Raw genomic sequence first — 72,089 nt, 5'->3', positions numbered from 1 at the left:
TACTGGTGTTCATGTTGTTAACAAAAAGGTCAGGTTGTGTGCTCTTAGTAAATATATGATTTCAGAAAACGTAAAGGTGAATCAGAGTTTACACACAATTTTGTTTCTCTGTTATGACTGAAGAACAAGTCATCCAGTTCAGTCATTGTGTTATTTGGCATTATAGACCATTTCAAGAATATAAACAAAAACAAAGGAATTAGAACGCTCAAAACGTATTTCCGGATCCTTTCAACAAAACCTCTTTTTCAAGTTAAGTCAGTCCACTCGGCAGCCGTATTTGGAACGTTCTTGGACATTTTGGGCAGCTATTTTTCTATGTAAACAAGCGTCATGAAAGTGAAGCTCCTATCTACTTGAATGGGGAAAGACTGCAATCTCCAAAAAGATTGGTCAAGATTATGATAAAAGAAGATATTTAAAAAAATCAGTAAAATCTGACAACACTGTTAGGTGGGGTGAGCAAGAGACAGACACAGTGGGTGTGGCATCAGGCCTCGGAGAGGCGTTTATTTAAAATTAGCGGCCCAGCTTCCCTGGGCCTTGGCATTTGCATCTAACTCGCGGGGAAACCGGGAAAAATCACCGTGGGCAATGATGATCCACGGGAGGGACGTGTCATTCTGTCACAACTGTTATAATAAATTGTGCATCTTTAAAGCAGACTACTCTTAGATCCATTGACTGTTGGCTGCCGTTAGGCGTTCCAATTTCTCCCATTCATTTTAATAGAACTGGCCCGTCTGCTGAATAGTTTCTGTTTTGACAAGCAGGAAATGTTCATGGAACAATGACATCACCAACAAACAGTCCTTGAAATGGTCTGTTAGTTGTCACTTAGAGAGAAATTATGAAGTGAGGTAGGAGTAGAGAAGGAGGGGAAGGAGACAGTTGCTATGGTAACACAACATTTAGAGCTGCCAAACTTTTCATACTCCTTTTTTTTTTTTTGTCTTTGATATGCAGACACCGCTTTTTCTGCTAGTACAACTTGCAACCTTTGGTGAACTTTGCTAAAGTTTTTGATACAAATAATTTATTTAATATTATTTTAATCACATAGGAATTCATATATATATATATATATATATATATATATATATATATATATATATATATATATCTATACACACACACTACCGTTCAAATACTTTTGAAACACTTGACTGAAATGTTTCTCATGATCTTAAAAATCTTTTGATCTGAAGGTGTATGCTTAAATGTTTGAAATTAGTTTTGTAGATAAAAATATAATTGTGCCACCATATTAATTTATTTAATTATAAAACTAAAATGTAATAAAAAAAAATAAAAAAAACAAAAGTTTTTGAAATTGATGACTTGGACCAAATAATAAAGGAAAGCAGCCAATAAGTGCCCAACATAGATGGGAACTCCTTCAATATTGTTTAAAATGCATCCCAGGGTGATACTTAGATAGATCGTTGAGAAAATGTCAAAAGTACATGTCTGCAAATTCTAGGCAAAGGGTGACTGCTTTGAAGATGCTAAAATATAACACAGTTTTTATTTATTTTGGATTTTGTTTAGTCACAACATAATTCCCATAGTTGCATTTAAGTTATTTCATAGTTTTGATGACTTTACTATTATTCTAAAATGTGAAAAAAAACAACAAAAAAAACAATTATAATAAAGAATGAGTAAGTGTTTCAAAACTTTTGACCGGTAGTGTATATAGCCTATATATTTATAAAATATTTAATGGCTTTGTCATATATTGTAAATTTAAAAGTTGGGGTTATGAGCAGTATACAGTGCATCCGGAAAGTATTCACAGCGCTTCACTTTTTCCACATTTTGCTATGTTACAGCCTTATTCCAAAATGGATTAAATTAATTATTTTCCTCAAAATTCTACAAACAATACCCCATAATGACAACGTGAAAGAAGTTTGTTTGAAATCTTTGCAAATTTATTAAAAATAAAAAACAAAAATAAATCACATGTACATAAGTATTCACAGCCTTTGCCTTGACACTCAAAATTGAGCTCAGGTGCATCCTCTTTCCACTGATCATCCTTGAGATGTTTCTACAACTTGATTGGAGTCCACCTGTGGTAAATTCAGTTGATTGGACATGATTTGGAAAGGCACACACCTGTCTATATAAGGTCCCACAGTTAACAGTGCATATCAGAGCACAAACTAAGCCATGAAGTCCAAGGAATTGTCTGTAGACCTCTGAGACAGGATTGTATCGATGCACAGATCTGGGGAAGGGTACATAAAAATTTCTGCAGCATTGAAGGTCCCAATTAGCACAGTGGCCTCCATCATCCATAAATGGAAGAAGTTTGGAACCACCAGGACTCTTCCTAGAGCTGGCCGCCTGGCCAAACTGAGCGATCGGGGGAGAAGGGCCTTAGTCAGGGAGGTGACCAAGAACCCGATGGTCACTCTGACAGAGCTCCAGCATTTCTCTGTGGAGAGAGGAGAACCTTCCAGAAGAACAACCATCTCTGCAGCACTCCACCAATCAGGCCTGTATGGTAAAGTGGCCAGACGGAAGCCACTCCTCAGTGAAAGGCACATGACAGCCCGCCTGGAGTTTGCCAAAAGGCACCTGAAGGACTCTCAGACCATGAGAAACAAAATACTCTGGTCTGATGAAACAAAGATTGAACTCTTTGGCCTGAATGGCAAGCGTCATGTCTGGAGGAAACCAGGCACCGCTCATCACCTGGCCAATACCATCCCTACAGTGAATCATGGTGGTGGCAGCATCATGTTGTGTGGATGTTTTTCAGCGGCAGGAACTGGGAGATTAGTCAGGATCGAGGGAAAGATGAATACAGCAATGTACAGAGACATCTTTGATGAAAACCTGCTCCAGAGCGCTCTGGACCTCAGACTGGGGTGAAGGTTCATCTTCCAACAGGACAATGACCCTAAGGAACAACTCTGTGAATGTCCTTGAGTGGCCCAGCCAGAGCCCAGACTTGAACCCAATCGAACATCTCTGGAGAGATCTGAAAATGGCTGTGCACTGACGCTCCCCACCCAACCTGATGGAGCTTGAGAGGTCCTGCAAAGAAGAATGGGAGAAACTGCCCAAAAATAGGTGTGCCAAGCTTTTAGCATCATACTCAAAAAGACTTGAGACTGTAATTGGTGCCAAAGGTGCTTCAACAAAGTATTGAGCAAAGGCTGTGAATACTTCTGTACATGATATTTTTTTCTTCAGTTTTTTATTTTTAATAAATTTGCAAAGATTTCAAACAAACTTCTTTCACGTTGTCATTATGGGGTATTGTTTGTAGAATTTTGAAGAAAATAATGAATTTAATCCATTTTGGAATAAGGCTGTAACATAACAAAATGTGGAAAAAGTGAAGCGCTGTGAATACTTTCCGGATGCACTGTAATGTCTCCATGACCACTCCATGCTACACTATGTACATTTTGTTTGTTAAAAATAACAAAATGGATTTCGTGGGAAATTGCATACAAACGTCATTCGTCCGTGCGTGTTGACGTCATAAACGTACACAGAGAAAATAAGCTCCGGATACTGTAGCATGTGTGTGGGAGTAGCTGAAGCTAAAAGTTTGTTGTCACAAGGAACGAGAAAAATTGACCGTGGATCATTCAAAACGGCAAACCTCCGGGGAATCACCGGTTGTAAAAACAAAGAAACCCTGAACAGAGCAGTCTACAAGCAAAAAGGGAAAGTGACAGAATTCGTAATAAAACCCGAATCAACATCAGCTTGGCTTTTCAGAGGTGGCGACAACTCCAAGATCTGAAAGGATTTAAAAGAGACCCAGAGATGGCTTTTTTCTTACTCAACAGTTACGATTTTATGTATAGTTGTGTAATCACACACACACACACACACAAATGTGTGTGTTTGTGTGTAGTGAAATACAATAATTATACTGTAATCGGTGTAGAACATTTCACTTGCTAGCACGTGTGTATTTTTCTTTATAATGGCAATAATTTATATAAATAAATCCTTTAGTCCTAGGCTTGCCAAGGACACGTGAGTCTTGAATGATGTTGACCACTGGTTGGTAACAATGACAATCTATAAATTAATTATTACTCTGGTCTGTTTGTCCAGAATATCCTGCGGTTATAAAAACTTTACAACGTTTGACCTTATCAGACTAGCAATCATTATGTCTAATGTTAACAAACGTTGCCTAACTTTTGTAACGTAATTTATTTCAAAACATCAATGTTTCCAATAAGTTAAAACAACAGCATAAGATATGGCACTTACCTGCTCAGATGACATGTTTTCAGATATCCGTCTTTTCCTTTCTTTCATTATTTATTTGTCACTGGTGCCTCAAAGCACACTCATCTGCGCAGAGGAGCAGAGCCGAAGCACAACCAAAACATTGTTCTTCCGCAAGACGCATGCAATTTTATTTTTTAACTGCTAGAAGGCCAAAAGTTACATAGTGTAGCTTTAAAAGCATGCTTCATTTTGTCATATGGATCAGTTCATTAATATGTGCACAGTCTGTTATTTTCAAAGAGGTTAATTTCAATTCACGAAGCCTCTCAGAAAATGAGAATGAAACAGGTTAATTAAAGTGACGTTGTGGAATTGAACTCTGAAATGAAGTCATACCTCAGTTCACCCTCAACAGATTGCATTTGCTCTAACTCAGATGAAGATTAGTTATTGTATCCTCACTTGTGACTCTTTCTTTCTTGCTTGCTTTCCTTCTTTCCTTCCTCCAATTTCCTTTCATTTAGCCCGTATCGGTCATATTTTTTCTCCATCATATCTGAAGTATTAAATAAATACTGCAGAGAGATGAAATGGTAGATCATGTTCTCAGAAGTATGTCAGCTTTGATGATGCCTTGCTGTGTAATTTTCAAATGCTGTCAGACACTTATGCAATTTTTGGTAATGACAAATACAATCCACAAAGGTTTATTACTGAGACGTTATGCCTCACACTTAAAATATCCCACTGTTGTTATGCTTTCAGATCCCGTCAGCCTGAGCAGGGAATACAGGGGTTATGACAGAAATTAAATTCCAAGCAGACAGTGATGAATGACTCATTTTATCACAGGCCACATGTGTAGGCAGACATGCTAACGCCTAAGCACCATTAGTGTTTGCAAGCATCAGAAATAAATTCCACACATACTCTTCCTCTATCTCTCTTTCTCTATTCCTACATCTCTCATCAAATAATCAAAGCTTACATTGTGTTTTCAATTCATGATTAGAATTAATTTAACAACATTAAACAGCCAATTGTTGAAAAATGCAGCAAAAATCATCGGAGTTGAGATCCATGTGCAGCTTTAATAAGGATAAACATCGTAATACAGACAGGCAGGGTCAATCACCAGCAACAGTTACAACAACGGCAATCCAGAGTGGTCGAAAATAAACAGGCAAGAGCTCAGGGCAGGTGGCAGACAATCACAGGTTATTTCCAGGTAAATAAGGCAGTAGTAGCAGGCAGGCAGCAATGGGTCAAAACAGGGTAAACAGTCCAGGATCATACACAGATAATGCAAAACCTCAGAGAATGCTAAGAAATGTCAGCCAGGGCAAAACAAGACTTTGCAATGATAAAGAGTGAGAGTGAGACTTAAATAGCTGAGTAAATGAGAAACAGCTGAGCAGGTAATCAGTGACAGGTACGGGGATTATGGGAAATGGAGTCCAGAGAATTAAAGTCAATCCCCAGGTGATGGAGCCCTCTGGTGGTGAGCGGGAGGAACAACAAAGGCGGGATTCATGACAGTAGCTATGTGATACATTTTTGTATTGAATTCCAATATGTGGTCTGGTGAGAGTGTCCAAGCATTAATGGTGCTGGGGCCGGATGTGCTTGTAGGGGGCAACTGTATTATACCTTAAATGTCTCCTGTACACAAATAAAACATAATTTGCTGTTTTAATATTTGTGGGAATGCAGTTTTTTTAAAGACAACCAATCATTCACCAAATTTGAGTAAAAATTTAAAAATTTTAATTTTAAAATATATAAACAAACAGGCTCATGACAAATGTTTCAAATAGTCAATACAGCCTAACATTCTGGTTTTACCCACAAACTTTAAGCCATGTTGCCCATTCTTTAGAATGACTAATGCAGTCAAATTCTTGGGCAAAATGAATGATAGGCTCATTAAGATTTTAGGGTAGAATTTAATCAGTAGGCTATAATCAGCATGTACAGGTCTTGTAAATGGTCACAATTTCTTTTAAGATTCTTTTAAGAATTTTTAAGCACATTTTTTTTAATTCACTAGTTAATCTGAAACGGTCCAGTGTAACAAGTGAATTTTTAAATGCATGTATCTATCTCAATTACTATGAGTTTAAGAGTTAAGTATTTGATTGATAAATGGTGTTCATAAAGCGGACGTGTTTGTTATTTTCCCTGTAAACTATTTAGTGCTTCTCTTGCATTTCATTTGCAAGAGAAGCAGCAGGATCAACTCTGAAGCTTTGTTCTCTCTCCCAGTTAGTTGCATGTTTGCTTTTTATTCTTGCATCTGTACCCAACAGTACCAATACTAATCTGTATATATTATTAGGTTGAAGTGCATTGATGTGTTGAGCTTAGTGTATAAGAGCTTTTCTCACTGAAGGTAAGGCATTATTTGGGCTTTAGTGGGTCACCGGGGTGGTTTATAAGAGTTTCAGTGTTATGTTTTTAAGTGTGTTCATAATAAATTTGCCATTGCAGGTGCGGTGTGGCCCTGTATAATGCTAGCTGCTGTTTCTTTATACCTGTTTCTATACATCTGTTCCTGTGTGCTGTTTCATCAGAGTTGCTTCAATTTTTGTTTTGCCAAACTTGTTGCACTACATTTGTTTCTGCATTGTACAGTGCAAAATATTAAATTAAAGATGGTGGGAAAAAATACCTCATTATAAATAACATAAGTGTGTACTGTAAGCCTATGTTGTTCCAGAAATGAAAACCCGACAGATACACATACAAAAAATATTTTATAATGAATGCTTGCCAAATAAGAGTGTTCTCTTTAACGAGTTTGGCTCAGGTGAATTCAGTAAGGCAGAAAATCAGACCCAGATCGGGTTTTGTGATAATAACGTGGGAAATTGCGCTATAAAAGTAATTACACTTATATTTACACCACATTGAGTAGAACTGGAGCTGGCAGGTCCAAAGATGCAAAACTACCTTATCTCCAGAAATCGTTGGCTCATTATTCATTTGACATTTGATTTCTCCTACCCGCACTCTCTGGAGCCGACAATTTTACAACGATATCATTAGCACAACTAGGTTAAAGAATATATGACTATATGCAGGCATAAAACGTTGCACTCAAACGGTCAACGCTTGTTGTAGCTGGAGAATTGTGCCTAAAAATGCTCCGATGGGCTTTCATTGACTAGTGCTTTTTAGGAACCCTCTGAAAATTCCACCCACAGCACTAAAATGTTGGTGATGTCCAAGTATTCATTAATTAATTAATCCAATTAAAGTGTAAGTTATGCATACAATTTACAATCTTTAGAATGTGTAAAAGGTTTTTTTTTTTATATAAGTGTTTAAGACAGAACATGTAAAGCAGTTGCAGTGACGTTTTAGCACAGTATGTATGTATAACAATAAACAAATATTTAAGAGCTTCAATTAATGTTCACATCAACCATCAGAATAGGGAAAAAAATGCGATCTCAGTGATTTGGAACGTGGCATGATTGCTGGTGCCAGACGGGCTGGTTTGAGTATTTCTATAACTGTTTATCTCCTGGGATTTTCACATACATCAGTCTCTAGAATTTACTTCAAATGGTGCCAAAAACAAAAAACATCCAGTGAGTGGCAGTTCTGTGGACGGAAATGCCTTGTTGATGAGAGAGGTCAACAGAGAATGGCCAGACTGGTTCGAACTGACAGTCTACAGTAACTCAGATAATCGCTCTGTACAATTGTAGTGAGAAGAATATAATCTCAGAATGCTATTCTAAGATGCGGGTTAGTGCTGTTTTGGTGGCACGAGGGGGATCCACACAATATTAGGCAGGTGGTTTTAATGCTGTGACTGATCGGTGTATTTATGATTTTTTTTTTTATGTTTGTTGTAATGTATTATGCACCATAATTTAATAGATAGTAATTGCGATAAATCACAGAAAACTCTGCAATTAATTAGTTAAAAATTTTAATAATTCACAGCACTAATTAAAACATAAAACATGGAATCCAAAAATAATAATAATGGATAACACAGAATTTGGGGGAAAATAAAACAAAAACAAAAAATGTAATGGATTTCATAGGACCCAAAGTTTACATCTCCTTTGACAAATCATACTTACAGCTGAAGTCAGAAGTTTACATACACCTTAGCCAATACATTTAAACTCAGTTTTTCACAATTCCTGATATTTAATCATAGAAAACATTCCCTGTCTTAGGTCAGTTAGGATCACTACTTTATTTTAAGAATGCGAAATGTCAGAATAATAGTAGAGAGAATGATTTGTTTCAGCTTTTATTTCTTTCATCACATTCCCAGTGGATCACAAGTTTACATACACTTTGTTAGTATTTGATATCACTGCCTTTAAACTGTTTAACTTGGGTCAAACATCTTGGGTAGCCTTCCACAAACTTCTCACAATAAGTTGCTGGAATTTTGGCCCATTCCTCCAGACAGAACTGGTGTAACAGAGTCAGGCCTCCTTGCTCGCAGATGATTTTCAGTTCTGCCCACAAATTTTCTATTGGACTGAGGTCAGGGCTTTGTGATGTTCACTCCAATACCTTGAATTTGTTGTCCTTAAGCCATTTTGCCACAACTTTGGAGGTATGCTTGGGGTCATTTGGAAGACCCATTTGTGACCGAGCTTTAACTTCCTGGCTGATGTCTTGAGATGTTGCTTCAATATTTCCACATAATTTTCCTTACTCATGATGCCATCTATTTTGTGAAGTGTACCAGTCCCTCCTGCAGCAAAGCACCCCCATGCTTCAGGGTTGGGTTGGTGTTCTTCGGCTTGCAAGCATCACCCTTTTTCCTCCAAACATAACAAGGGTCTTTATGACCGAACAGTTCAATTTTTGTTTCATCAGACCAGAGGACATTTATCCAAAAAGTAAGATCTTTGTCCCCATGTGCACTTGCAAACTGTAGTCTGGCTTTTTATGCCTTGTAGAGTGGCTTCTTCTTTCCTGAGCAGACTTTAAGGTTATGTCGATATAGGACTCATTTTACTGTGGATATAGATACTTGTCTACCTGTTTCCTCCAGCATCTTCACAAGGTCCTTTGCTGTTGTTCTGGGATTGATTTGCACTTTTCGCACCAAACTACATTCATCTCTATAACGCAGAATGCGTCTCCTTCCTGAGCGGTATGATGGCTGCATGGTCCCATGGTGTTTATACTTGCATACTATTGTTTGTACAGATGAACGTGGTACTTTCAGGCATTTGGAAATTGCTCCCAAGGATGAACCAGACTTGTGGAGGTCCACAATTTTTTTTCTGAGGTCTTGGCTGATTTCTTTTGCTTTTCCCATGATGTCAAGCAAAGAGGCATTGAGTTTGAAGGTAGGCCTTAAAATACACCCACAGGTACATCTCCAATTGACTCCAATTAGCCTATCAGAAGCTAATTGGCTAATTGCCTAAAGGCTTGACATCATTTTCTGAAATTTTCCAAGCTGCTTAAAGGTACAGTTAGCTTAGTGTATGTAAACTTCTGACCCACTGGAATTGTGATATAGTCAATTAAAAGTGAAACAGTCTGTCTGTAAACAATTGTTTGAAAAATTACTTGTGTCATGCACAAAGTAGATGTCCTAAATAACTTGCCAAAACTAGAGATTGCTAATATTAAATCTGTGGAGTGGTTAAAAAAAATTAGTTTTAATGACTTCAACCTAAGTGTATGTAAACTTCTGACTTCAACTGTAGATGTTCTAATTACCATTACATTGTAAACTTTCATTGGAAATAATTGGAACCATTTACGTAAATTTATTTTAGGCTAACACTGCGTAATAGAAATTGTAAAGAGTGCTCAATTTCTACTTTATTTTTTATCCATTTTCTTTACCCACTGTACTGAAGTAAACTGCAAGCCAAGGATATATTTCATGTGAGCTAAGCTACATATTCATTGTCCAGTTTTTGTCCTCTTAGGCTACACAACAGCATGAATAATAAATGGTATGCCTGTGCAATTTCTAAACATAATCTTTTCACTATTTATGCAGAAAGATTTCAATCACCAACTTTAACTTCTCCAGCATCTTGGAGCACATTTGAATAATTCATCATAAGATTATTCATCTCCACAAGGAGCTTCAGATGTAAATAAAAGTTTTGATTACATTGTCATGACATCACCAGGGCTGCCCTTAAAGAAACAAATGCTAATCTACACTGTCAGAGATTCAGCCTCATGAAACTGTCAACACGGGTGATCAAATAAAAAGCAATGAAGTATTCAAGCTGCTATATCTGTCAAAGACCAAATCCAGTAGTCAGAGACATAACTGTGTCGTATCACAGCTGAAATTTAGAGAGCTTAATCTGGACTGTTTGAATGAAATCTGCTGAATTAAAGCTGATGCAATTTTTATATATATTACTTTTTTTCTGCATCCCAGCTTATTATGCAGAGTCAACTCTAAGCAATTTGTATGTTGACTTCACCTAGTGTAACAATGAGGTGGTGCTATCAAAACATTGTTCTGTTTGTCTGAGCGACCTCTTCCAGCTGACGCAGCAACATTGGCTCAGCCAATGGTGTGATGTTACAAAAGTAAGTTTCAAAAAATTGAAAATTTCACATTCATTTCAATGTCATAAGCTCCCTCTTTTACTTTTTTATCCTCTCCATTTGCTTGGCTATACAGTATTTGCCACCACACTTTCACCATACAAAAAAAAAAAAACCTGATGAAGAGACCTGTCTTTGCATTACCCCTTGCTCAACATCTCAAGAGGTTCAGAATTTTATTTATCAATTTATGTATTCTTTTATTTTGAAGTTTAAATTTTTCAGTTTTACATTATATTTGCTTTTTTATTTTTTTTATTATTTTTTTTATAATACTCATTATTATAGAGTGGAAAGCCAGCCCTTTATTTGACAGCTGATGAGGCTTGAGAATAGGTGTCATTTAGTAAATTGAACAGAATTAAGGAGCATCGTAGAGTCTCATGAATTCAAAGACAGCCTTTGAGCCAATCAGACTCCACTCATTTGCAGTTGCCTTCTATTCCCCACATCAGCCAATGCAGCAAATTACTCATCATCGTCTGAATGGATCACACAATCATCCATCTGAGGATGCCCCGCAGACTAAATCTCTCTATCAAGCCTAAATTACCACTCTGGTCAGGGTGAAAGTGCTATTTATGTGTGCGTCCATGTGTATGTGGCTGTGTTTTCACTGCATATTAGAACATGGAAATCAGGCTAGGGGTGCAAACAACTTCAGAACTCTCTTCAGTCCTGTTTAATTCTAAACATAAGGACCGTCATGTAAAGATGTGTATGAAATGAAATGATATACACAAAGTCATAAACATAAAAGTGTGTCAAATTAGAAATATTTAGCTGAGATAAATATCCATAGACAGTACCATAGAAAATGAACAAACAAACTGATGCACATATACAAAATCACTTCCTCTGCTGACATTTTTATTTTGCTAATACTTTTTCTGAAGAAAGATAAACATAAATGATGATGACAGTCAAAATACTAAATGCAATGGATCAATATTTACTGAATAATCAATTATAGAGGGTGGTCAAAATGACAATTTTCACTATGACTTTACAGCAAAACTACAGGTAAAACAAAAAGAAAAGAAAACTTAGAAAGGCAGCAACGTCATTATTTTATTGTTACACAAAGATAGGTAGGTCTAAAATCAGCTGACTTCAGTGTGAGTCCAAAAAGTGAAGAAAAAAAAAAGAAAAAAAAATTGTTTTGATTTTCCAAAGTTGGAGTGCCTATAACTCCACAAGTATTAAAGTTTTCTTAATTTCCTTTTAGATTCTAGTTAAGAAATTATTTTACATTAGGTATCTTAACTTTTAAGGCCTTATGTGGTGAAATCCCAGAGATATGGTTCTCTCAGTGTGGCTCTATGCATATATTGATAAAAGTTATATATTTTCAATAGTAAATTTTGAGCCGGGGACCTCTAGTTGAGTTGACACGGAATGACCCTATAGAAGATTAACATGACCATACGGGAGGTCGGCATGTTGTTGGTCGGTCATTTTATGCTGACTCGCTTACAAGCACCATCTCCTATCAGATATGTTTGCATCAGCTCCAGTGTGTTTACCTTCCCCTGTGGCACGAACGGAAGCATGTTGCAGCAGCAGTGTGGGAGACCTGGCTTTGGATACCACGTTGAAACCAGGAAGTAGTCATATTCACGTAATCAGTGACAAGTGGGATTCGGAGGTTGCATTTTTCCCTCTAATTACATTTTTACTCCACTAATGGTTAGGTTCAGGTTTGGGGTGTGGGTTGGGGGACACAGTTTAAAAAAACGTCATGGTCACTTGTGTAACCTCCATTCACTGATGGAGGGAACGAGACGTTGTGTCAATGTAGTGACACTAGGGGTCACTCTTGGGAGCCTGAGACACCTCTGGTCTTTGATAAAAGGCCAATGAAAATTGGCGAGTGGTATTTGCATGCCACTCCCCCGGACATATGGGTATAAAAGGAGCTGGTGTGCAACCACTCATTCAAGTTTTATGCTGAGGAGCTGAGACAAGGTCTGGTCATTTCAGCGGGTAGTTCAGCGTTGTGGCAGGAGGGACACAACGTCTCGTTCCCTCCATCAGGGAACGTAGGTTACACAAGTAACCATGACATTCCCTATCTCTCACTCACTTGACGTTGTGTCGATGTAGTGACACTAGGGGTCCCTATACGAAACGCAACAACTGGCTGAACTGTGTTACGTGAACTGGCGGTGTGTGGTGGGCAGACCACTGTGTGCCTCATAGCCAGCACACCAGGTCGACACGTAACCTCCCCCAACATAGTTATGAGTGTCGAACGGCCCTTTGGGGACAAGTTGACTACCCAAAAGATAGAGACAGGCTAACCCAGTCGTAGCCTCTTTTCCACTTCTCTTTTTCCACTCCCTAAAAAAGAAGGGGGATAATCCGACTGGGCCGCCAGGTCTAGTCGGGGGGATGTCCCTCCCAAGGGGAAGACACCGCGGAGACCACACCTCACCCAAAGAGAGGGGGGGATATTTAAATGGAAAAATATGTCACATGGTCTTTCCGATCATGTGGAGAGTCTTCAAGGTAGATCCTACCCAACGTGGGAGGAGTTACTACAAACATGGAGACTGGGGCAGAGGGGCTCTGCCCAAGGAAGACGCAGTTTGCCAACAGGGAAACTAATTAGCGGAAGATATATATCGCATGGGGTTAGCCTTACAGGGAACTGCCACATGCGGAGCACCTACCCCAGAGCTGGACTCTTAGTTAGCACGTGTACTGGGCCGGCAGCGAGTCTCTCTGAAAACTCGACTGCCACAGGGCTCGGAGGAAGTCAGCCAGGGAACAAAGTTTGTGAACACTACTGGGAATTAATGGCACACGTCTTCAGCTCAAAAGGAGGTGAAAGGCGCAATGTGCAAGCGATACACCCGGCCGGCTATCCTGGGCTTATCCGCTTGTATTGCGTGCCATGAATGAAACCGGTTCCACCCGGAGGTTGTAGAACCTTGCAAAGGTGTTGGGTGTTGCCCAGCCTGCTGCTCTGCAAATATCTGTTAGAGAGGCACCCCTGGCCAGGACCCAGGAGTCCGCTACACCCCTGGTAGAATGGGCTTGTAGCCCTACCGGGGGCGGCATGTCCTGGGCGTGATATGCCATAGTTATGGCGTCAATGAGCCAGTGGATGATCCTCTGCTTGGAGACAGCGCTTCCTTTCTGCAGTGCACCAAAGCAGACAAAGAGCTGCTCAGAGATCCTAAAGGTCTGCGTGTGATCCAAATAGATGCGTAAAGCGCGCACCGGACTCAGCAACGACAGGGCTGGGTCTGTCTCCTCCTGGGGTAGTGCTTGCAGGTTCACCACCTGGTCCCTAAAAGGGGTCGTGGGACCCTTGGGCACATAGCCTGGTCGGGATCTCAGGATCACGTGAGAGTAGCCTGGACCAAACTCCAGGCATGTTTCGCTGACAGAGAATGCTTGCAGGTCTCCTACCCTCTTGATGGAAGTGAGCGCAGTCAGGAGGGCAGTCTTCAAGGAGAGTGCCTTAAGCTTGGCTGACTGCAAAGGCTCAAAGGGGGCTCTCTGTAGACCCTGAAGAACTACAGAGAGGTCCCATGAGGGAACGAGGCGTGGTCTGGAGGGATTCAGCCTCCTGGCACCTCTTAGGAACCTGATGATCAGGTCGTGCTTCCCTAAGGACTTACCGTCGACTACATCGTGGTGTGCTGCTATGGCAGCAACGTACACCTTCAAGGTGGAAGGGGACAGCCTCCCTTCCAACCTCTCCTGCGGGAAGGAAAGCACTGATCCGACTGCGAATCTCTGGGGGTCTTCCCGTTGGGAAGAACCCCACTTAGCGAACAGACGCCACTTAAAGGCATACAGGCACCTCATAGAGGGGGCCCTAGCCTGAGTGATCATGTCTACCTCCACGTCCCGTCCAGGGGCCAGACATGGAGATTCCAGAGGTCTGGTCACAGGTTACAGATGGTGCCCCGTCCCTGAGAAAGAAGGTCCTTCCTCAGGGGAATTCGCCGGGGGGGGGGTGGGGGCTGTCGCGAGGAGCGTGAGGTCCAAGAACCACATCTGGGTGGGTCAGTAGGGTGCTAACAGGATGACCTGTTCCTCATCCTCCCTGACCTTGCACAGGGTCTTTGCAAGTAGGCTCACTGGGGGAAATGCATATTTGCGCATGCCAGGGGGCCAGCTGTGTGCCAGCGCGTTTATGCCGAGGGGGGCCTCGGTCAGGGCGTACCAGAGTGGGCAGTGGGGAGGATTCTTGGGAGGCAAACAGGTGCACCTGTGCCTGTCTGAATTGATTCCAAATCAGCTGGACCACCTGAGGGTGGAGTCTCCACTCTCCCCTGAGGGTAACCTGTCATGACAGCGCATCCGCTGTAGTGTTGAGGTTGCCCGGGATGTGAGTGGCTCACAGCGACTTGAAGTGCTGCTGCCTCCAGAGGAGGAGACAGTGGGCGAGTTGTGACATACAACGAGAGCGCAGACCGCCTTGGCGGTTGACATATGCTACCGTTGCCGTGTTGTCTATCTGAACAAACACGTGCTTGCTCTGGATCAATGGCCGAAACCTCCACAGGGCAAGCAGAATTGCCAACAATTTGAGGCAGTTGATGTGCCAATGCAGTCGCGGGCCCGTCCTCAAGCTGGCAGCTGTGTGCCCATTGCAAACAGCACCCCAGCCCATTTTGGAGGCGTCCGTCGTGACCAGTTCTTGGGGAACACCTGCCCATAGAAATGAGAGGTCGGTCCAAGGGCTGAAAAGACGGCGACAGACCAGCGTTATGACCACGCGATGTGTCCCGTGGCGCCATGCCCATCTCGGGACTTGAGTCTGAAGCCAGTGCTGAAGCGGTCTCATATGCATCATCCCGAGCAGGGTGGCCACTGCCGAGGATGCCTTATGCCCCAGGAGCCTCTGAAAAAGTTTCAGTTTTCAGTTTCAAGTTTTCTGTTTGAATGCCTTCAAACAGGCCAGCACCGACTGGGCGCGCTCGTTCATAAGGCGCGCCGTCAAGGAGACTGAGTCCAACTCCAAACCGAGAAAAGAGATGCTCTGAACCGGGAGGAGCTTCCTCTTTTCCCAGTTGACCCGAAGCCCTAGTCGGCTGAGGTGTGAAAGCACCAAGTCCCTGTGTGCACACAACATGTCAAGAGAGTGAGCTAAGATTAGCCAGTCGTCGAGATAGTTGAGAATGCAAATGCCCACCTCCCTTAGCGGGGCAAGGGCTGCCTCTGCGACCTTCGTAAACATGCGAGGAGACAGGGACAGGCCGAAAGGGAGGAGCTTGTACTGATCTGCCTGACCCTCGAATGCAAACCACAGGAAGGGTCTGTGTTGAGGAAGGTTCGAGACGTGGAAGTACGCATCCTTCAGGTCTATCGCCGCGAACCAATCTTGATGCCGGACGCTGGCCAGAATGCATTTTTGCGTCAGCATCTTGAACGGGAGTCTGTGTAAAACCCGGTTCAGTACTCACAGGTCCAAGATTGGCCGCAACCCACCACCTTTTTTCGGTATGATGAAGTAGGGGCTGTAAAACCCGTTCTTCATCTCGGTCGGAGGGACAGGTTCTATCGCGCCCTTCCGTAGGAGGGTAGCGATCTCCACGCGCAAGGTAGCAGTGTTTTCATCCTTCACCAAGGTGAAGTGGATACCACTGAACCTGGGCGGACGCCTGGCAAACTGAGTCGCGTAGCCGAGTCGGATGGTCTGGACCAGCCATCACGATGGATTGGAAAGCGCAAGCCACACATCCAAGATCTGCACAAGGGGGACCAAAGGGACAATGTCGTCGGACGTACTGGCAGGTGGGGCCTCGCGGCGGGGCAGAGCTCGAGGTGCCACACCATGTCGTGGCCGTGCTGAGTCTAGGGTCATCGAAGCACTTACCTGGCTCCTTGTGACCACCCCGGAACAGCCTGGGATGGGGGAGGAAGAGGCCTGTCCTTGTGACCCGTGGAGACTGTCACATCAGGGGTGGATTTGGGCCACAGCTGGGCGTTCAGGGTGGGAGACCGCCACTGGAGAGACAAACCTGCCAAATAGAGTGGTGAATGGTGGTCGTGATGACAGCCATGCACACTGGATTCATGACCCAGGGAACAAGGAAACCGCTCTTGCTGAACTCTTGAGTACTGCAGCCACTTGGGCATGCAGCGCAATTAAATGCAAAGCTAACAAAAAAATTCTCCTCCCGGCCTTCGACCGGGGGATGGAGAGGTCTGCTTACCAGCTCCAGAGCAGCGGGATTCGTCGTCCCTGGGTCGCCCGTCTCAAGGGTGCTTTGAAGCCTTTCACGGGTTCTTGGCGGCCGTGAGACGGGTGGCGTCTGCTTCCTGCGGTGGGCTCCATGCCGGGGCTGAAGGGGCGGGCTGCGGCAAAGCCGGTGCAGTCACTGCAGGGGGACGCCCTTGGCGACGAGCAGACAGGGTGCGGGATCTTGAGCCACGCCGGGGCAGGATATGCCAGATAGCCTCTGTCTACTGCTCCACCGTCGAGAACTGCTGGGCAAAGTCCTTGACGGTGTCGCTGAATAGGCCAGACTGGGAGATGGGGGCAGCAAGGAACCGTGTCCTGTCAGCCTCACCCATCTCGACCAGGTTGAGCCAAAGGTGGTGCTCCTGGACCACTAATGTGGACATCGTCCACCTGAGAGACCGCGCCGTGACCTCTGTCACTCAGAGAGCGAGGTCGGTCGCCAAGCACAGTTCCTGCATCAATCCCGGGGTGGAACTACCCTCGTGCAGTTCCTTTAGTGCCTTGGCGGACTTGCAGGAGAGCCATGGCGTGCAGGGCAGATGCGGCTTGTCCAGCGGCACCGTAGGCCTTGGCCATCAGAGACGACGTAAACCTACAGGCCTTGGACGGGGGCTTTGGGCACCCATGCCAGGTGGCGGCGCTCTGTGGGCGTAGGTGCACTGCGACCGCCTTTAAGCTGAAAAGATCGGAACCGGCCAGTAAAAAAGTGCCTCCCACGACCTTGTTGCACTTCCGGGAAGAAAGGAACGGGGGCGAGGCGTGGCTTTGAGCGGCGCAGCGAGCCCAGGAACCAATCATCGAGCCGCAAGGGTTCAGGGAAGAGCGGAGGGTTCCACTCTAGCCAACGCTCACGGCTGCCCGGGAAAGCATGTTGTCATCTCCGCGTCAGCCTGTGACTGGGCAATCGTCCCTGAAGGGAGGAGCCCAGCTGAGGCTTCTGCGTCCGACTGGACAAGCCTGCTCTCCAATGCTGCGCTCGAGAGCTCATCACTTTCGCGGGCTCCGAATAAGAGGTCGAACTCGCCATGAGACGAGCCGGCGGACTCATCCAGAAGCCCGATCGGGGCAGACGAGCGTGCGGGGGAATGGGAAGTCCGCGGGGGGATACCCGGCGAAGGCGGTCCCATTGGGGTCCCCAAATCACCCCCAGTGCTAGCCGCGCTGGCCTCATACCCGTGGGTAAAAGGACCGAGGCGGGGAGCCTCTGGGGTGGCTTGCTTTCTTACGAAGGCGAGCCGCGACCGCATCGTTGCCATGGACGTGTCCTCGCAATGAGTACATGACCATCCACGAATGCTGTCTCCGTGTGAGCAGTGCCCAGACATGAAAGACAGTGATTGTGACCGTCAGAAGGCGAGAGATAATGAGTGCAACCAGGAATAACACACAATCGGAAAGGCATCTTTAAAAAGACACGTCTTCAAAAAGACATTCCGTGTGTGCCGCTCTTTTAGAGAAATATACTCTTTTAGAGAAATATACTCTTATTTCTGCCGAAGCGCCCTGGGGCATTTTCTGCAGTGCACCAGTGCAGAGGAGGGAGAAGCCGCTGAAATGCGCCATCAGATCCAGCAGAGGTGAAGGAACAGTCGTGGGAATTCAGCTTAGTGAGCATGACCGTTCGGCTCCGAAGAGAAAATCTGAATGAGTGGTTGCATACCAGCATACCGTATGTCCGGGGGAGTGGCATGCAAATACCATTTTCATTGGCCTTTTATCAAAGACCAGAGGTGTCTCAGGCTCCCAAGAGTGACCCCTAGTGTCACTACATCGACACAACGTCGAGTGAGTGACAGATAGGGAACATACATTCCTCTTCACTATATTAATGTACAGTTGAAAACAACTCGGTCCACAACTTGCTTTTGGCACCCCTTCGTGGACATTACAACCAGAAAATGTAGCTTACACATGCCTATATGCCTAACAACACTTACCACTTTACCCACTGGAGGCAGTGTTTCGAATTTCTGTAAGCACAGACCGATTTTAGCTAAAGAAATTTCAATCTACTGTTTCAGATTTCACTGTGAGATCAGTCTGAGGAGATACCGCTATCCAAACGCATAAATGGACAATCAAAATTGTACTGTTATCTACATTCCTTTGGTCAACCAGATATAAGCCCAGGCCTGATTCCCATCTACCTAAAACAGTATGTTTTTCCCTCTGAGAGATTCAAGAGAAAGACAAACAATGTATGAGTCATATGCATGTTTGTCGCTCTATCCACCGATGACAGAGAAATACGGCACTTCTGTATTTCTCTGATGATTCAACGAGGAGCAGGTGAACAGGAAGCAAGCAGACATAGTGAGAAATGTGTTAGATATAATGGAGCAGAGAGCCATGAATAATGTGTGTGGAGGGGTGTGTGTCTGCCGTGTCATACTCCATCAGAGTGTAACCAGCTCACTGTGAGTCAAATATTAGAGGCTGTGAGTATACTGATGTTATGCCATTTAAGAAAGGTTTAATATCATGCTTCACCTATTTTAGTCTTGTGTTCTAGTCCAGATTTTAAAAAAATTAAAGTTGAAAAGGCTTTTTGCTCTAAATTAGGAAATCTTTCTTAAACCTACAATGGCAAATGACGTTTTGAGGCAGATTTAAATAATGTTAATGCAGTTTAGAGAGGAGGTTTAGAAATGATGGGTATCTTTGGAAGCCCTAATTTCCGCAGTATAGATACACCAAAAGGAGTAAGGGGCTAAAAGTAAGGGCTGACATATTTAGGTCAACCAACTAAACAATGGTTCTGCATACCAATGGTGGATTTTATATGGCAGCATAAATGGTTGGATTTTATATGGCAGCATAAAAGTAATCTATCTGACTCCAGTGGTTTAATCCAAGTCTTCTGAATCAATCTAATCAGTTTTGGGTGATTTTTGGTTTAAAATGGGTTTGAAATCATGATCGCCTTGGAGACTGCTGATGTGATGATTTAAGGTGATAAACAAACAAAAACATGTTGTCATTTTTTGGTCTGTTCTCATCCAATTCTGAAGACATGGATTTAATCACTGGAGTCTTATGGATTATTTTTATGCTGCCTCTATGTGCTTTATTCACTTGAATTCTTTGGACAAACAGAACTGAGATATTCTTCTAAAAATCTTTGTTTATGTTTTGCAGAAGAAAGTAAGTTATGGTACATGTCCAAAAATAATTATTATGTCGTGGTCCTTTTTTTGGTACTTTTAGTGTTTTCATCAATGTGTGTTGGTTTTCGTGTAGGCCTACTGCTAAAAAAATAAAAATGAATAAAAAGTAGTGTACCTGCAGAGTTGTTGTCCACAAGTTGCATGTAGGTGTTTCACTCAACAAAGAGCTTCTTCGTAGCTGCTAAATGATAAAGGATGACTTTGCAGGTTTGCTTTCAGTCAAATGTAGGTAAATATCTACTGTTAGTTCTCTGTGTTATAAAGTATCCCATTAGCGATCTGATTCTTTTTAACCAACAGAAAATTGAGGACACGGCTAGCTACGCCACTACTTCGCTAATGTAAAGCTATTATTTAAGACATGACAACTGAGAAACAATAGAAGTGATGCTTGCTTGCTGTCCAACACTGCAATTTTTTTCATCAAACAGATGGAAAAACAATTAAAGTATCAGAAAAATGTCTCTAAGAATTACTCATTGGGAAAAAAAGGCAATGCCAAGTCTATTGCTCCAAAAATCGGTATTTTGTTTTGACAAGGTCCTTATAAATAACCAAAACAATGTAGCCATAAAAATAAAATTCAGTCAATGTGAGCAGCAACCATTTAATTTTTTTCTCTGACCCAGAAATCTTTTGAGCAAATTTGTTTGGCCTATCAATAATCAATAATGTTATCAGTACTGGTCAGACTGGAGAGAAAGTTGCAGCTAAAAATAATTAAACCACTTGGAGTGGATGATCTCGGGAAAAGGTAATTTAAGAGCAAAAGAGATAGAGAGAAAAAGGAGGAAACCACTGCTATAAAGCATGACCCCATTGCTCTGGCTTCCTTAACATCTCTTATTAATACACATACAACAGTGAAAGCTTATTAAAACTGATCCCATGCAGTGATCAAAGACTGGCTCCTTTTCAGCTTTTTAATAAGTATACGTTTACCTTCAGTAAAGGGAGAACACAATTTGCAGGTCAGAATAAAATATCTAAGTTAATTAATAATTGCCAAATATTTTGACATGTATAAATTCTATGGGATATGTAAATATGGTAACTGTTTTGTCATACCAGTTCCTTGATTCATGAATGTTTTCTTCTAATCTGGTATTATCAAAAGCACTATTGTTCACAGAATACATAGGCCTGCCTTGTATATGCCAGTTGGATTGTAAGTGTTTGACCTCTGTGTTTCTTGGAGTTGGTAGCTGATTTGATTTTAATTTCTTGATGCCACATGGATTAGTGGTTTATTTAACATTTGGCTTTGCTGCTCTCTAGTGATGATAATGTATCATTAACTTAAAGGGATAGTTCTCCCCAAAAATTAAATTTTTGCATTTACTCACCCTCATGCCCTTACTTTCTTTCTTTTGCTGAACACAAACACAGATTTTTAGAAGACAATCTCAACTCTGTTGGTCCTCACAATGTAAGTGAATGTTGATCAGAACTCAGAAGGTCCAAAAGGATAAAAGTAATCCATAAGACTCTAGTAGTTAAATACCTTTCTTCAGAAGCAATATGATAGGTTAGGGTGAGAAATAGATATATATTTAAGTCATTTTTTTATACTGTAAATATGTCTGTAATTTTAACGGTAAAAGTCTGTAAAAATGCTACAGAAAAAAATATACAGGTAAAATATACAGTAACTTCTACTAATACAGTAGTTTTTACAACAAAATATTGTAAAAATGACATTTTTTAGATGTAAAAAGTATGATTTTCTTGTATAATTAATGGTAAAAATGTACATTACATTTAACAAGAGAGTACATGTACTTTTTACAGTAAATTATTGTTAAAATTACAGTAAAAAAAAAACAATAATTGGGCATTCCCACAATTCCCTTCATGACCCATCATATTTCATTATATTTTATGAGAATAGTTATGTTTCTTCTTATTTTTAATATCAGTTACATACACTGGGGTGTTCTGTTTTATATTTAATGTAGTTTATTTAATGTTTACTGCATAATCTACATTTCATATGTGTTACCCTGATGGTGTTAAGTGTTTGTGTGTGTTACACTGTGCATTGTTTATTAGTCATTGCTCCTGGAAGAGCCACTATTGGTGAACTTCATGTCATCATGTGCTCTTCTGTAATTTTTACAGTGATTAACAATTCCTTATAAAGTAAAAAAAAATATTATTACAGTTTCAGAAGGTTAATATCAAGTTTATATATATTTTTTTTTTTTTTTGTAACAGATTTTTATTTTATTTTTATTTTCTTTAACAGTCTTCTAAAAATTGTATTTTGTGTTCTGCAAGTCATATACATCTGGGATGGCATGAGGGTGAGTAAATGATGAGAGATTTATATATATATATATATATATATAATTTTTTTTGTGGTAAATTATCCCTTAAAACAAAGGAGAATAGGCCTACCTGAGTACACTGATTAAAAAGGGATAGTTCACCCAAAAATTTTGTCATTATTTAATCAACTTAATGTTGTCCATAACCCGTATGACGTCCTTTATTTTGTGGAACACAAAAGGAGATATTAGGCAGAATGGCTGCCAAAGTCACCATTCACCCTCACTGCACCTTTTTGAATAGTGAATAGTGACTGAGGCTGTCATTCTGCCTAACATCACCTTTTGTGTTGCAATTTAGTTGGAATATATCAAAGTTAATGTGAATCTGTTCTTGCCCTGATCTCGATACAGTCACAACAGTATTACACCATAAAGTTACATTACAGTGGCATCAGGCTTCATTTTCCCAGAATGTTAATGATGGCTTTTGTACTCTGTTTTTTTTTATTTTATTTTTTTTATTAAAACTGGATCTTAAACATCTAACGTACCGGTTTTTAGTTGTTTTACATATTATATTTTAGCCTGGATTTTGCCATGAAAAAAGCCATAGAAGCTGGCAAACAAAGAGCAATCTTTAAATTGTCATATTAGAATAGTAGTCCATGTCTCACTTTCAGACATCATTGTCTCAATGGTCATAGTGACAAAAATACGTTCATAGAATCAAAGTGCATTGATTAAAGTGTCCAGCACCGGATAACCAAAAAAACAAAAAAAAAACAAATTTACATTAAATAATTGACTTAGACAAAAAAATACATACAAATGTCCAAAGGTGATACCAGCCACCCAGCTCAGGCCTAAAAATCTAAGAACAAGTCTAAGAATTTGAGCCTCTTTTGTCTGTCACAATGTACATTATGTCTGTTCAATCCTTGTTCCTCAGGGCTACGTCCACAGAAATGCAGGGTCCCTGACCACCTGAGCAAGACGCTGGTTAAAAGGCCTGTAGAAGCTTTGCAGGATCTCCTTGGTTATAGGCAACATTGGGCCGAGATTACGATTGGCTGGTCTTCTGGTGTTGGAGGCGGGGCTCTTAGTGATGTCTGCTTCCTTCTGCAGAGTAAGAGGTCCTGTACAGTCAGTGAAGCAAAAACACACATTAATACATGTAAGTGCAAGTACACTAGGGTTGCCATCTATCTACCACCTATGGGACAGGAGGTGGAATAATGTGGCAGTATTGGAATGATCTGCTCGAAATCACACACAGGGACACAAACATAAGAAAACTGGATGCACATTTGAGACTAGGCAGATCTATATTACCTTGAAATATACATTTATTTACATTTACATGTATTCATTTAGCAGACAATTTTATCCAAAGTGACTTGAAAATGTATGTGAAAAAAATAACATCCTAGCTAATATGGGATGGTTGGCAACACTAACGTGCACATGGGGAGATTTGCATGTTAAAATTACATACTTATGAAGACTTCAGAGGTTAAGCGAACAGATACATATTTGCATACACATTTAATTAGAAACATGAAAAGTGACTCACCCAACTGTAGAAAGTCAAAGACTCTCCGCATGGTGTTTTTCCGGTTGGCAGCATGATCCTCCAATCGTAGGATGAGAATTTGCTCCCTATTGAAAACACTCAGCCAGTCCAGCAGGTACATGACATACAGTCCAACCTGAAGCCTCACCTACAGAAAACAGGTGTGAAACAGTCAAAACCCACAGACATTGGTGCCAGACTCCCCAGAGAACTAATCTAGGACTTTCGTGATTCATTTGTCATTTTACAAAAGGATTAAACATGTAGTTATGCTGGCCTTATAAATTTTGTTCAATTTCTTATACAAAGCAATCCTATAACTTCATAAGACTTGGAATATAGTCATATGGACCACTTTTGTAATATACTTTATAGAGCTTATTTGGCCTTTTTTATTGTTTGACAGCCCCAGTACTCATTCACTTTCATTCTGAACATTGTGTTTACCATCTTCTTTTGTGTTTCACAGAAGAAGAAAAAAAACTACATATGGATTTCTATCAAATGAGGGTAAATAGATGACAGAATTCTCACTTTTGGTTAAACAAATAATTTTAAAGATATTGTGAATTCAATTTCATGTGTTCACCAACAGATGGACCCAAAGGTTCAACAGAACATTCAGCAGTTAGAGTAAACATAGACAATCCGTCAATAATTTTCTGTTTTACAGTATATCATATTTTACTTTTGTTTACAATATAATTTTAAACGTAGCTTATTCTAATATTTTCTGGTCTATATACCTGGTCTATATAACTATTTGATACAGTGTATTATAATACAATTCAATACAATTTGGTTTTGTATTACAGGTACATATTACCAGAGTAAGCAGCTATTATTCAGCAATAGACAAGGTTTTGCTGATGCATCAGCCAGCTTTCGTCCAAGCCATAATCAAACATACATGACTAGAAACTGCAGCTTAAAAGGATAATTCACCCAAAAATAAAAATTATCTCATAATTTACTTACCCTTCTGCCATCCCAGATGTGTATGACTTTCTTTCTTCTGCAGAACACAAATTAAAATTTTTAGAAGAATATTTCAGCTCTGTAGGTCCATACAATGCAAGTGAATGGATGCCAACATTTTGAAGCTCCAAAATTGACATAAGGGCATCATAAAAGTAATCCATATGGCTTTAGTGGTTAAATCCATGTGTCCAGACACAATCTTATAGGTGTGGGTGAGAAACAGATAAATATTTGAGTCATTTTTTATCATAAAGTCTCCTCCCTACTCAGTAGGGGGCGATATGCACGAATAATGTAAATCACCAAAAACAGAAGAAGGAGAAAGTGAAAGAAATGGACATAAATACTGATCTGTTTCTCACTCACACCTGTCTTATCACTTCAGAAGATATGGATTTAACCACAAGAGTCGTCTGGAGTATTCTTATGTTGTCCTTATGTGGATTTTGGAGCTTCAACATTTTGGCAGCCATTCACTTGCATTATATGGACCTACATAGCTGAGATATTCTTCTAAAAAATATTTGTTTGTGTTCAGCAGATGAAAGAAATTCATACACATCTGGAATGGCATAAGGGTGAGTAAATGACGAGAGAATTTTCATTATGGGGTAAACTAACCCTTTAAGGTAGCAGACAATTTATTTTTACTTATTCACATCACACGTTTATTTAAAACTGCTTTGATTTCAGTTTCCAACAGACTTCTCCAGATATGAACCATCCCGTGGCCACACAGCTTTGTGGAACAGCCAGAATAGCTCAACTCCTGGTGGGTCTATCTTATATATACGGAGGGACCTGGTCACTGAACCAATTTCATCATATCAGACTGAATGAGATCTGACTCATGGCAGATGCCCTCAGTTCTCTGACATAATTAGATTTACAGACTGTGATGCTTTGGTGAAACATATCCATCTCTATTTCAAAGGATCTGATACATTTTTTGTAAAATAAAGGGGTCATATCATGAGGAATCAAATATTCCTTAATCTTTTAAGATAAAAGACCTTGATGTCCTATGGAAACATTCTTTAAATTTCAAAACATAAAACTTTCCAGTCCAGAAAGAGCATTTATTGAAACTAAGCTGCAAAAATGTCTTGTTTGGAACTTCTGCAACTTTGTGACATTGTACATAGGAATACATTAGAAACAGCTGGCTGAAGTTTATGTTTAGGTATGACTTTGGCATAAAAACTTTATAATTGGAGAAAAAAAATCATACTGTATAAGTTGTATGACCCTTATGATATAGTCAAGCCTGTATTACTTACATAGCATTTGAGTGAATGCAAATTCAGATGGTCAGATTTCATATTGCAGTGACACTCACTGGCATCAAGTTGTTGAGAGTGGTGTTGTAAATGCAGGAACGGATGGAACTCTCAGCCAAGCAAGCCTCAAACAGCTGCAGCGACTCTGATACTCGCTCATGAAAATCCTCCACAGATTTATTGGTCATGCCAAAGTATAAATAGTCTGAGTAAAGTCTGCTCTCTCACACACAAATACACACACAAACCCATAATGCACAAATTTATGATTAGAGATAAAAGGACAGTCTAAAGTGCATTTCTCACATACAGGGTAATATAACACTGGTTATGAAATCTATTATATTATCAACAGATAATAATATATCTAGTATGAATTAATTATTATATTTGTCTGATTTGAAGTTGGAGTTGTTAATAGGACATGAAATTGGATTAGTACCTCTCTACTGGGTCTCTGAGCATCACAATGAATCTGGCATCTGGTTGGACAGCATGAATGAAGTCTTGCACCAAAAAAGGAGGCTCCACCCCTGTACCGTTGTCATAAAAATAAACCCAAGCATTGTTGTCCCACATAGTGGATGCACTCGCTTCACCTGCCAATCAAAAAAGGTAAATAAGTCACTACACACAACATTCATTTAAGTGTTTGATTATTAGCACCAGTTGAGAATCCTGCTTCATTCCAACCAACTACATATTTCATTTGAAGCTGCATTAGTAAGCCATAAGTAGATAAATTATATCAGTGGTTAGATTTAAATGGGTTGTTTGATGCTGCTTTAATTTCTCAGGCCTCAGTATACAAAAAAAAAAAAAAAAAAAGACAGAGGGCAGAACTTCACCATAGCATCTCCAATGGAAAATAAATCCTGTTTTGCTAGTCGGTATGATTCTAATAATAGCTTTCTCAAATAATAATACAATTAAAACAAATACAATATCAAAACAGAAGGGCCAATGAAAACACACTTTTATCTACACTGATATTCTTTGAGATACCTGAATAACTAAAGAAAAAAAACCCCTGATATTTAGTAATGCATTAGGAAAGGCAAAAACTTTACCAATTATGATGTTAACTTCTGTGGGGCTTTTCGAGGAGTTGCTAATCAAGAGATCCTGAATCTGATTGGCTGCTTGGTCAAAGAGATCTAGGTAATCTTTCAGTGGGTATGGGTTATGAAAACCATTACTCAACCTGATGATACCTAAAACCAGGGGAAACAAAGTATGATTAAAATCAGATGTAAATGAGCTTGAAACTGAATTAGAGGGCTGCTGTAACTGTGAAATGTAATTGTGTAATCAATTAAACAAGATAAAACCCAGTGATTTGTGTAAATTAAGCAGATGCTCTGCAAAACAAGAAAATGGAAGCAACACAGAGATGAAGGACAATTTTATTGACTTAAAAGGGAATAAATTAGTCAGCATCATGAATCAGACTGAATCGCATTGTGAATTCAGCAACATACGTTTTGCTGCTAGAATCGGTCCATGCTTACTGAAATTTTAATCCCCGCCCCCCGGTGGAAGAAGCTGGAAGTGCTGTTGAACATATAGAAACCATTTACACCTGGTATTAAGATGCATCTTGGGTGATCCGATCACCTGGTCAGGTGAGACACATTGCTCTTTACACCTAGTCGCTTAAATGCGTCTCCTGTGACCACTTGTGATCGGATGTGGAGGGGAGGGACTCAATCGATCACTAGGTCAGTGTGATACTGCATGACATGAAAGCACAACAAAGTCAGAAAAGACAAAGAAAGTGCAAAAAAATGGTGCACTATTTCTCCAAGAATTACCTGCAGTGGATGACCTGCAGGGGTGGACTTGAATGAAAAATCAGCCCGGGATTTTACATAGAAATTGGCCCAAAAGTTGTTGAGCGGGGGTGGGGGCAGGTTGTGTCACTGCCCTTTTCTGCATATCGCTGCCCCCTTCAGCATATCCGGTTCTCCCAATGGCCAGTCTGCCCCTGATCGGCCCCACAGTGCGTCGACCTACCGGGAAAATGCCCGGTATGCCAGATTACCAATCCAGCCCTGATTACCTGTATTAACCTGATCTGCTGATGTCTGTGGTTCTCATAAGTTTCGCTGCATGTTGATTTCAGCCATACTGAAGAAGATCCATGAAGTTCTCATGCTTGTGTATATACAGTAGGCATATCTGCTTTTTCAAATTTTCCAATCGGACGGGTATTTCCTTTTAAAGCCACTCGAAACCGGCAAAATTTAAACTCTTGTTTTAGCTGTTGATTGACAGCTGAGGGGTGATGCTTCGCTGGTCATAGGCACATGTAAGCTTCAGTTTCTGAGGGAAATGTCCACATAGAGGCGCTAAAAGTGAGTTGTATTTTTAGTTTTCAATTGTGTAATATATTCAACAAGAAATTCATATTTTATTAATTCTAGTCCCCAAACCCAAACCTAAACCTAACTTTTAGTAGAGTTAATATTTCATTTGCAACCTCCGAAGCACACTCACTATTGTTTATGTGTACATGATTACTTCCTGGTTCCCACAGGTCCTGAACCAGCGTCTCGGAGCAATGAGCTCACGCAATGTGCTATAAGAAGCACTAGAGAGAAATGTGATCACATTTGAATTGATGCAAAATGTCTAATGGGGGATGGCACTTGTCAGTAACTGGACTGAATATGGCTGATTTCAGAGAGCATGAACTTTCGGAAGCAATATATTGATTTCCGTGTCATGTTGCATGAATTTACATCTTAAACTAAAGATTTCTTAATCACAGTGGAATCCGAAATCCATTGAACTCACCAAACCTCTTTCTCGTCCACCAGTGTGGTTCTTTCATAGTGGTGAAATGGACCTCAGGATGTAGCCGTAACCGGTCGTAGAGATCCGTGGTCCCACACTTGGGCTGGCCGATAATGTAAAAAAAAGGTAGGCAACGCAGGCGGTAACGTCTCCCGGCATGCTGGTGAAGGTGAATCGGAAAAGCTCTGCGCAGGTGGTCATAAATAGCTTGAAAGCGCTTTGAATATAGAGCATACATGTTTTTCCCATAGGGATCTTCTGTAATATTCCCAAAAAATTCTTCATACCAGCAAGGATTCTTGAGATAGGGAAGAAATTTGTGAGGAATTGCAGAAAATATCTGGGAAGGAGAAAGAGCAGAACAGAAGGTTTTTGCTAGCAAACTGTTACTTGTAAGAGTGTAAAACAATTATTTATGAGGTCATGTACTTTTGATACATTATATATATATATAACATGAATGTGTAATAATTGAAATCAGAATTTGAATATAGGTTAATTTTCCAACTGTAAGTGTAAAATTACTTGCAAATCTTCCATCCTTCAAAACTCATTGAATCTCTACACAAATTCTACACAAGTTAAGCAGACCATTCATTGCATTTGGCATTATCATAATGTATGAAAACACAGTATGTGGTTTCACATTTGAGCCCCAAACTCTGCCAATGAGAATAAAAATGTTTGCTTTTCATTTTTTTTATTTTATTTTATTTATTTTTTATTATTATTTAACAATATAATTCAAATGCACACACCTGTGGCTCTTTCTCTCTAAGTTCTCCAAGGTCAGGCACCCTTTTACGGCTAAAATCCACTTTGGCCACAATGCTTCGCACAACCTCTCTCACAACAGTGTAGTCTGTAACTGTGGACATATCAAGGGCCATATGTGTTGGTTGAGACAATACTGTGATTTGAAATGGTGATGGAGTTAGAAAGAGCCCCTTTTGGTCTCTCGTCAAGATGTAGGAAGCCATGATGAAAATGGTGACAATAAGCCCAAAAAGGAAGGTTAAAATTTTGACTTTCCGTACAGACCCAAGCATCGAGGGGCCCCATGCTTGGTGCTGCACTCTGTTGTTGTCTATGATAGTCCACACCTTTGTCCACCTGTTGTCCAGATTGAGAAATGCAGGCTCCAGTTTTTCATAAGGAGCACTGAGAAGCCCATACTTCTGGTTCATTTTTCTGTTAATTGTATCTGCTTCACATATAAAGTGAGTCCCATTGATGTGAGTTATTGTAGGGAGAAGTTTGCCCCATCACATGTACATCGCTTGCCTGAAGTACAGCATAACCCACAAGAGCCCTGTTTTGCCAATTAAATCACAATCTTTCATACAGCAGATGTTGTGTGGCTTCAGGCCATTGTTTTTAATAGGGTGCTTGTGGGCGGAGAGACAAACAGTGGAATGAGCAAGCTGACTGCTCGGGTTTCCAGCACGTGTGGCGAGGGGCAAGATGTGTGGGAGATGATCGGAGCACTCCTTTAATTTAGCTGCCACAGATAACACAAAGGCAGCAGGGTTAACACAGAAACAAAACGCAGATGTTGTCAAGGTCACAAACGGCCATTCAACAGCTCAGATCTCAGAATGGACTATTCCTGTAAGAAAGGAAAAGAGTGTTACTGCAAACAAAGCCATTATACCAAAGAGATTTCATTGATTTGAGTCTCATCTAGGTCTCCCGTTTTGAAAAGACCAGCACTGCTGGTCACCAGCATGTGTTGTGTTTGGATGCTGGTCCAGCACTAAGCAGCCTGAACCAGTATGTAAACTTTTGATGAGAACATTTTTTATGTAACATCAAAAGCCAATTACAAGGATAGTTCACCAAAATATTTAAATTCTGTCATTGTTTACTCACCATGATGTTGTGCCAAACTTCTTCTCTGGAACACAAAATGAGGTGTAAGGCAGAATGACAGCCTCGGTCACCATTCATGTTTATTGTAAACAGACTAACATACTGCCTAACATCTCCTTTTTGTGTTCCAGTGAGGGAAGGAAGTCAAATGGGTTTGGTACAACATAAGGGTGAGTAAATGATAACAGAATTTCCATTTTCTGGTGAACTATATTTAATTCAGCATTTTTATAGCAAAACAAGCTGGCTTTGATGTAACTTTCAAAAGTTTTATAAATATATAATGAATACAATTCATAGCAATCAATTCACACATATAATATTTATGGAATTAATTTTATTTTAGACAGATAGGGAAAATAAAGTGGATAAAGAAGCAGTGCAATCCAACAAAAACAGGAACAGTTGTCCCAAGGACTACCTTTTCTTTACTGAAAATGTGCAGAATTATTCCACATTGGGCACTGGCTCTGACACAGATATAAAAGGGGTTTGAGGTAGTGGGGTGTCGGAAATATTTAAGAATCTGTTTCTGTCTCACACACTTGCCAATAGCATTACGATGGGGTTTGGATCAGCACCAGAGAAAGGATGGCAGAAAGATCACACAGGCCACAGAGTGTGTGTGGCATATGGTGTATGTGTGGGTATGTATGTGTCCACTGTGTTTTTGCGTAATGTGTGTTTTGGAGAGTTTAGTGTGTAATCCATTCAGACATGATAGCCTCAGGACATGCTAAATTAAGATCAGAGCAGACCAGCTGCTGGCTAATAGATTCATTTTTTATTTGACATCCCCCACTCCCTCTCTTCTTTCACTCTCTTACCTTGTCTCTCTGTCTTTCTTTATGACTGTTTCTTTCATTCTTGGCAACAATACAAACACACAATAAAGACACAACACAATACCCTGACATCTGTTGGACCATTCAGGGGCACTTTATTATTTCAACTACATAATGGAAACGTTAACTGTTTCAAAAACTGTGATACATTTTTTAGCTCAACTGGTAAAGCATGGCACTAGCAACAACATGATCACAACATGTTGCTATCAAATGAACCGGTACTATGACATGGATCCCATTCTGCTGAGTTACTGACAAGTGGCATCTACCATCACAAATCTTTTCATCAATTAAAATGCCTGTGGCACAACTGATAGCATGTTAGACACTGGTTCTGATCCCATAGAAACCAGGAAGAAATTGTGTTTATATAATCATGATGAGTGCCATTCAGAGGTTGCATTTTAAGATTACATTTTTGCTCCACTGATGATTAGGTTTATGGTTGGGGTTTGGGTTACGATGTATGGTTATTATAATATGCATTCCTGTTGACTGTATTACATAATTTACAATTAAAAACAATGCGCTTTACAACTCGCTTTTGGTGCCACTCTCTGGACATTTTACACAAAAACGTCATGGTTACTTGTGTAACCTCCATTCCCTGATGGAGGGAACGAGACGTTGTGTCGATATAGTGACACTAGGAGTCACTCTTGGAAGCTCGAGACACCTCTGGTCTTTGATAAAAGGCCAATGAAAATTGGCGAGTGGTATTTGCATGCCACTCCCCCGGACATATGGGTATAAAAGGAGCTGGTGTGCAACCACTGATTCAAGTTTTATGCTAAGGAGCTGAGACAAGGTCCGGTCATTTCAGCGGGTAGTTCAGCGTTGTGGCAGGAGGAACACAACGTCTTGTTCCCTCCATCAGGGAACAGAGGTTACACAAGTAAACATGACGTTCCCTATCTGTCACTTACTCGACGTTGTGTCGATGTAGTGACACTAGGGCTCCCTATATGAAACGCCGCAACTGGCTGAACTGTGTTATGTGAACTGGCGGTGTGTGACGGGCAGACAACTGTGTGCCTCGTAGCCAGCGCACCAGGCCGACATGTATTTAAGTGGAAAATACATCACATGGACTTGCCAAACTATGTTGGAAGTATGTCATGTGGGGAAGACTCATGGTAGATCCTACCCAACGGGGGAGGTGTTACTACAAACATGGAGACTGTGGCAGAGGGGGCTCTGCCCAAGGAAGACGCAGTTTGCCAACAGGGAAACGAATTAGCAGAAGATATACATCGCATGGGGTTACCTTACAGGGAACCGCCACATGCGGAGCACCTACCCCAGAACAGCGCTCTTAGTTAGCACGTGTACTGGGCCGGTAGCGAGTCTCTCCAAAAACTCGACTGCCACAGGGCTCGGAGGAAGTCAACCAGGGAACATAGTTTGTGAACACTACAGGGAATTAATGGCGCACATCTTCAGCTCAGAGGAGGTGAAAGGCACTATGTGCGGCTGGCTATCCCAGGCTTATCCGCTTGTATTGCGTGCCACTACCCGGGATGAAACCGGTTCCACCTGGAGGTTGTAGAACCTCGCAAAGGTGTTGGGTGTTGCCCAGCCCGCTGCTCTGCAAATGTCTGTTAGAGAGGCACCCCTGGCCAGGGCCCAGGAGGCCGCTACACCCCTGGTAGAATGGGCTCGTAGCCCTACCGGGGTGGCACGTCCTGGGCGTGATATGCCATAGCTATGTTAGCGTTAATGAGCCAGTGGGCGATCCTCTGCTTGGAGACAGCACTTCCTTTCCGTTGTGCACCAAAGCAGACAAAGAGCCGCTCAGAGATCCTAAAGCTCTGCGTGCGATCCAAATAGATACGTAAAGCGCGCACTGGACACAGCAATGACAGGGCTGGGTCTGCCTCCTCCTGGGGCAGCGCTCGCTGGTTCATCACCTGGTCCCTAAAAGGGGTCATGGGAACTTTGGGCACATAGCCCGGTCGGGGTCTCAGGATCACATGAGAGTAGCCCGGACTGAATTCCAGGCATGTTTCGCTGACAGACAATGCTTGCAGGTCTCCTACCCTCTTGATGGAAGTAAGTGCATTCAGGAGGGCAGTCTTCAAGGAGAGTGCCTTAAGCTCGGCTGACTGCAAAGGCTCAAAGGGGGCTGTCTGTAGACCCTGAAGAACTACAGAGAGGTCCCATGAGGGAACGAGGCGCGGTCTGGAGGGGTTCAGCCTCCTGGTGCCTCTCAGGAACCTGGTGATTCCCTAAGGACTTACCGTCCACTGTGTCGTGGTGTGCTACTATCGCAGCAACGTACACCTTCAAGGTGGCAGGGGACAGCCACCCTTCCAACCTCTCCTACAGGAAGGAAAGCACTGATCCGACTGCGCATCTCTGGGGGTTTTCCCGTCGGGAAGAACACCACTTAGTGAACAGATGCCACTTAAAGGCATATAGGCGCCTCATAGAGGGGGCCCTAGCCTGAGTGATCATGTCTACCACCGTGGGTGGTAGACCGCTTAGGTCTTCCGCGTTCCGTCCAGGGGCCAGACATGGAGATTCCAGAGGTCTGTTTGCGGGTGCAAGATGGTGCCCCATCCCTGAGAAAGAAGGTCCTTCCTCATAGGAGTTCGCCGGGGGGGCTGTCACGAGGAGGGTGAGGTACGAGAATGACGTCTGGGTGGGCCAGTAGGGTGCTACTAGGACGACCTGCTCCTCGTCCTCCCTGACCTTGCACAGAGTCTGTACAAGTAGGCTCACTGGGGGAAATGCATATTTGCGCAGGCCAGGGGGCCAACTGTGTGCCAGAGTGTCTATGCTGAGAGGTGCCTCGGTCAGGGCGTACCAGAGCGGGCAGTGGGAGGGTTCTTGGGAGACAAACAGGTCTACCTGTGCCTGTCTGAATCGACTCCAGATCAGCTGGACCACCTGAGGGTGGAGTCTCCACTCTCCCCTGAGGGTAACCTGCCATGACAGCGCGTCCGCTGCAGTGTTGAGGTCGCCCAGGTTGTGAGTGGCTCGCAGCAACTTGAAGTGCTGCTGACTCCAGAGGAGGAGACGGTGGGCAGGTTGTGACATACAACGAGAGCGCAGACCGCCTTGGCGGTTGACATATGCTACCGTCGCCGTGTTGTCTGTCCGAACTAACACGTGCTTTCCCTGGATCAACGGCCAGAACCTCTGCAGGGCGAGCAGAATTGCCAGCAACTCGAGCCAGTTGATGTGCCAATGCAGTCGTGGGCCCGTCCATAAGCCGGCGGCTGCATGCCCATTGCAAACAGCACCCCAGCCCGTTTTGGAGGCATCTGTCATGACCACAACGTGCCTGGAGACCTGCTCTAGGGAAGCGCCTGCCCGTAGAAACATGAGGTCGGTCCAAGGGCTGAAGTGGCGGTGACAGACCGGCGTGATGACCACGCGATGTGTCCCGCAGCGCCATGCCCATCTCGGGACTCGAGTCCGAAGCCAGTGCTGAAGCAGTCTCATATGCATCAACCCGAGCGGGGTGGCCACCACTGAGGATGCCATATGCCCCAGGAGCCTCTGAAAGAGTTTCAGTGGAACCACTGTTTTCTGTTTGAACGCCTTCAAACAGGTCAGCACCGACTGTGCGCACTCGTTCGTGAGGCGCGCCGTCAACGAGACTGAGTCCAACTCCAAACCTAGAAAAGAGATGCTTTGAACCGGGAGGAGCTTGCTCTTTTCCCAGTTGACCCGAAGCCCTAGCCGGCTGAGGTGCTGAGGTGTGCACACAACACATCCCGAGAGCGAGCTAGGATTAGCCAACCGTCGGGATAGTTGAGGATGCGAATGCCCACTTCCCTTAGCGGGGCAAGGGCTGCCTCTGTGACCTTCGTGAAGACGCGAGGGAACAAGGACAGACCGAAAGGGAGGACCTTGTACTGATACGCCCGACCCTCGAATGCAAACTGCAGGAAGGGTGTGTGGCGAGGTAGAATCTAGATGTGGAAGTACGCATCCTTGAGGTCTACCGGTGCGAACCAATCTTGATGCCGGACGCTCGCTAGAGTGTCTGTGTAAAGCCTGGTTCAGTACTCGCAGGTCCAAGATTGGCCACAACCACCGCCTTTTTTTGGTACAATGAAGTAGGGGCTGTAAAACCCCTTCTTCATCTCGGCCGGAGGGACAATCTCGTCAGATGTACCGGCGGGTGGGGCCTCGCGGCGGGGCAGAGCCTGAGGTGCCACACTATATCGTGGCTGTGCTGAGTTCAGGGACATCGAAGTACTTACCTGGCTCCTTGTGACCACCCCCGGAACAGCCTGAGATGGGGGAGGAAGAGGCCTGTCCTCGTGACCCATGGAGACTGTCACATCTGGGGCGGATTTGTGCCACAGCTGGGTGATCAGGGGCGGGGAGACCGCCGCTGGAGCGCCAAACCTGCCAAATAGAGTGGTGGACGGTGGTCGTGATGACAGCCGTGCACACCGGATCTGTGACCCAGGGAACAAGGAAACCACTCTTGCTGAACTCTTGGGTACTGCAGCCACTTGGGCATGCAACGCAATTAAATGCAAACGTAACAAAAGATTCTCCTTCCGGCCCTCGACCGGGGGATGGAGTGGTCTGCTTACCAGCTCCAGAGCAGCAGGTTTCGTCGTCCCTGGGTCGCCTGTCTCAGGGGTGCTTCGAGGCCTTTCGCGGGTTCTTGGCAGACGGGCGTCTGCTTCCTGTGGTGGGCTCCACGCCGGGGCCGGGCCGCAGGGGGACACCCTTGGCGACGAGCAGACGGGTGCAGGATCTTGAGCCGCGCCGGGGCAGGATGTGCCGGATAACCTCCGTCTGCTGCTTTACCACTGAGAACTGCTGGGCAAAGTCCTCGGTGTCGCCGGACTGGCCAACTTGGGAAATGGGGCCAGCAAGGAACCGTGCTTGTCGGCCTCTCCCATCTCGACCAGGTTGAGCAAAAGGTGGTGCTTGGCCGTCAGAGATGATGTAAACCTACAGGCCTTGGACGGGAGCTTTGTGCACCCGCGCCAGGTGGTGGCGCTCTGCGGGCATAGGTGCACCGTGATCATCTTTATTCACCGGGGGATTGCCGAATAGCCCTTGGCCACCCCACCATCGAGGGTAGTGAGGGCGGGGAAGCTGAAAGATCAGGACCGGGCAGTAAAAAGTGGCTCCCACAACCTTGTCAGCTCTTCATGCACTTCCGGGAAGAAAGGAACTGGGGCAGGGTGTGGCTTTGAGCGGCGCTGCGAGCCCAGGAACCAATCATTGAGCCGGGAGGGTTCAGGGGAGAGTGGAGGGTTCCACTCTAGCCCGACGCTCACGGCTGCCCGGGAAAGCATGTCGTCATCTCCGCGTCAGCCTGTGACTGGGCGACCGCACTTGAAGGGAGGAGCCCAGCTGAGGCTTCCGCTCTCCAATGCTGCGCTCGAGAGCTAATCACTTTCGTGGGCTCCGAATAAGAGGTCGAACTCGCTGTGAGACGAGCCGGCGGACTCATCCGGAAGCCCGATCGGGCCAGACGAGCGTGCTGGGGAATGGGAGGTCCACGGGGCGATACCCGGCAGAGGCGGTCCCATTGGAGTCCCTAAATCACCCCCAGTGCTAGCCGCGCTGGCCTCAAACCCGTAGGTAGAAGGACTGAGGCGGGGAGCCTCTGGGGTGACTTGCTTTCTTACGAAGGTAAGCCGTGACCGCATCACTGCCATGGACATGTTCTCGCAATGAATACATGACCCATCCACGAATGCTGTCTCTGCGTGAGCAGTGCCCAGACAAGAAAGACAGAAGGGCGAGAGATAACGAGCGCAACAAGGAATAACACACAAAGGAAAGGCATCTTTAAAAAGACGCGTCTTTAAAAAGACGTTCCGTGTGTGCTGCTCTTTTAGAGAAATATACTCTTTTATTTCTGCCGAAGCGCCCAGGGGCATCCTCTGCAGTGCACCAGTGCAGAGGAGGGAGAAGCCGCTGAAATGCACCATCAGATCCAGCAGAGGTGAATGAACAGTCGTGGGAATTCAGCTCAGTGAGCATGACCATTCAGCTCCGAAGAGAAAATCTGAATGAGTGGTTGCATACCAGCTCCTTTTATACTCGTATGTCCAGGGGAGTGGCATGCAAATACCACTCACCAATTTTCATTGGCCTTTTAGACTTGGTTGAGTGAGTGACAGATAGGGAACTCATGATTATAATTAAAGAAATGCTATAATGCTGGAACTGGAGTTGGAATATCCTTTTAAGATGGTTGTTTGTAAAAATTTTACACAAAAATTAACTACAACTAAAGCATTTTTTCCTCAAGGTAGAACTAACATTACTGCTGAATATGCAGAGTTGGGGAAATTCTAGGCCAGGGCTTTTAAAAACCTAAAAATCTATTTGCTCATCTTTGGTTTCTTCATTTTACTTTGGCAGATTAAAGGGTCTACAAAGTCCTATGGCAGAGGGTTTGGGTTCTTCATCATTTCATCAGACAGTTCAGGGCTGTTATTTACCACCTAATTGTGGTTTAATTTACCTTGGGGAGATCATTAACAGAAATGTGGCTCTAGCAAAGCCCACACAGACCGCTGAAATCCATGTTGAACTAATATATAGATGTGAGGCTCATAAATTATAGATAATTTCCTATTTGTACATGAAAACAGTGTTTTGAATAAATCAGAGAGAGAGAGAGAAAGACAAAGACAGAGAAATGAACAGAGATTAATGAAAGAGCAAGAAAAAAGAGGGAAGGTAGTCAAAGGAGGACATGTGCGTTCCCATGGAGATGAAGGTGTCATTGATCTGTGTTGCCATGGAAAATTGACTGCTTGTATGTGTATGCCGACCTTAAATTACATCATAATCACAGATAGTGTGTGTGAGTCACTTTGATTGGCAATAATTGTGGTCTCATTATTTGTATTGAAAAAAAAAAGTTTTAGGTAAACCGTAGCAAAGTTGTCAGTGTTGATATCTATTTTAAGAATAAGCGTTACATTTCTGATGACTTTAGCATGGAGTTTGGCTGACGTGTGCTGTCACTTTAAATACATTTCAAAATAACAAACCCAGCTCTAAGTATGGGGAGGTGAGCTACCTGTGAGCTTGTCTTCATTATGAATTTTACAGAAGTAGAGGAAAAGACTGGGACATCGTGAGAATGCGTTAGCAATAAAATGAGCACTCACTGCAGGAATGTCACTGCAGTTCACAGCTCATGAATCATTACTGAGAAGCCCCTTCATTACACCTGCCAATCAAAACAACAGGTGACGAGCTCTACAAAGTGCATGCCTATTGATACTTTTGATCATGTTTATGCAACGCTGACATACTTAAACGCCCAACCACATAATACAAATCTCCTTAAATGTGAATTGTGCAATTTCTGCAGCACTAGCCTCACCATATGTGTGTTTAGTGCATTGTAAAGCGGCTGCAGGGTTTTCTGGGTTTTGTTAGAGTGTTCTGTATGGTTGCTAGGTGATTGATTCCTGTCCCAAGTCAAAAGAGCCCATCACCAACTCTCTATGATTTCTCTTCCCTTACAAATCATTCAGAAGGTATAAGTTGATCCCTGAATTGGGCCACAACAATAAAATTCATTGGCTTATTTCTTTTGATAAGTTTTTGTCATGAAGGTCTCTAGATTTTACATGCACAGTTTTGTGTGAATCGGACCAATGGTCTTGGAAGATTTTGAAAAAGTAGATTTTTCAGAGAACTCAAAATAGCGGTCAGAATCCCTACAAAGTATCTAGAGTCCTTAGTAATTAAATTAATTTACCCCTGACAGATCTTTTCTTTCCAATTTGGCAGTAATTTTTTCCACTTTTTCAAACTGCTTGGATCCTGATAATTGCTGTTAGCATCCATATTTAACCCATTTTATTGTGCACCATTTGAAAATTAAACATGGGATCACATGATGTGATGCATTTTTTAAGGTTTCACGAGTTCACTTGATCATATAATTTTAGAGCGAAAAATGGTAAACGAATTTGGCATGTTGTCCGTGTTTGAGTTGAATCTCAAATAAAAAAAGAGCTCTTAGATTCCCCCCGTGTACGTGGAACTATGGACTGGCTAAAGGTGGAGATGGGGAGGAGGAGGGATGCTCAAAAGACATCATAGAAGAGGTAGGAGAGCTACAGTTTATATAGAGCTTGAACGTGATTGATTAATGGGATTATATGAACAAGCACCTCCCGAACTTGAGTTAGGAACTTCAATTCATGAGTTCACTTGATCATATAATCTTAGATCAAAATATGGTAAACGAATTTGGCGTGCTGTCCGTGTTTTGAGTTGAATCTTGAATCAAAACAGAGCTTTTAGATTCCCCCCAAAACAATTAGAGGACAGTGCACCTTGAACGGACTTCGAAGAGAAAGACGAAAATAGGAGTTTGGGAATATTAAATCCCCCCAAGAACGAGCTGGGCGACCATGGCTACGGAGGAGGATCGATAATAGCAAGAACTACGTCATCTTCCCACAGGTAAATTATATATTAAGCATTTCTAGTTGTGGAGGCATCCTCATGCAATGGTCTAATGATTAAGCATTTCTGGATGTGGAGGCATCCTCACGCATTGGTCTGAAAAATAACGTGTCCTGTTGCGGAGGCATCCTCGCGCAATTATTATTGGTTTTGGAGGCGACCTTATGCGATAGTCTGAATAGGTTAAGCATTTCTAGTTGCAGAGGCATCCACATGCAATGGTTTGAATAGGTAAAATATTTCTATTGTGGAGGCATCCTCACACGGTGGTCTGAAAGGATAAACTATTTCTAATTGCAGAGGCATCCTCATGCAGTGGATTGAAAAGATGAAATATTTCTAATTGCAGAGGCATCCTCACTCAATGATCTGAAAAGATAAAATATTTCTAATTGCGGAGGCATCCTCACGCAGTGGACTAAAAAGAAGTGTTGCTTCTCCTGACTGTCTTGACCATAGGACTGACAGATGGGCATTCTTAATGCTTGGATGTTTGGCTGGTCGCGCCCACGGGAAGTTCTTACATGGTTTAGTGATTGTAATGATTGTAACTGGGCTGAGAAAGAGATGTGATTTAAATCTGGCCGTACAACGGCTTGGTTATAGTCATCAATAAAGAGAGGATCGAGGGGGATCCTGGCTCTGTTTCTCCTGTATGAAGAATAGAAGGAGAGAGACTGAAACGGCTGGATGGGTGTGGGTAAGTTGAAAATATAGACGAAGTGACTGTGTCTTGACTGGTCTGTTTTACTTTGTTTGATGAAAAAACTAATGGTATCGTTATCCAAAATGTTTAGGTCAGAGATTTTAGGGTTAACATTGGAATAAAATTTTGATGTGACTGTAAATCGGAGCATCTCAAAAACCCGAAAAAAGCTAGAATGAACATAGCATCGAGGGTTATGGCTGTGTTAGGAGAGCGGTACCCTGCTCGCAGGGTGGATAGGCATTTGCCCAGGATTTCGAGTGTTAAGGGCTGTCTAGCATCTGGGTGGGCAGGCTGAGCTTTTTGAATGCCTTTGATTTGGAGGGAGATTTGAGGATTCATTATTTCTGGGCATGGGTGACCGTAAATTAATTTATGGAAAAAATGAATACTGCAGAGGTACGTTTTTACTGACCTGGGCATGATATGTTTGAAATGAGACAGAAATTAAATGAAAGAAGAGATTGTGAGTAGAGATAAATTGGGGAAAAGTAAGTTGTGTTGACTTTGAAACTGCTTGAAGCTTTTCCAGGAAGTCCAGTAGATCTGAAGAGAATTGAGGGAGACAGCGTGAAATATTGATTTGGTCAAAATATGATGCAAGTAGTTGAGGGGATGATTTATTGGAAGATCAAATCTGAAAAGGGAAGCACAGGCGTTGGGAAGGGGTCCGTCTCTGGTGCCAATGTTCTGAATTTCTGCTAGAATTTTGGCACGGATACTTGGATTAACCTGTGGAGGATCTATTACCGGGGCATGAGGAGGGGCTGGTAAAGCAGATGCTGAAGAGAGTGTATATATGGCTGAACGGGTTGGAGCTGGGAAGGGAGTATTAGGAAAAGAAGGAAAGATATGGGCAGAAGCTGGCGGCGGAGGCAGCCTCATGCTTGGGTCTGTGCCATATGATAATGAGTGAGGCTGAGGGAAGGCAGTTGGAATAAAGTGGTTAGATGACAAAAGAGGAGCAGATGTATCAGGCGGAGGCAGCCTCACACTTGGATCTGCTCCTGAGCGAGAAAGAAGAAGAGAGGAATTTGGATGAGAAAAATATTGGAGAGGTGCTGCCATGGAAGGCAACATTTGGTTAGCCCAAGGGAAAAATAGGAAAAAGGGCTTGCAAGGGCCGTTTGAGGAGGTATGTGGGTATTGGAGATGCCAATACTTTGGTAGAATACCGTGGAAAGAGCGTCAAGGTTTGGAGGTGAGTAGAGGAAAGGGGAAACTGAGAAGATAAGACAACCTGTGGGGGAGGAGCGCTATGATGCTACAGCGGGGTTTCATCTGATTGGAGCAGAGGTTGAGCGTGAGCTTTTGCTGTTTGTTGTGAGGAAGTAGTGACCATTTTGATGGCTGTGGAGGCCCAAGCTGAGCGGTGAATGGAAGTTTTAGCTGATATTTGAAGAGATTCTGGAGTAACATCGGGTGGTTGGATTACAGAGTTGCCGCATTTAGTGGTGACGTACAAATTGTGCATCTGTGCTTTAGTGGATCTGCGGGACAAATGGATATCTGAGGCTGCTAAAGCATGACGCAGACCATTTACTGTCCATTTGGCTATGGGAGCGATGTAATTAGTTGTTGAGTTTAGAGGGATTGTAAACTGGGGAGTAGGGCTAGATTGCTCAATCGGTTGAGCTTGGAGCCTCTCGGGTGGAGGAGAATATGCCCTCCTTGGACGGGGTCTGGGAGGAAAGGGGGAATGATGCTTTATACAGCCTCTTCGTAGAGGATAAAGATGGTGATGCTTGGATGGAATCCGGAATCAGCGAAGGAGAGGAAGGAAAGATGCTGATTTCATCTTCATGGCCGGAGTCATGCTGCTGCAGATAATCGGACATGGTTTCCTGTATGGGTGTAACCAGATGCTCGAAAGATGTCATAGGAGAGGTAGACGAGCTACAGTTTATATAGCACTTGAAAGTGATTGATCAATGGGATTATATGAACAAGCTCCTCCCGAACTTGCATTAGGAACTTCAAATCATAAATGTCCGTAGCTCAAACAGTGCGAGTTATGCACCAAAGTTCAATACGGCAGGTTAGGGGTTTGTATGAGCAATAGTAATAGTGATGTTTGGGTTAGCAAGCTCACTAATAATGAATGTTTTTGAACATGATTTCTGAACACTTCCCCCATCTGCCATTGGTCGATAAACTGATTGTGCCACCCCAAACTTATGCCATCGGTCGAGCCAATGTTGCTTTTTTGGATTGGTCAGAATGCCCAAACATGTTTTGAAATCACAGAGCCACAGAATTTACACTTTTGGGGGAATCAACCAACAAATGGCTTACTTGTAGTTGTCAATCAACATAAAGAAAATGAAGTAAACCACATCAGCGTCACTGTGCCCTGAAATGTAAAAAGCTTTGATTTTTTTTTACTATTTTGTACTATAGCACTATTCTTTGCAATCTATTGGACAATGTAATGGCCTATATATTATTGCAAGGTACTATCACAGTAACACTTGGAGGACTTTTTCGTGTCAGGTAGCGTACTGTAATGGTCCTCTCTGTTTTCTTTATGAGAGTGCTGCAGGACAGTTTTACAGCACAGTACCGATCCACTACCACAAATCATTGACCCTGACACACTCCCAGTATAAATATAATTCTAAAGCACATACATCTTTGTGCCACCCACACTGGCTATCAAAATTGTCCCTTAGTTGATCTAAATTCCCCAGAAACACACACACATGATACACACACACTGTTGATGCAGACCACAAGTACACTTAACATTTGTGCAATGTCAATAGAGGGAAAACATGCAGAGATAACATCTTTTCCACAGTCAGTACAAGTAAGGAAATTAATGAATGCAGCAGCTGATAGAAACAGATAGAGAAGCTCAAATCTAAAACACCATCAGTCGGTTATATTAGTGTATACTGATAACAACAAACAGAATAATGTGTGCAGAACTCAGTTGGTTAAATATCCACTGAAGTCAAATATTCAAAGCTTTCTTGACAATGTAAAATCTCTGTCACATCCTTCTCCCCAACCCCCAACCTCCCCACACACACACATTGTACCAATCTCTTACAAGGAGAGGGAAAAGTGGCCTAGTTTGCAGCTGTTTTGAAGTGTTTACCTATGATGAAGAAAATGCTAAACACAAGCATTTTGAAAACAGCACAGCAACATTAATGATAGGACCCAACTTATGCACATATCTGGTAATATTTCAATGCAATAAACTCATATTAATAGAGAGTGACAAAACTTCTAAAGAACAGTAATTTATTTCTTTATTATGCCATGTTTACAATGCTAATGCATGAAATATCTCTGATTTCCTGTTGTCGGCTCACCAATTAATGTGCTGATCAAATTTCCTACAACTGAAATGCAAAAAAAAATAAAAATAAAAAAAAAATACTTGGTTGATATCAAAGGATATTATTAGGCAGAGACAACCAAATGTTTGTGAAAAGTGTTTAAGTTACTGAAAAGTAAACTAATTGGAAATGTTACTTTTTCAAAAAAGTAATCCATTAAGTAATATGATTACAATACTATAGAAATATTTTTTAATTTGTAGTGTATTTCTGTTCTGTAGTGAAGCTCACTTCTATAATACTATAAAACACAAATGTTTGATGGTTGGTTGGTTGGTATCAGAAGACACATTTAAAACAAAGTTCAAATGAAAATATGCGACTTTCATTTGCTACAAGCAATATTTAGTATGTCACTAAATGACTAATCTATGTCACTAAAAACCCATGTGAGTAAGTAACACTAACGCATTATTTTTCTTGTCTTATTTCCAACCTAGTGAACGTGTAATAAAGGAAACCTTTTCCACACATCCATCCACTTTCCGCCACGGTAGTGTTGTCACGGTACCAAAATTTCAGTAGTCGGTACTAATACCAGTGAAGATCTCGATACCAATTTCGATACCACAGAAAAAAATTGCTAATATTATTATGTGATATAAGCCACATTTAGCCTATTTAAAGTTACATTTCAATGTAAATAATAGGTTAAAAGATATGCATGTTTCCTTCAAGTGTTTCTAACACTTGTTTGTTTTTAAACAGGGCCTTACTGAAATCCGTTTTATTTTTTCCCCATATCCTTTTTTCCTTTTTTTTTTCTTTTTTTTTTTTTTCAGAATTCCATGTTTTAAAGTTTAATTTCATTTCATTATCAAAATGGTGTCTAATCAAAAAATTGAATAAATAAATAAATAAAAATCCTTACACTTTTACAAACTTTTAACAAGTAAAATAGAACAATTACTTATCAACATACCATTGCATTTTTAACAAACATTTATTCAGTACAAAACCACTCTTGCTTGTGATATATTGCTTAATTTTTTCATTATTCATTAATCATTATTTATTATTATTATTATTATTATTATTATTATAATCATTATTATAATTTCTACAGTGGTGATTACATTTTACTATACAGTTATAATATATTTCTTCAATTTCAGGCGTTTAGCTTTTATTATGAATCGTGCTTTTATTTTGACATGTATTTTTGACGGAAGTTTAACCTCTCTGGATAAACAGTTCGCTACATGACTCAGTGTGATCGCTAAAACGCAAATGCTGTGATTTAATTATGTAAATTATATAAAAATAATGCTTCAGAGTCGATTAGTCTATTAGAGTCGGTGCGGTGTAGAATCACTGGTATCTTTACATCTTTTTTATTTTAGTACCGACTTGGTACCGAAGTACCGGTACTTTTGACAACACTACTCCACGGGTTGCTTTATGTTATCAATAGATGAATGCATGCATAAATACAGGCAGTAATTATTAGTGACATCTTGTATAAGGTGGGACCCATCTGGCAGATGCGTTTTTGGGTGATGTTACGTGAACTCCTGCTGAAGTAGGTCTTTCTCAATGCTTCTTTTTTATCCATCTGATATTCCAGCATGCATAAATATTATGACAGGCTCATGTTGTGTTTGGCAGATTTGTTTTGCAGCTTGAGGAAGGTGTTTGTGTATCAGCGTTTGGTATGAGGCTGAAACGTGAGGTATGTGGCTTGCTTTTGATTTCAGGCTGTGAGCACAGTGATGGAATGCTTTATTTTGTCATTAATAAAGTCATTAAAACTCATTATTTAACCACTCCACAGATTTCATATTAGCAAACTATAGTTTTGGCAAGTCGTTTAGAACATCTACTTTGTGCATGACATGAGCAATTTTTCCAACAACTGTTTACAGACAGACTGTTTCACTTTTAATTGACTATATCACAATACCAGTGGGTCAGAAGTTTACATACACTAAGTTAACTGTGCCTTTAAATAGCTTGGAAAATTCCAGAAAATGATGTCAAGCCTTTAGGCAATTAGCCAATTAGCTTCTGATAGGCTAATTGGAGTCAAATGGGGGTGTACCTGTGGATGTATTTTAAGGCCTACCTTCAAACTCAGTGCCTCTTTGCTTGACATCATGGGAAAATCACAAGAAATCAGCTAAGACCTCAGAACAAAATTCCTCCACAAGACTGGTTCATCCTTGGGAGCAATTTCCAAATGCCTAAAGGTACCATGTTCATCTGTACAAACAATAGTACGCAAGTATAAACACCATGGGACCACGCAGCTATCATACCACTCAGGAAGGAGACACATTCGGTCTCCTAGAGATTAAGATAGTTTTGTGTGAAAAGTGCAAATCAATCCTAGAACAACAGCAAAGGTCCTTGTGAAGATGCTGGAGGAAACAGGAAGACAAGTATCTATATTCACAATAAACAATTCCTATATCGATATAACCTGAAAGGCTGCTCAGCAAGGAAGAATTCACTGCTCCAAATCCACCATAAAAAAGCCAAAATACAGTTTGCAAGTGCACATGGGGACAAAGATCTTACATTTTGGAGAAATGTTCTCTAGTCTGATGAAACAAAAATTGAACTGTTTGGTCATAATGACCATTGTTATGTTTGGAGGAAAAAGGGTGATGCTTGCAAGCCGAAGAACACCATCCCAACTGTGAAGCATGGGGTGGCAGCAGAGGTGGGTAGAGTAGCCAAAAACTGTACTCAAGTAAAAGTACAATTACTTCAAAAAAAAAAAAAGATTACTCAAGTACTAACATAAATAATTACTTGAGTAAGAGTAAGAAAGTATCCAATTAAAAGAGTACTCAAGTAGTGAGTAACTCGTTACTTTCACAAATTACATAATGGACGTTAACTCCCCTATATTCCATTACATAATACACATTTAACGTGTATTACAGAATTATTATTATTATTATTGGAAATTCTGTCATCATTCATCATGTTGTTCCAAACCCGTATGACTTTCTTTCTTCCATGTAAAACATTAAGGAGATTTTAGACAGAATGTTTGCCTGAGTCAATATTTACTTTCAGTGAATGTTTTTTTTTCCTCCATATTTTGAAAGTGAATGGTGACCGAGACTGTCAGTCCCTAACATTCTGTCTAACATATTTTGTGTTCCACATAATACAAAGCATCACACTGGTTTGGAACAACATGAGGGTAGGGAAATTATGACAGAATATTACATTATGGCTGAGCTATCACTTTAAAGAGATAGTTTACCCAAAAATGAAAATTCTCTCATCATTTACTCACCCTCATGCCATCCCAGATATGGATGACTTCCGTTCTTCTGCAAACACAAATTAAGATTTTTAAAAGAATATTTTAGCTCTGTAGGCCAAAATTGTGATGCTCCAAAAAGCACATAAAGGCAGCATAAAAGTAATCCATAAGACTCCAGTGGTTAAATCCATATCTTCAGAAGTGATATGATATGTGTGAGTGAGAAACAGATTAATATTTGTCATTTTTTGCTAGACAGCAGGGGGCAATATGCAGAGAAGTATGTGAATCACCAAAAACACAAGAAGAATGTGAAAGTGATCTCTTTCTCTGTTTCTCATCCACAAGTGCACCGCAACCGCCTTATCAACCTGGGGAATCGCCGAGTACCCCCTAGCAGCCCCACCGTCGAGGGTAGTGAGAGCGGTGGAGCCCACAAATTGGGTCCGGGCAGTGAAAGGTGCTCACCACGATCTCGTGACCTCATCATGCACCTCCGGGAAGAAAGGAACCGGGGCGGGGCATGGCCGTGAGTGGTGCTCTGAGCCCAGGAACCAATCGTCAAGCCACCCAGGCAAGCATGGCCGCCAGCTCCGCGTCAGCCTGCGACTGGGCGACCGCACCCGAGGGTGGGAGCCCAGTCGAGTCCTCAGCGTCAGACTGGACGAGCCCGCTCTTCGATGCTGCGATCAAGAGCTCATCCACTTCGTGAGCACCGAATGAGATCACGAACTTGCCATGAGACGAGCTGGCGGTCTCATCCCAGAACTCGACTGGGGCAAACAAGCGTGCTGGGGAATGGGAGGTCCATGGGGGGTTTCCTGATGGAGAAGCTCCCACTGAGGTCTCCAAATCGCCCCCAGTGCTAACCGACATGGCCTCAAACCCGTAGGTAGAAGGACTGCAGCGGGGAGCCACTGGGGTGACTTTCCCTTTGAAGAAGGAAAGCCATGATCGCAACTTTCCATGGTCATGTTCTCGCAGTGAGGACATGACCCGTCCACGAACACCATCTCTGCGTGGCAGCGCCCAAGCATGTAAGACAGCGATAGTGGTCGTCGGAAGCGGAGAGATAATGACCGCAACCAGGAATTAAACACAAACGGAAGGACATCTTTAAAAAGACGCTCTCCGTGAGTGCCACTCTTTTAGAAGGGAAATATACTCTTTTAGAGAAAGAATATACCCTTTTAGGCTGCTGAAGCACCTAGGGGCGTTCTCTGCACTCCACCGGTGCAAGAGGGGGAGAAGCTGCTGTAATGCACCGTAAATCCAACAGCTTTTCGAGGTGAATGGATCGGCAGAGTAATTCAGCTTGCTGAACACAACTGCTCAGCTCCGAAGAGAAAATCTGAATGAGTGGTTGCAAGCCAGCTCCTTTTATACCCGTATGTCCGGGGGAATGGCATGCAAATTCCACTCGCCAATTCCCACTGGCCTTTTCTCAAAGATCAGAGGTGTTTGGGGCTCCCAAGGGTGACCCCTAGTGTCACTACATTGACACAACATCGAGTGAGTGACAGATAGGGAACATACAGATACATTTTAAAATGTACTCTTTATTTGATAAAATGTGTTTACTCTTTATATTAACACACATTATATATTAAAAATGACTAAGAATGAAGATGTATTGTAATAATATATTATTTAATAAGAATAACAAGTAAGGCCCAAGTATTTAAAAATTTAATATGTGATGTTGTTTCTGCGACAGCCCCAGAGATCTGACACTCAGTGTATACGTCAGCATCCGAATTCACTCATTTCGTTCACTTACTGCTGAGATATAGTGCACTAACTGCCAACTGACAGATGTCAATCACGTGAATGGCAGTGATTTACACTTACCTTGGATGTTTACATGGATTTATACAGTTAATCCGCCTGAAACAGCTGCGATAGTTTCCAGTACCCCCGCGAGGGCGCGGAGTAAATGCGTAAATACTGCTCATGACATGCGGGACGCGGGACAAAGTGCACTGATATATTGCTGCACTGATTTAAAAATGTACACTTAAAAACTGGTGTCATAAGAGCCCAGTTACATTATCACTCTGAAAATGACCATCTCATTACACAGAAAAGCCCGCGTTAGGATTAGAGCCAAAACTTACTTCAGCGTGCTGCCTTAAATTGGAGCTGTGATTTTAATCTTGAAATATCAGCTTGTCTTGGTGCTAAATGAAGGCACTGCATGACAAAACTATTCTTTTTTTTTTCACTGTTCAGAGCAAAGAAAGCGTTTCACTTTGAAGAGTTTGATGCTGCTGCAGTGAATGAGTGACAGTCTGTGACAGCGGCTCAGTGCGCGCAGCTGTGTGAACTTCCGCTCTCGTAAAAGTCCCATTCAATAATCTCTTAATAAATTACACATTAATTAAAATTAATCCCAGTAATGTAACGACAGGAACATCCATTGTAAAGAAGTAAAAGTAAAAAAATGTCATTAGAAATTTACTTGAGTGAGAGTAAAAAGTACCCACTTTTAAACCTACTCTTAAAGTTTTTTTTTTTTTTTTCCAAGTTACTCAAGTAAATGTAACAAGGTAAATGTAGCACGTCACTACCCACCTCTGGGTGGCAGCATCACGTCGTGGGGGTGCTTTGCTGCAGGAGGGACTGGTGCACTTCACAAAATAGATGGCATCATGAGGAAGGAAAATTATGTGGATATATTGAAGCAACATCTCAAGACATCAGCCAAGAAGTTAAAGCTCAGTCGCAAATGGGTCTTCCAAATGGACAATGACCCCAAGCATACCTCCAAAGTTATCGCAAAATGGCTTAAGGACAACAAAGTCAAGGTATTGGAGTGGCCATCACAAAACCCTGACCTCAATTCGATAGAACATTTGTGGGCAGAACTGAAAAAGCATCTGCGAGCAAGGAGACTTTCAAACCTGACTCCATTACACCAGTTCTGTCTGGAGGAATGGGCCAAAATTCCAGCAACTTATTTTTAGAAGCTTGTGGAAGGCTACCCAAGATGTTTGACCCAAGTTAAACAATTTAAAGACAGTGATACCAAATACTAGCAAAGTGTATGTAAACTTCTGACCCACTGGGAATGTGATGAAAGAAATAAAAGCTGAAATAAATAATTCTCTCTACTATTATTCTGACATTTCACATTCTTAAAATAAAGTAGTGATCCTAACTGACCTAAGACAGGGAATGTTTTCTATGATTAAATGTCAGGAATTGTGAAAAACTGAATTTAAATGTATTTTGCTAAGGTGTATGTAAACTTTCGACTTCATATGTATATTGCAAAAAAAAAAAAAGAAACGAGCATGACGCCCCTGCTACAGTAAATTTTCTGCAAATTCTACAACTGTATTAGCATTACTTAACAGCAACATTATCATGTGTTCAACTGTTATGAGCTTCCTGACAATGCTCTAAAACACTATTGTGCTCTTGACAGCCAACTGTGTACACTTTGTCCAAGACCATTTATATCCCAGATATGTACACAATACAACAATTGATCCAAGTTCCTACTTGCCTGTTAATCAATAGCCTCTTCTTTGTTACCACTCCAATTCACAAGGATAATATGTAGCCCATGTCAGCAGTGCACTTGTGCATAAAAATGTGAAGTCACACTAATTCTAACAGCTTGAATCTCATCTCATAAATAAACTATGCACTGGATTCTTAATTAAATCTGCTACCTGAGACTTACGATGTAAAAAGTTGAGGTGCAAAATAAAAAATAAATTAAAAAAAATTGAAAGGGAATAGAGACTAGTTGTACACATAACATCTGTTGTGTCAATGAAAAGGCGTGAACAACAAATAACTCCTTTTCATTCACTTAATTTTTTCTCTCTCTTAATGTCTTCTTTCATGTTTCCCCACTCCTGACTAAAGGTAACTGAAGGCAGCTTTCATTTTCATTAACCCTTTAAAGCCATGCATATCATATTTAATACATGATTTTCTAAAGCTTCGACATTATGAATACCTTGCTGAATGTAGAAGACCTTGTAATATAATTTCCAAAATGCTTGGTAAAAATTGTGTATATTATTGTATAGAAAAATCACGTTGAAATGCATCAAATTTTTTTTTTTTTTTTTTAGATCTGACGATTATTCTACACTATATTGCCAAAAGTATTCTCTCATCTGCCTTTAGACGCATATGAACTTAAGTGACATCCCATTCTTAATCCATAGGGTTTAATATGACGTCGGCCCACCCTTTGAAGCTATAACAGCTTCAACTCTTCTGGGAAGGCTTTCCACAAGGTTTAGGAGTGTGTTTATGGGAATTTTTGACCATTCTTCCAGAAGCGCATTTGTGAGGTCAGACAGTGATGTTGGACGAGAAGGTCTGGCTTGCAGTCTTCACTCTAATTCATCCCAAAGGTGCTCTATCGGGTTGAGGTCAGGACTCTGTGCAGGCCAGTCAAGTTCTTCCACACCAAACTCGCTCATCCATGTCTTTATGGACCTTGCTTTGTGCACTGGTGTGCAGTCATGTTGGAACAGGAAGGGGCCATCCCCAAACTGTTCCCACAAAGTTGGGAGCATGGAATTGTCCAAAATCTCTTGGTATGCTGAAGCATTCAGAGTTCCTTTCACTGGAACTAAGGGGCCAAGCCCAGCTCCTGAAAAACAACCCCACACCATAATCCCTCCTCCACCAAACTTCACAGTTGGCACAATGCAGTCAGACAAGTACCGTTCTCCTGGCATCCGCCAAACCCAGACTCGTCCATCAGATTGCCAAATGGAGAAGCGTGATTCGTCACACCAGAGAACGCGTCTCCACTGCTCTAGAGTCCAGTGGCGGCGTGCTTTACACCACTGCATCCGACGCTTTGCATTGCACTTGGTGATGTATGGCTTGGATGCAGCTGCTCGGCCATGGAAACCCATTCCATGAAGCTCTCTACGCACTGTTCTTGAGCTAATCTGAAGGCCACATGAACTTTGGAGGTCTGTAGCAATTGACTCTGCAGAAAGTTGGCGACCTCTGCGCACTATGCGTCTCAGCATCCGCTGACCCCGCTCTGTCATTTTACGTGGCCTACCACTTCGTGGCTGAGTTGCTGTCATTCCCAATCACTTCCACTTTGTTATAATACCACTGACAGTTGACTGTGGAATATTTAGTAGCGAGGAAATTTTACGACTGGACTTGTTGCACAGGTGGCATCCTATCACAGTACCACGCTGGAATTCACTGAGCTCCTGAGAGCGGCCCATTCTTTCACAAATGTTTGTAGAAGCAGTCTGCATGCCTAGGTGCTTCATTTTATACACCTGTGGCCATGGAAGTGATTGGAACACCTGAATTCAATTATTTGGATGGGTGAGCGAATACTTTTGGCAATATAGTGTATGTCTTGCTTCATAAGGTTATTTTATGTTCCTTCTCTTTGTCATTTTTCCATCAATCCCTCTCTCTTTATAGTTTAATCAGAACTTTCCTCTCTAATCTAACATAATAGTAAATTAAATATCTCATAATTTGGTGCAATGAGATGTAAGATATCTTATGTCAAACTAAGTAACAGGTTAAGTCAACATTTTAATTTGCTTGATATTAAAATACTTTATCTAGTCCTATATCACAACTTAAAGACAACAAGTAAGCCATTCCCAGATTGATTCCCCCCCAAAGTTTACACACTGTGACACTATCAAAACATTGCCCTGTTTCTTGAGCATCCCAACCAGCCTAATTTAGCAACATTGCCTCAACCAAAGGTGTGAGTTTGGGGTGGGACTATCTGTTTGGCTGACCAATGGGGCAATGTTCAGGGAACCTGTTTGAAAAGATTAATTATTTTTGAAACTCTGTTTAGTGAGACTTGTGGCACATAAATTAAATACTTTACCTTTAAATAAATCTGTTTTTAAATCTATATTAACACTGTAAATCAACTACTTTCCCATAACTCCCTGCATGGCAGAAATGTGCTAGAATATAAAATACTTGTTTTGAGATCTATGTGACAATCACAAATGATGATTGTGGACATGGTAGCCGTTTTAGAAAACAAACTCAGAGCAGACAGCACACTTTGTTCCCCCTTTCTCAGTAGACCATGCTATTCTAATCCCAAACAATGCAGCCTCTTTGACCAGAGAATGCCATCAGCCTCGTCCTATCTTGGGATAGTGGCTGGCTAATGTTCCATGCATCATTAAAGAGGGCAGCAGACCAGAGCTCCTGGCACAGATGACCAGCAGAGAGAGAGAAAGAGAGAAAGAGAAATAGAGAGAGACAGTGAGTGAGAGAGAGAGAGAGAGAGAGAGAGAGAGAGAGAGAGAGAGAGAGAGAGAAACCAGTGAACTTACATAGCCCACTGATCAGAGGCCATCCTCCCTTCATTGGTAATGACCCACATTGTTTAGGTTTCTGACCCATAAAAACTCAGTCCCAGGGGGCCTAACAGCTGAAGTAAACTCATATTATGACTTAATCTGATCTCTTTGACATGTTCACTACCCAATCCAGGTGGTATGAACACAATTTATTGGGGAAAGGGAGATTTCTGCTCAAAACCTCTATTTCCCTCCTATCCCCTTCAATTTACCTCCAGAAAACGGAACAACTGCAAAAGTAGATAGTTCTTTAATAAAGATGGGCATTTTAACCAACAAGCCAAGACACTAGGCTGGGATATGCATACATTAATTCATACTACATTCAGATTTACTAATTTACAAAAGCTATAGAGGTGCAGCCAGGAAGTACATTACAGTAGTTTTACAAAGTTTATTTTTTACATGAAGTATAAATAAGGCATACATTAGTCTACATTTATGTAAGTTTATATTACAATAAATGGAAGAAATTAATTAATTACAATGAGCTAAAGTAACACAATTCTTCAACATATAATGTCACAATTTCCTTGCATGCAATCATTTTAAATTTCTAGAATGGATGTTTACTTAACCCATTTGTGGTGGGACTACATGAATCATTTTGTTGGCCACATGTTTCATATATATATATATATATATATATATATATATATATATATATATATATATATATATATATATTTGGGGTGTAACGGTACACAGAACTCACGGTTTTGTACGTACCTCGGTTTTGTGGTCACTGTTTGATTTCGGTACAACAGGAAAAAGCAACAAATCCCAAATGCTAGATTTCTTTTCATTTATTTTGAACAGACAGTAGTGCAAATTACAGTTTGTTCCACCTAGCGGCATTTAGTCCCCCCTGAGGTAGTTTGTACAGTACAGCCTCCTTTAATGTATTAAGCACTAAGCAGTAAACAGACTCTTGTATAGGTCATATTTTTTTGTAGGGCTGATAAAAAACAAAAGGTATTTGGTCACAATCAGCTACAAAACTGAAAAGCATCTCTTTTGTTATAAAGTACAAAATAAATAGAATAATGAAAAATTAAACTTGTGCATTAGGAGGAGTGTTACAATTTGTTCCACTTAAACTATATGTTGTTCGTGTATATGCCAATTGCCTGGGTAATGACTTTGGCCCTGTCTGCTCTCACATCTAGAGGCTGGTTAAAAGCTGCAGGGATAGGTTTTTGCACTCCTGTCATCTTTTTCTGCCTAGCTCCGGTGATTGGCACATCTGGGTGATGTCGTCTGATATGTGTTAGCATGTTGGACGTATTTCCAATCATACCGTACAGCTGCTTTACAATGCCGACACACCATCCTCGTCCTATCTACCACTCGCTCTCCACTGCTGCCGTAGTTCACTTGGAACCCGAACTTTCCCACACTGCTGATTTAAAACAAGTAGACGGGTCTTCGAGCTCTTGCGTGTCATCTGAACTCGCCATTCTTGTTTGGGTTGGTGCATGGATGGTGTCTTCTTCTTCTGCTCTTTTTCCTGTTGTGGCGGTTAGCAAAAAGTGTTGCATTACTGCGCGCGCCCCCTTCTGGATTGGTGTGTTGATCGCCTGTGACTGACTCAGATGTATTTTTTGTCTGACTGCATGCATCGAACCGTGACGTCCATATCGTGATGGTTTGGGACGAATACATGTACATGAATATATATATGCTGTATATTTAAGCAATATCACACTAGCAAGAGTGCGATATGGCCCTACATCAGCACTGCTGTGATTCGGCCGCAGTCACGAGGCAGCAGGCCGAGTGCTGTAGGTAATCACATCAGTGCTGATTTAGGGCCATATAGCACGATTGCGAGTGTGATATGGCTTATATACAACAATTCAATGAACATGTATGTTTAAAAAAAACTGAGTATGGTCATAAAATACGCATTTGTGCATGGAACTACTTTCTTACGCGATGGATCAGAATCTGCCATTGCTGGTTCAAACCAAATGATGCATCCAAGCCTTCGTTAGTAATTCAAAAATGTCACTTCAGAAATATTATCACAGCTTTTGCTGTTAGTACCAAGTTACTGGATAAACAAGGATGGATGGATGTGTGTGTGTGTGTGTGTGTGTGTGTGTGTGTGTGAGAGAGAGAAAGAGAGAGAGAGAGAGAGAGAGAGAGAGATGGAGCATGTGCTATCACCTGTTGCCACTCCCAAGAAGAAATGCTGTCAGCTTTCTGAAGATCAGCTTTCTCAGTGGAAAAATAGCTGTCCAAGTGGGGATATTTCTCCCTATTTTGCGGTAGTCGGTGCGCAAGAGTCATTCACTATTGAAACCGCAATCTTCTCCACCATTTTAAACAGCACGTCCAATGTGGAAAGTCCGGTAAGAGGTAAGCGCCTTGAGTTGTGTAATTAATCAGTCTGTTGTGTCTCTCAGCTGTGATGAGCCGTAATGCTGAAGTTGTTATATACAGGTGTGTGTGTGTGTGTGTGTGTGTGTGTGTATATATATATATATATATATATATATTCACACACCTGTATATGAAAAAAAATTAGGAATGGTGTGTGCAAGAGTATCTGTATGTGTGTGTGTTAGCATTTACAGTACAAAGAGAAAAAGCTGTGTAACCTTCATGGCGCCTTGTATGATGAATCATCTTGGTGGAATGGCCTATCTTCTTGAAATTCTCACTGCTTCTCCCTCATACTCTCTTTCTTTTCCTCTCCCTGGCGAGAATCCATCCAATCAACTTTTTGAGCAGTCCTTGAAAACTGATGTTTACAGTCTGTCTTTGATACGGTTAGTTTTAGCCCCAAATAAACTAATTAGTCAATAAACAAGAAACAAAAGTTTTGCACACTTATTGTATTGAGCGAATGACGTCCAATACACTAAAAGGTCACTCTAGAGTTACTAGAAGTATCTTATGACTGAGCACAGCAGACCATTACCACAACCTCACTCAAGTTCACTCAAGCAGGCCGAGACATCTCCCTATCTGGCCATTTCAGACAGGCTAACACCATTAAGACAGTCTAACACAACACAAGAGACTAATACCACTCAGGCTGACACCATTAAGACTAGCAAAAACCACTCAGGCAAGGTAATGCTGCATACAAATTACTCTACAATGGCACTCATTGTGTTCTATACTTGTAAGGAAACACATAAGATAGCTGGAGGCAACATACTGTAAGTTTATATTCACACTGACTGACAAAAAATATATATATATATCTTAGTTGTTGATATGGAGATAACTTAAACTCTTGAATGGTTGTGTCTTGAAAGGCAATTAGGGCCTGCACAATGATGAATGATTCAGAGTTCAAGGTCAAGTTCAAGATTAATTTGTCATATGCATAAAACACTTTTTTTATTGGGCAATCCTTGACATTGAGATAAAAAAAAAGGCAAAGTACAAAAAAAAAAAATTCATTTACAAAAAAAATAAAAAATCTGATTTGCTGGTGTATGAAATTGCAAAAAGAGAGAATGGAGAGCCTTTATAGAGCACAAATAGTGTCAGTGAAGATGACATGAGCCAGAAGTAACTCTGAATTCTTTCTCATTTGATTTTTTTTTTAATGTTTTATATATATATATATATATATATATATATATACATACACACACATACATACGCACATACATACACATATATACACACCCCATTTCATCCCCCTTCTTTATTTTGTCCTAAGGTTATGTCAGGCAGCCTCCATTTCCTGAAAAATACAGGGGTTTTGCATCTTAGAGGCTTGGCCCAAACAAGCCACACACATCCATAACATAGGTAGGTGGACGGAGTAACACACACAAAACCACAAATACAGCTCCAAGTCAGAAGCCAAGAGCATCGGTCTACCTGTCAGGCCGAGCTTTGTTATTTTAAAAAGAAAAGGAAGGAAAATGTCAATAAAAATCCCGAGACCTAGTGTGAGTGTAGCAAAGATGTCGGGGCAGTTGTGTTAAGATCCATGTGCAGTTTAATAAACGTATGAACAGTACAACAAAGTAGCAAATAAAAGGATAAATGGAAGTCCATACAATGCAAGCGAAAGGTGATCAGATCTTTGTAGCTTCAGAAATCACATATAGGAAACATAAAAGTAATCCATATGATTCCAGAGTTTAAATTCATATCTTCGGAAGCAATATAATAGGTATGGATGAGAAACAGAACAATATTTAAGTCCTTTTTTTACTCTAAATCTCCACTTTCACTTTCACTTTCAGATGTGAAGTGAAAGTGGAGATTTAGGGTAAAAAAAAGGACTTAAATTTTTATCTATTTCTCACCCACACATAATTTATGAAGATGTGGATTTAACCACTGGAGACATATGGATTACTTTTATGTTTTCTTTATGTGATTTTTGGAGCTACTGTACAAAGGTCTGATCACCATTCACTTGCATTGTATGGACCTACAGAGCTGAGATATTCTTCTAAAACTCTTTGTGTTCAGCTGAAGAAAGAAAGTCATACACATCTGGGATGGCATGAGGGTGAGTAAATGATGAGAGAATTTTCTTTTTTAGGTTTGCTCCGATACCAAAATTTTGGCTTTGGTACGATACCAGCCCTGGTACCTTACTTAGGCAACAAATAAAAAAAACTCAGATTTTTGATCAAATTACACAGAAAATGACTTGTCTAAAAGAACTGCATAAAGTCTTATAGATACAAATTATGCCTTTTCTGTTTAATTTTTTTCTGGATTCCATGTTAAATGTTTTAATTAAATGTTATGATCAAATTGTGTTTAATCAAATACATACTGTAACAGCTTTAATCAACAATGAAATATATATATACTTATATATATATATATATATATATATATATATATATATATATATATATATATATATATTATTTTTGGTAAAAAAATACAACAGAGCTTTACAGTATTAATGAAAACATTGAATGAAAACAATCTGATTACCTGAGGCAAAAGGCTGCCATGGCTGAATCACAACATGATGATATTCAGTACACTTGCTTACGTAATATTGCTTACAGATAATAATACTAATAATATAACGATTTAATATTATGACTTATCATATTATGATAAGATGACAGGGCAGAGAGGCGCCTCTTATTCATACTGTGGCGCACAGTGCATGTGACTGTATATTATTTCATTAAATGACATCCTTCTGCTGTTTAATGATCACACTTGGCCAAACAGAGGCTTTTTTATTATTATTTTCAAATGGTCTTTGATTTAATCTTAAAACTTTCACATTACATTACATTTTACTAATGGCAGCATACTTTAATATGGTAACAAAATTAACAACAAGATGATATCGTACCATTTTACATTTTTTGGTATCGTGATATTTCATTAGTACCGGTATACCACGCAACTCTAAGGTGAACTATCCCTTTAATCTCAGTCACCACTGACTTTCATTGCATCTTTTTTGTCCATACAATATAGTGAATTGTCACTGAGGCTGCCATTCTGCCTAACATCTCCTTTATGTACTCAACGGAAGAAGAAAAATCATACTGGTTTGGAACAGCTTGAGAGTGAGTAAATGATGACAGAATTTTCATTTAAATTTCCCTTTAAAAAGTAGCATAATTTTACTAGTTCAAATTATGATTATTACTGATGAGTCATCTTTTTTTATTTTTTATTTATCAAATTTTAGGCCAAGCATAACATAAAGAACCAAATTGTCCTAAAACCATCATATGTAAAATCTAAAAATGTAACAAGGAAATGACAACTGAAGATGACCTTACCACTTACGTATAATTAAAAACAATGCAAATTAAAATGATACATTATGGTGTATAAAGTGCCTTTAAAACTACAACAAATCAGCAAATGATGTTCCAGTCTACAACAAGGACAATTCTGAGGCTAAGAAAAGGTAAGTGTTAAAATTGTAAAATTGACATTTCTAGTGTCCCCATAATTCAAATCGCTTAAAAAACATACTAAACAATGTTTTTTTGAAAATGTAAAAATGCAGAAAGTTTTTTGTGAGGGTTAGGTTTAGGGGTAGGGTTAGGGGTTAGAATCTATAGTTCGTACAGTATAAAAATCATTATGTCTATGAAGAGTCCTCATAAGGATAGCTGCACCAACGTGTGTGTGTGTGTGTGTAGGCAGACAGTGGGTCACAGCGATGAAGGGTTTAGTTGTTGGTATGGATAGCGTGTTGACTCAGCACAGGGTTATATATTCTGCAGCTGTTAAGATCTGAGGCTGGTGAAAGTCTTTCTAAGGAAGAGACTCTCCAGCCATCCAATATACACTTGCAGTGCCAACAATTACTAGTACATCACAGCCCTGTAGACACTCCAGAGTGCAGTAGCCATGACAAACATACAAGCACTCCACAATCATTTCCTGAGGTAATAGATCGACACTTTTATTTCTTATATATCTTCTAAATAAATAAATGTAAAAAAAATCTGCCATATTTCATTCTGAAAACAATTCCAATCCTCACTTTAAATGACACTGAAATTCATTGCTTAGAATTATTGTCGCTCTGATGCTCTCTGTGGTCTACAGAATACCAAGTTACCTCTCTCACCAAATTATTTATAGTGTAGAGCTCCATCCTGATTGACAGGTGCTTCATGGTAGAGCAAGGCTTTTGACAAGCTTAAATATGTATTTCATAGATACAACCTATGCAGTTTAGCAATGTAAAACTAGATCCATCTTAGCTTTAGATATATTGGATGTGACATTGACCAAGAAACATATTTTGAGTCGTATGCACTAAAGTAAAAAGGAATCAACTGAAATTATATCAGCCAACATGCTAATATTTATACAGCATATCTCTGCAAATGCTTAAAGTAAAAACAAAAATTTTACTGTTATAAAGCTGAAGGGTTTCTTTGTACTTTAGTGCATAAAACTCATAACGTGTTTCTGGGTCAAAGTGACTCAGAATGATCGAGTATGTTTCATATATTCCATGGTGAAAGACACAACATGATTTTCCCAAGCAGGACATGGTCCTGACATGGATCAACATGCCTATTAACCAGTCCTCATTGCTTTAACCCCATCACCCTAACCTAAAATCTGATAGAAATGTCATTCCGAGCCCTAAAGTGATTCTAGCTCTAACACTAAACTTACAACTAAAATCAAGTTTAGAAAAACAGATGTGTTTGGAAATTGTAACAGAGCTAACAGATCACCCTTAATTTTTATTTTTTACCACGGTAACCATAGTCTATACACCAAAACACCATACTTGCTACAGTTGTTGTTACTACAAAACACAACTCAACATTAGTCAAGAATTCAACAAAATGACAAAGATTTTAAAAGCTTTTTACACCGTTTGAAGGACATCCCACATTAATTTATTTATTAGCAGTATACTTGATAAGACAGCCCATGCAGCTGAACTTGCTTGAGGTCGCTGCTCGCGCAGACAGCTAATCTTCTTTCACAGCAATGTGAGCATCCCCAACGATCTGAATGCAACATTGTGCGTCTAAATATATTATGGAGAGCAGCTATTTATGAAATAAGAAGCAGTTCTCAAGAAACGAGCCTTTAAAATCGTCTTTTAGACGCGTTGACATCCGCCGCTCCCCCAGTCAGACCGTCAGAAAAAGCTTCCTTTTTTTTTTTTTTTTTTTGTAACATTTGCGCTCTGCATTTGAATCTATCAGGCGCTTTACCGCTAATCAAATGTTTGGATAAAATTAGTGTAAACATTTAAAGTTAAACGTAAATTTCTCGACCTTCCATCTAAAAAAAAAATACCTTTATGTGTAAAATAATATCCACGTAGAAAACTTACCTTACCAACTTGTCCGATTTTAATATTCCACTGAACTGGCAATGATGAACGTGCCGTGTTTTCATTTGATAACGATAAAATAGAACCGCGATAAAGAGAACTTTCTGAGCTACTGAGTTTATGAAAGCCTTTCTGTCTCTATCAAAGCACAATGTCTGTGTTAACCTCTCTTTCTCTCTCGCTCTTATTCAGCGGGGGTTCTGATGGAGGGGGTGGGATGCAGCACATGCTGCCACTGATGTGATCTGCTCCCACAAGTCCCAGGCAGCTATTTATGAGCATACCTTTGTACTGTATTCTATTTCAGAGAATAATGACAAATCAACAAGAATTTAATATACTAGAACATTCAAGGGTAAATTATGGTTTGCCTAGCGGTACAGCTACACTTTTCTGTTAAAGCAAACATGAGAAAGAAAGAAAGAAAGAAAGAAAGAAAGAAAGAAAGAAAGAAAGAAAGAAATTCAAAGTTCCTTTGATGTTCCCTTTGTTGAGGAATTATAAAGGGATTCATTAATGAATAATAATTCATTTACAAATGCATTATAAATCATTTATATGCAGTTATTGCAACAGCCATAAAAACTTTCTTCCAATACTTGGCAAGTATGGTGAGCATTTTAACTTGTTTTAAATGCTTAATAAATACACTTGTTCATAATTATAGCAAAAATAGACTATTATACTGAGATTAAAAATTATGCCACTAAGATTGTAATTTTGCTTCAGTCCGTTTTGTGTTTATACATTCATAAATTCATGCTTATTCACAGCATATATCATACAGTATAAACCCTGATGACCATTAAACCACACTGAACTTTTATGCAGGTTTCTAATGCTGGCAACTCCTTAATAAATGCTTCACAGCTGTGCATTTTATATAAGGTACATTTCCATTGGTTAATAATGTTGAATAAGTGTTATTATGCATTTATAATGTGAAGTAAAATGTCTCACTGTATGGCAGGTATTGCATGAAAGTCACCCTTTTATGTATGTTGTTATGACTGCATTTAAATGACTTATTATGCATTTATAAATGACTTAAGACGGTGCCACACTAGCCAATTTTTCCAGCAATTTTCAGATGTGAGCTTAATTTACATAATCAGCTGCTAGGCGGAGGGAGACGTAGCACGCATTAGCGTCACCCAATGCAAGGTTGTTAATCGCTTGACCGTCAGGATTCCCTGCTGAATTAATGACTTTAAAAACTAAAAAGGACATCCGACTTGTTTTAAAAAAAAATTCTGTTGCCAGGACGGGCTCTTGTGTTCTCGTCAAGTGACCAATGAGCTTCTTCTTTTACTGAAGAACTGACAAGATGTCAAGCTGATCTGAATGTTTTTATTACACTCAGCTGTATATCAACACAAACCAGGGCCGTTTCAGACCATTCTGGCACTCTAGGCGAGATCCCTATTGGCGCCCTCCCAGCAGGTGGCTATGCCTAGAAACCGCCCTGACACAAACACAACAGTAATCCATAGTGTTTCTGTCACCAAGCGTTTTTCCTGCCTTTTTTTCCTACACTAAAATGAAATCAGAAAGCGGAGCCACAACAGTCTGTTTTTATTAAACCTAATTTCTTCATTTACTGAAAGCTTACTATGGACATATGCATTCTACGGCAAGCCTCGTTTGGAGCATTTGTTTCAGAACCTGGAGCTTTTTCTCCCTTGGTTCGGTTTGTGTAGCATATATGAACACGTCAATCGCTCTCGGATGAGCACCAAAACAATCAGTCCGAGACCATCTGGATGGAGAAGAAATCTATAGGTCAGTTCGCTACTGTAATTCATCATCAAAACACGGATATAGCCTTTCGGTGGCTATATTAGAAATAGGCTGATCTTCACAATAGCTTCTCTCAGCAGAACAGACACAGGTAGGATGGTGTCAACAACTTTTGACAATGGGGCTTCACTCATACTGTGTGTATGTGTGTGCAAGTGTGCGGGCGCGAGAGGGAGAGAGAGAGAGCTCCGTGACTGTGAGAACAGGTTATTTTCAATACAGAAATAATGCAAAAGCCACTAATTACAGGTAAAAATAACCACAATGGAAATTGTAATGTTTTGGCTGGAAATATTACCATGTGAAAGCAAACTGAACCATGAAGAAAATGCAACATTGTAACAACTTTAGCCCCATGTTTCTTAACAAATCAAGCAAGCTACAGGTCTGAAAAGCCCTTAATCACTATATTGCAATTGTTTATGCTCACACGGAACTCCTGTTGTTATTTCAGCGAGCTCCACATGACTGGGAATCAGAGAGAGAGAGTTGCAGTGAGTTTATATACAGTATGTTTGTCACCCCTCAACCATTTTGTATTGGTAAGTGCGTTACACCTCTGACTGAAGAGAGCAAGACCTCAGCAAAACAGTCGACATGTTTGACATCCTCGGCCAAAATCATGTTGTTTGTTAGTATGAACTCCTTTATTATCCCTTAACAAAGGGGACATTAATGAAAAGTGTTACCCAAAATGGTTTAATTTTCAGAAATTAGTTATGGTTTCTACCTGTGTAAATGCCTCAACATGGCATTTAAAAAACTAAACCTTTGGTTAATGTGTTGTCATGGAAATTCTGAAATAAAAGACTGTAAGTTTAATTTCTTACAAGAAATTGTTTCAGTCACCATTTGGAATGCCAAAGCTTCCTCTCGGTGAGTGAACCCAGAATCTTCTGTTAATTGGTTATTTATGAGAGTTTCGGTTGTTAATTGTCTCAAGTGGTTAACCTTGCTGTTATTTTAACACCCACACTAGAGTAAAAAAAAAAAAAACATCTTATTCAACACACACACACACACACACACACACACACACACGCACACACATGCACACACACACACAGAACATTAGTTCAAATAGAGGACAGCATAGTTCAACAGAGGACAGCATTAAAAGCAATGAGTAACACAGAAGAATAAACTATGAAATTATAAGACATGTGGAATGAGCATAAATTCACATAATAGTGCTTTAGTACAGACCCATTGAACAATGCTGGTTTTTCATCATTAGCCTAATCCCTCACTGTAAATAATTTGAGGTAAAATCAACAGTAACTTAATGGCAACAAATAGTTGCTGGATTCCATACCACAGTACAATTACTATAAAACTATTTAAAGTAGTTTACACCATACTGTAAAATTATTTACAGTATGTGCTATACTGTTAAATTAATTATGGTAGTTGTTTGAATGAGGTATCTTAAAATCCAGTATATTAGTTGTACAGTAAAATTAATTATGGTAATTGTTTGTATGTTGTATATTAAATTGCAGTGGCCATACCATAGAACTAACCACAGTAAGCACAGTTACTGAATAGCTTACAGAGTTACAGTAACTACTGTAACTTCAATCTATTACAAGTTTTTTAAAAATTAAACAATTGAGGCCTTTTTTCAAACACAACATTTATTACACAATGACAACTCAAATATCACATAAATGTTACTCATGAAGGTATATTGTGACTACACATATAAAAGTCCATTAAAAAACTTCAATATGAAGTTCACCAGATGACTGAAAGAACACTCTCAAATTCTTTGCCTGTACAGACCTAGAGAATAAAATACAAAAATCAATGCATATCATGTAACTTCAGACCTGTTTTTATATCAACATGGCATTTAATCTACAATAAGAAAATCCATTGTCATCAACCATGGTTTTGCACCATTCAGAAAGGACTGAGATAATGGTCAGAAGTTTCTTACATGCATATCAAATAAAATTCAGAGCAAAACATTTACACAAGTAATATTTGTATGTAATATAACTTTATTTTAGATGGACGGGTCAAATAAAGTGGCCGGGATGACTAGCGCATCAAAATGAGTGTGGTTCGACTGGTGTAAATACAACAACATTTGTTCACAGACAAGGTATTTGGTTACTTAGTACTTCAAAACTTGCAATGGATTACTTCAATACTAAACAGAACGGCTGTTATTTTAACTAATGCTAGTATCTTGCTAACTTTCTAACTTGTTTGAGAACGTAAACTTTATCATTACAAAGCGCTTGTCGAAAATAACCATGCAGATCTTCATTGTCAAATTATGAATGTTTTAATAAATTATTATAAACTGCTAAAAGATGTCTTGTGCAATTTTGGTGCATACCACATTCATTCGAAAAGGGATCACTTTGCTTCTGCTCCTCTCAAGGCTGAAGTGATGAGGAGTCGAGTGCAGGCTCAATGTTCATAGGTTGCCAGATACAGTTCTACTTTTTATGCGATTGTATGAGTAAATCCAATGCAAAGAAGAAATCTGGGTTTCGTCTTTTTGATAATAGGCTGCTGAATGATACCACGAATTTCCCCTCTGAATTGTGTATGTACAGGTTTGAGATTAGGCCAGTTCTCATGCAATTTAACAATAAATTACTGTAAATATTTTCCTGCTCATTGTTTCCTAAATAATACAGCTCATTTTAACAGTAACATACTGTAAACAGTTTCTACAGCAAGGCATGGTGGAAAATACAGCAATAATATTGTAAAAACAACTAAATTGACAGCAACATACTGTAAACAGTATCTACAGTAGGTTGCATTTGGAAATACAGCAATAATACTGTCAAAACAACAAAAATAATTTACAGTGCTCCTTATGTTTACACTAATTTAATGTCATGTTTATATTTATTTACTTAATTCAGAACAGCATGTAGTGGTTTTTGGCTCCCCCTCATCTTTGCTTTGATGAAGTCACAAAGGTCCATGGTGGAGCTTTGAGACTGATGATATCTGTGGTTGAACATACTGCACACTGAAGATATGCTGTCCTCATTGTGCGGTCGGAACCTTTTGCAGACCAAAGACCCATTTTCCAATGGGAGAAAAAAATGGAAAGATTATACAAGATGCATTCACTGCAGAAGAGATGCCAGCATAAATCATGGGTGAAAAGAGGCATGAGCAGTTTGAAAAAAAAAAAAAAAGTCATTACATAATTGAAATTGATTGGGTTGAAATGAATTAATAATTTTTTGAGCACTCAGACTGTGGACATGGCAGTTTGTCAGACCACATCCATGAGAAAATATCCAGGACCAGGAGTCCCATGTAAGAGTATCTACAGAAGATATTTATTAGCTGTATCCATCAAATCCTGAAGTTAAGTGAGAAGAGGGCTGAGGTTTGTCCTCCTTTTCTGTTATCATTCATTTGTCAGACTTAATATGGGGGATGATAAAACATGAACTTCAATGGTAGGATTAAAAAAAATAGGTTATAGGCATATAATGATCATTTTAAAATATTAAAAGGTTGTTTACTGGTCTATTAGATGCATAAATTGCTGTACTAAAACAAATGTAACAATTAATTGTATAGCAGATCCCAGGGCTAGTTGTTACACATTTGACTCTAAATTAGTATTTTTATAAGTCAGTTTCTATATATGTGTCACATATTCCCTGTTTTTGTTCAGACTTTTATGTTGAAATTCTTGTTTAGATCCTGTTTCCTGTGGTTTTGTGGTCCTTTGTAGTTTTTTTTTATTTTATTTTTTCATGATTGTTCTCTCTGATTTTTTCCCCATGTGTTCCTCATTCTCTGATTGTTTCCCCAGGTGTTCCTTGTCTTCCCTTGTGTATTTAAGCCCTTGTTTCCCCTGGTTAGTTTGTCAGTCTTTACATGTGTTGTCATGTTCTGTGCTTGGTTCCTGTGTTTTGTTTTTTTATATTTGGAGTTTCTTTTTTTATTTATTATTATTATCTTGTTAATAAAGCTGCGTTTAGATCCTCATTCCTCTCATAGACATTGGCCTTTTGTGACAACATGCCCCAGTCTGACATTTATGAAAAATACCCTTTTCTTAAGATCACAGTTTCGGTTTCAACCTCTCGGGTAAATGCTACCTTCATTATAGTCGACTGTTGCTTAAAGGGGTAATGACACTCTTTTTTTAATAATATTGTTATTTTTCCTGAGGTCTACTTATAATGTTAGTAAAGGGTTTTCTAATTAATGATAATTTTGTACCCTGTCTCTGGCCGTCTGTCTGAAATGCTCGGTTTTGGCCACAGCGTCTCCTTTAAACTTCAGTGTAGATGCACACTGTCATGATTTGGTGATGTGAAGGTAGACATCAATGTCTTGCTATAGAGGCTGTCATGTGCTGTTGTGTTCATCTGTTTGACGTCACACAGTAAGGAAAATCCAAACGAGCCATTTTTGCAGTTTGGTTGACATAAATGCTCTTTTTATTATTATTATTATTGAGGAAGTTTTGAGTTCTGAAACTACAGTATGGATTTATAGTACAATGTAATCTTACATGTCAAAAGATCAAGGAAAATGTTATTCCTTTATGACCCCTTTAACCCAGTGTGATGTAACTGTGACCTTGTTTTATCCACTAGATATTACAAAGGTATAACAATATAGAAATGTTACTTTTTGAGCATACAATTTTGAGCTATAATTTACAAATATTTGGATCTATAATTCTATAGTAAATATTTGATTCAATTTGAAAACAAGCATTTATGCAGTTGGACAAACATTGTTTTTAAAGTGATCTTGACTCATTGTTTATAAGTACACCCACACAGAATCTACAGCACTTATTTCAAATTTTCTGTGCTGATTTTGGGGGTAAATCTGCAGAATGGGTTTAAATATGTTAAGTTGAAGTGAGAGAGTACTTCACTCATGGTTGCTGAAAGCTATATCAAATTAGGCAAAATATTTAAGGCACATGCAAAGGGCAGGGGATGTGTAGAAGTTTATGAATAATGGGCATTTGAATTCTGCTGGAAATCTGAAGAGCTTGAGAGCTGTAGGCACAGGCCTAATTATAACTAACAAAATAGAATTGACTCGGAAAACAAACTTCTCACATTTTTTTATCCCCAAAGAAATCCTTATTTTGCTGGAAAAGTGGCACAGTGTCTGGAAAGATACACATTTGGTATTATTCACTTGATGCCAGAAATGAGTAAACAGGAATTTGTACAGTTATGGCTCATTGTCCTCTGGATTTGTTTCACTTTGTCTTCAGCACCTATTTAGCATGATCTATTTTGTATGAAGTAATCCCTTGTGTGGTTTTCAGATATTCTGTCTATGCACAGTCAGGATAATCTTTCTGTAAGTGCCTGATTTTTTTGCAATAGTGTTTTCTATGTGGTATAGGAAAACAAATCAAAGTTTAAACTTTAATCCCAAAGCATTCACTGTTGGTTCAGTGTTTCCCCTAGGATCTTTTTCAGCAGCGGTGCTACTGTGCGTGTGTCCACAAGCCCGCAATGCCGGACCTGTATTAACGGGTGTTGGTCGAAGAATAGATTAAAACGGGTGTCAAACTCAATTTCAGCCTGTTTTTCTGCCACAACTACCATAGGTAATACAGTACTGTTAGTGTTACAACAGTAAATCCATGGTACATTTTTGTAAGCGTTATGATCTGTGAATTGAAAAGCCTTCTAATTTATGTTTTCTTTGTCAGTGCCATTTAGAATGTGGGGGCTGTTTGTTTTAACCTAGTTTCATCACCGAGACATTAGAGTTTTGTAACAGACAATACTGTACTGCATTCAAACAGGTTTCACAATCCCTGCCGCACATCTCACTGGTTCACAAATACATTTAAAATAGTCTGTGCAGTTGAGGCCAGTCCGCGAATTACCGCACCTGCTCTGCCCTCATGCTGCTATGATTAACACGATAATTGACCTGTGTAGCGTTGTTTCATTCCACTTTTGAAGCAAACAAAATGCTTTCCAAAACATACAAATGACAGGGGAAGGCTCATTTATATTCACGAAGAAAGTGCCAACTGATTGTTCAGTGAAACATTGTGATCCCCTGCCAACCAACGTTTCAGAAATGAGCTTGCGGGCCACTTGAATGAAGCGAGTTTGATACGTGTTGTTATGCGGTGACGTCACTGTGAGCAAGTGCGAATATTTGTGTGTGTATGTGGTGGGGTCTCTTTCACAGTGTACAAAGCGCACAGCTGACTGGGGCTGGCAAGCGTTATGTTGCGTCAAGAATATTAAATGAACGTGTTGCAGCACCACTGCAAAATGCATATAGGGGAAACACTGTCTGTTTACTTTAAAATGACAGTCTATAATTTCTGTTAAATTCTTGCTTTGTGCTCTGTATCCGCAGTTTACCTCATGATGAGGCTCCATGATGATACAGTCAGATAAGGATTTTTGTAATTCTCAGCTGTGTAAATATGGAATAAACATTTGTGTAAATTGTGAAAGCTACTCTGCCGAGAAGCATACTTTCCCATATTCAAAAAACTGTTTGTGGCAGTGGCATGCTATAAATTCCAGTGCCATGTCTCGGAGCTTATCTTTTTCTCTGTCTATCTCTCTGTGTCGCCATCAGTGCCAGCAGCCCGCCTCTTCAAAGAGAGCTGCCCTCTGGGAAATCAAAATTTAAAGCGCCGTAATGAATGGGATTTGACTAACACTGTCACATCCTCATGTTTGTTCAATGGTCTGCTCTCAACTCAGAATCAGAGATCAAACCATAGGTCTTGTTGCGACGCAGAAACAGATAAAATTGATTTTCGTGTCAGATGACAGACAGACAGACAGCTAGATAGATAGATGGATAGATAGATACATCATGGCAAAAAGCGGCAAAGAAAGACTTTACGCCACCCAAAGTGGGTTCACTCTGTACTCACACAATGGACATCTGTTACAGGGAGCCCATGGAAATATTTTAACATAGGTTCCCCCTTCTCTCTCTCTCTCTCTCTCTCTCTCTCTCTCTCTCTCTCTTTCTTTTGTGCACTTTCTGTTTTTGTAGAAACATGCTGAGAAAAATCCCTCAGAATTAAGGCAAATTTAAATAAATATTTTATGTATTTTCCCCTTATCAATTGCCATTGATAATTTTGTGATAAGCTGACCAGGGGTGGTTGTAAGGCATCTTATACTGTATATTAAATTCTCTCTACATTTAATGTTGTAATAATACTGAAGCCAACATAGACATTACATTGTCGAATATTTGTTTTATGTTTGAAAGGGACTGAGGGGTTTTTACCACTGGGAACACTATAAAAACTAAAACAAGAAACCCTTTTGCCTGAGATAAATCATGATCAGTCCCAAAGTGCATGCCTCTTAGAAATAATAATAATAATAATAACAATAATAATAATAATAATAATAATAATAATAATAATAATAATAATATAGTAATAATAATAATATATATATATTTGTTTTTCTTTTCTTTTTTTTTTTCTTTTTTTCTTTTTTTATCAAGAGTATGTGATTGAATACACTGTTTGAATAAGCGACAGGCTCTTCATTCATATTCATGACAGAGGCATGTCTAATTTCATGGATGGGTGAGTTGTGTTTATGCACATCTCATCTGAGTGCTGATCAACTCGCCATTCCACTCCACTCTGAGAATTCCTGTATGTCTTGATGAAGCTGATGATGTTAATCAAGTCAATAATGAATATCAAATTACTTCTTGATATTTCATTCATATCTCCTCTGTAATTTGTTATCAGGCAGCCCACTCAACGTAAATGTTACCTGGCCATTTGATGAAATGTCAAAACAGGACACCGACAGAGATGACTGCATAAATAACATTGAACCAACTTACATTTTACCTTTGCACACTAGAAGACAGATTTTTTTATTATTATTATTATTTTCTACATGTTTTATTCAAAGCAAGTTGCATTTCCTGCAACACCTGAATTTAGACAAGATGATCATTCCATTTCATGTTTTGATATAGGGAAGAGATTTGAGCTCTCAATATTCTGTATTTTGCACATGTGATGTGACCATGTTCCATTTAGGCTTCATCCATTGTTCCTAATGAGTCTCTGTCAAGCTGTTACATATCTCAGCAGGGAGATACAAAATCTGTCTACTGACTGGGGCTGGAAAAGCAGAAAGCTCTTCTGGTGTTCACACTATTGTAAATCGATTGTGTTTGTAGAACTACATCACAGTATGTTTGGTTCATGCTGTCAGTAGAACGCAGACATCACAAGCTAGTGTATGATCGGTCAACTAGCAAAACCATGCTGTTGTAAATGCACACTCTCTATGTGTAACAGTATTAAACGACACTCCAAAATTAAACTATGTATGTTAGATGTTTAAGTAACAACCCTGCTATGATGCGCTACAAAAATCATAATCTACAAAAACAGTCTATTAAATATTAACTTGGCGGTCCATGTGATCCAAGTTATGCCACTGGTAAACAACCTTTGCAGAGAACATACTTAAAGGCATAGTTAGCCAAAATTTAAAATTCTGTCAAAAGAGCAGTTTAGACATTATGCTAAATTACTCCTTTTGTATTCCAAGCACAAAGCGACATGAGGCTACATATAAAATACAATTTACTTGTTAAATTAGGAAATTGAAAAAAATAAAATAAAATTAACATGGCAATAGCTGTGGTTCCAGCCACTTA

The 72,089-nt window shown here is 40.4% G+C and overlaps 1 protein-coding gene across 4 annotated transcripts; it reads right to left on the bottom strand.

Moving 5' to 3' along the window:
* Positions 1-22,933: 22,933 nt before the first annotated feature.
* Positions 22,934-61,842, bottom strand: LOC127410842 (carbohydrate sulfotransferase 15-like). 4 transcript variants are annotated; one of them, XM_051646048.1, is made up of 8 exons: positions 61,629-61,826; positions 29,828-30,678; positions 29,070-29,409; positions 27,341-27,484; positions 26,713-26,869; positions 26,330-26,489; positions 24,010-24,157; positions 22,934-23,572 (listed from the first exon to the last, which is right to left on the bottom strand). In XM_051646048.1, the coding sequence occupies exons 2-8, from the start codon at positions 30,254-30,256 to the stop codon at positions 23,388-23,390; spliced, it is 1,563 nt and encodes a 520-aa protein (XP_051502008.1). In that variant the 5' UTR covers positions 30,257-30,678; positions 61,629-61,826; the 3' UTR covers positions 22,934-23,387. The 4 variants fall into 4 exon arrangements, with proteins under 4 accessions (XP_051502008.1, XP_051502009.1, XP_051502010.1 ...); XM_051646049.1 differs by having other exon boundaries at positions 61,634-61,826; XM_051646050.1 differs by having other exon boundaries at positions 26,330-26,486; positions 61,629-61,823.
* Positions 61,843-72,089: the final 10,247 nt, after the last annotated feature.

Source organism: Myxocyprinus asiaticus, chromosome 20 (assembly GCF_019703515.2).
Source record: "Myxocyprinus asiaticus isolate MX2 ecotype Aquarium Trade chromosome 20, UBuf_Myxa_2, whole genome shotgun sequence".
Taxonomy (NCBI): domain Eukaryota; kingdom Metazoa; phylum Chordata; class Actinopteri; order Cypriniformes; family Catostomidae; genus Myxocyprinus; species Myxocyprinus asiaticus.
The sequence above is the reverse complement of the archived record's forward strand: the minus strand, read 5'-3'. Positions and strand labels throughout refer to the sequence as shown.

Excerpts from the sequence above, each read along its gene's own strand:
- LOC127410842 (XM_051646048.1), bottom strand. The coding sequence starts at position 30,256 with ATGAACCAGAAGTATGGGCTTCTCAGTGCTCCTTATGAAAAACTGGAG. Across the intron at positions 26,490-26,712 it reads CTCAGAGACCCAGTAGAGAG|CAGACTTTACTCAGACTATT; the intron begins GTACTAATCCAA and ends TGTGTGAGAGAG. Across the intron at positions 23,573-24,009 it reads CTTTGACTTTCTACAGTTGG|GACCTCTTACTCTGCAGAAG; the intron begins GTGAGTCACTTT and ends CTGACTGTACAG.